We start from the raw sequence: 68,822 nt of genomic DNA on the forward strand, positions 1-68,822 counted from the left end.
TGTCATATATAAACTATTTATTTCATACGATCCCTTATGCTGTACATGTATTATTTTATGTAAAGTATGTGCCATATGATAACACAACACGAGTTGGTTTTTTTTAACACAGTATCACTGCGGTTTGTCTTACTGCTCAGTAATTCAGCAGCTTTCACTTGCACAACAAAGCAGATCGGTTCAGACGTTATACAAATACTTCGGAAAACAAGAAGAATTAGACTAGAAAATCACTAAAGTATGGAACAAAGGTTTGTTTTTTTTTCTTTATTTTTTGGGATCAGATCGTGAGCTCCCCAGTTTTGTGCCTGTACAATTTAGGGCGGGCAGCATTTTCAAATCCAGGGCAGCCTGTTCATGTGCAACAGTGAACTGCATGTTCCAGCAGAGGGGATTTCTGAGAACTGAGAGCTGTGTCCTCAGATGAACTTCCCTGCTGCTTGCTGCAGTACAATTTCTTAAAGCGGCGAGCCTTGTCTCCTCTTGTAAACAAGGCCATATCTGATTGAAGAATAAGGGATATTTTGTTCTAATTATTTCAAATATATTAATTGAAATGTATTTACATGGGGGAAAGGAAAAAGCAAAAAATATGTATTTTTAGGGTAATTATTAAGTGTTCTACAGAAAATATGTTCATGAATTTTACCGGTTTGTCTAAAGACTGCAAAGCTGAAACCTTGCAAGGGGTTAAACAGCTAACATGAAATGCCTGTCTACTCCAGTCTCCGAAGCCGATTTCATCCCGTTTTTAATCATATGCAGAGGAAATAAGCTAAATTTAGTCATTCCTTCAGGCAATTTCTCCTGGGTTTTTTTTTCTTGGTTGGTCAGCATAAGCACCCAAATAAAAGTGTTAAAGGATTACAATGTAAAACGTAAGTGGCCCCTGCAATCAAACCCACAGAAGAGAAATCAGAGAGACAAGGAAGGAATACACAACACCCCAAAATGTTTTTCATGAAACACAAATGAGTTATTTATTAAGGAAAATCTAGCTTTAAACAGATATAGAGGAACCATTGTGTATAGTGTTTCTGGGGCAAGGTTAGCAAATGGTCTTATTACCATAGCAATCGGCAACATATCGGCTGAAAGCTTACATGAGTTATGGTAATAAGACCACATTGTAAAGTCATAGGTTTTATCATTTATATCCATATGGGCAAATTAAAAACGCCCATGTTTTTATGACAATGTAAAAAAATCTCAATTATGTGCAGGCCCAATCTGGAAAAGTTTTTGAGCACAAAAGTTAATCAACTTGGAGATAATGCAAAATATTTTTATGCAGATGCATAGTGATTTCAAAGATGTTGCTTGGAAGAATGTAATAAAACTGTTATTAAACTTGCCCATCTTTACCTAATCACTGCACAATAATTGGCATGCTATGGCACAGTATGAAGATACATGTGATACCCCAAGAAACAATAACCCATATCATGGCAAATCAAAGAAACCAGTGGGTCATATCAGGTTGTCACTGACCTGACCAAAAGTACTTTATGCTAAGCCTTGTGTTGTCCAAAGGAAATATGGCATTAAACTTAGGCAGACCAGTGCGTTAAGTTTATACATCTTTTAGGTGGACCACTAATGAAGTTGTCTTGTTTGTTGAATTCTGTAAACATGTGTCAACCCTTCCTGTAATGAAGGAACAATGAATGCAAATCTGCTGGTTACAGCTGCAAAACAACACATTTTCAAATTTGGAAATAGAAATCTTTCCTGTTATTGTACTGAGCAACCTGTTCAATGGCATTAAATAAAGAACACACATTTGGAGTGTATATGTATTTTGTCATCATGTAACACTAACCTTGAATACTGTTTATGTGAGCTCTAAGCAGTCAACTAGAACCTCTTGGGTGTCTAGGCCTATGTCAACCCTTTGCTGATTGGCTGCAATTTAGCCTTTTTTATTCCCATATATGGTATGTACAGACCCCAGAATTATTTTCCATTAAATACCAGAAATGATTATATGCTCTGCTTTATGCAGACAGTTCATTTATGTGTTTACTAAACAGGGACATACTTCCCAAGGGAGGGACATTACCTATTTGTGACCCTAATCTCTCTCTGTCCCCCCTTTCACTGATGTGGCATAGATTACTCTTACTCTATATTAATGTAATGTATCTATTTGTTCCTTAGTGCATTATTACTCTTTCCTACCCAAGTAGACATGGGCTCCAATAAGTGACATGGTCATAGGCAGACTAGGCCTAGGCCAGCAGGTCAGGGGTGGCAGCATACCTATTACCGCACACAGCAGAGTAGATCAGGTGGTTTGCAGCTCTGCAGTGTTTATATATATATATATATATATGTATATATATTGACTACTGCGGATCAGCCTTTCTTCAGGCAATAAAACATTTCATAAGTATAGCCTTTATTTGTTAATGAAGCGTGGTATGGTATAGTATCCTTTGTATGTATATGTTTTATCTATATAGCTCTTTACAATGTTTCTTGTACTTTGTGCGATAAACAGTGCAGGTGACTTAAGGTCATTCAACAGAAAACAACATTTTCCTGCGAAGACGTGATAGATTTTAATGAAGAATGCATTGACCTGAGATAGTCTGAGCTCGATACAAAGGAACGCCCTGTAGTTGGAACAGATGGTAAAGAATCGCCCTTTTAAGAGCCAGCTGTGTGCCCGTCTGTATGTGTGTGTATGTGTGTCTGGCGGAGGAGCACGCTGGAAACGGAGAACGCGCCTGATTGGTCGGAACTCAGTGAGTATCCCCGCCCCGAGAGAGAAGAGTCCCCCTGATTGGAAGAGGAATGGAGGTAAACAGAATAGAATGTCCCCTTCTCTTGGAACCTATGGGAGCCGCATCCCATTGTGACGCGTGGGGTTCTGTTAAATTGTTACTGAGCAGGAGAATGCCCGAACCCTGAGAGTGGAAGGAGACAGGGGGTGGGGGAGCGAGTCAGCCAAAAAAAAAAAAAAGTGTCTCATATACAGCTTTTGTCTGAGATTTCATCACAGACTCTATGACTGAGGATGAATGCACTGGGAATACTGAGGGAGACAAAGCACCTGGTGCCCACTTGATCCGCCTTCCTGTGGTGGAGAGCTAGAATGCAGGCGAGTTAGGAGCAGACCTGACTGCGTGTCTTCTTTATCTTGTAGAAGTTTGCCAAAGCAGGCAAGTGTGCTGCTGCAGACACAGGAGGGGCTTTGTATAGTACAAGCGGTGTGGGGAGGTCCCAGACTATAGCTGTCTGCGATGAAGATGAGGGGCTGGGTGCTCTCAGGCACACACTGATAAGCTGCAGGAGGCACACTCGTTGCTACCTAGTTTTCTTTTGTTTTTGGATCACTTGTCTCTTTCCATCGCTAGCCTGCGTTGGCAATGACAGCTGTCGCCTACATGGACTTCGTTGCTGCTCAGTGTCTGGTGTCTATTTCTAACCGTACTACGGCACAGCACCCCGAGGGGCAGGAGGCGAGGGCATCGCAGCCCCTATCCCCGTCTCTAGACAGTACGTCAATATCTCCAGACTCTGCGCTGCACTTGAGGAAGATACCCGAGCAAGATCACCTGAGGGCCATGCCTGACCAAGGGGTGACCAAGGAGCTTCACGAGGGACCCGGGGAAGCGTGGAAGGATTACTGCACCTTGCTGACTATAGCGAAAAGCTTGTTGGAGTTAAACAAGTACCGTCCCCTGCCTTCCCCCGTCTACAGTCACAGCGACGAGGAGCTAAGCTCGGACAGTGACGTGACCACCGAGTCCGGGCTCAGCTTCAGCCCGTCTTATAGCCCGGGGAGCTCTACTCCCAGCCATACGGACTACAGCCCTGAACCCGGCTCCATGCAGCCACACCCACTCAGCCAGGACACGCCCAGCTCCCCACCAACCCCTGTCCCTGCCAGGTCCGCTAATGAGAAGAGGCACAGGTGCCCTTATGCTGGATGTGGCAAAGTATATGGCAAGTCCTCCCACCTCAAAGCCCATTACAGAGTACATACAGGTCAGTAAACCCCACACGACCAGTAACTGCTCTGGCAGGTTAATGTAAGCTATACATTTTGTGTCTGGAGTGAAGATAAAGCCAGATTTTCAAATGTTGGGATCGCTATTTCTTACTAAGTTGCTGATTGCTTTAGAATTGGGGCAATTCCCCATGTAGAAAGGATTATGTGTTTATAATATGTGTATATAATATTTCTTTCAAGATCGCAGCACAGGTGAAGGTATGCCTTTCCCAATGTAGCCTTAAGACAGAAGTCTTTACTCAATTGTAGTTCCATAATGCAGGCATTTCAAAATCACATATGTCAAGTAAATCGGTGGGATCTCTTCCCCAAAGCCGCTTCTTGCAGTCCGGTTCATCAAATTCATGTTATGAAATAATTTATTTGTTTTATCTCCATCATAAGGGCATTCATACATCTGTATTATATTTGTTTGCCCATTTGTCCGTTCTAATACAGAATGTCGTGTTGCCTTTAAATGTAGCCCAAGAACTGTCAAATGTTGAAATAAAACAGTCTCGATGTTTGTCATCCCACCATTGTGTAGTAAAGTAGAATTTTGGGGTGCATCTCCATTCTTGGTATGTTCCTGTGATCTAGGGCACCATTCAGAACTTTCCGACAAATGTGTAGACTTTTGAATGGTTCAGATAGGGTTCTTTCCATCATTTGTGCCCCGTGTGGTTCCATGATCCAAAAGAGTTGAATGACGGAGGAGTTGGGGCTTGCCTAGTGATACATGCTGCTTTTAGCAACGTGGTGGTTGATCCAGTGTGTTGTTGACATTGGGAGGGGGTGGTTCCCGTGGTTTCGGGATCCACCCCCCAGGTTACGCCTATATTTGTAACGTGGCCAACCGGTGGTTGGTTACCACTTGCACATGTTTTGGAGCATGACGTCACACTACAGCAACGTGCACCTAGGTCATGTGCTTTGGAGTAAGCTCGGAGACTTCGGTTGGTCTTGGAGCTGCACGCGTCCGATGGTCAGTTACGAACTGTTCCAAGTAATGTAACAGTGTTCACAAAACAGAGTATCCCTTCATTAGCAAGATTTTGCTACGTACAATGTAAATCGATGTTTTGATGTCAACTGCAGTCATCGTCACTTTGTTGTGAAGGTCCGGTGATTAAGTCTCATACATCATTACATAATCTAAAGCTCCGAAACTTCTTTAAAAATGTAGATCTTTGTGTTTGGGAGTAGGGGACAATTTCTGGGCCAGTAAGTGTTTTAGACATCTGATTCTAAGATGCCTTAGTTGCATCTGCATTGTTCCGTCTAAGAGTATTTTTCCATGTTTGAGAAAGAGCCAGCAATTTCCATGTCACCTGTTTTTATAGCCTTTCTTCCCAACCTCCTTCCCAGCTCCCCTACCAGCCAGTTGTCCTCAGATTACCTCTTCGAGTAAGATCTACTGTGCATATTGAGTTTCTGCTGTTCCACTGTTCGCCACAGACAGCATATATCTCTGAGGCAGCAGGTCTGAAGGCGCAGACACAGAACGCAGTGGCAATAGCTGATAGGATTTCACACGGAATATTTTTTGTACATTTTTGATTTTTAGTCCAAAATGTGAGCCAAACCTTTTTTTAACACCAGACAGCTTTTCCCAAAGGCTTGTTGGTACTCAGATAGTTAAAACATTGTTCCGTTTGAGAACAGTAATCAAGCAGACCTTTGCTGCGTCACATTGTTCTCTGTTATTGTTTGTTAAGGTAATTACTGATAAAACTGCCAGTTTCGGGACAGACTATGATTCATAGCCCACGCGTAGGCTTGCCTCTTATGTTGTCTTTGGGCTTAAGGGTGTGGTGATTCATCAGATGACGCAAAAACATTCATTTTCAAAGTGTAAAGATTACCGTTTCTTACCTGCATTTTAATAGACAGTGACACTTAAATCTGGGCTAAACGTGTCAGCTCTGCAGAATTACCTAATTCTTCATCCAGTGATGGAAACATAAACTGCATATTTCTTCGTTTATAATTTGCATCCAGTATGACGAAAGGATTTATTTCCAGTTAAAAATATCTACGTAAGCAGCAGTTTTTTTAATGGTTCCAGACAGTAAAGAGTAAATGCTGGGTGTGCCCATGGAAAATTACAGCCATTCTCATTTGCACTAGCCTTCCCCGAAGAGGTTATGAAACATCTGTGGGTGCAGACAAAGAGAATATTTTCTATGTAATCTCCATGCATACTGCAGTGAAAAAAGTATGCATTTCTATCATTTTAAAAATGTCAACTTTTGTGAAAAAGCATACATGGTACAATTAATAAGCACAAATCTCAACATATCAACCTTTGTGATTGTCTTAAACAAGGAGAGTCCTGAAATCTGGTTTAAGACAAAGCATCTATAGATTATGTTCATTGTTTTCATCAGCCATGCCTACTCAATGCTTATGACTTGGGATTGCCTATGCACTTATTGTTGTGTTTTCTGTAAAGCTTCGTTCTCAGGAGACCTCCAAGGAGGCTTCTACTGGGAGCGGGAGGGGTAAGCCAATAAACTGGGCCTTAGTCTACCTGTCTGTCCCTTTCAATTGAATGTTCACATGCACGCAAGATACTAGACGTAGCTGGTCTTGGTGTTGCCTTTGTTAGATGATATGTTTACCATTGAATGGTCACAATTTGAAGAAACTTCTGTATGATAACGTCCATATTGTCAGGATGTTCACTATGTTAAAGGTGAAAATCCAAAAACTCAAGCTTGGTAATTGGCATCAAGCTTTTTTTTTTTTTTTTTTTTAAAGAACACGTTTAGACAGAACTCAAAATTGCTTACGTTGTTATTTTTTGTCCTACAAGCTGTGGGAATGTTCCTTAGCTCACTTCCTGTTGTGTCTTACAGCATTCTCGTTTTCAGGAAGTTGCTTTCAACATCAGGTTCAAAGGAAAATCACCCCCCTCGCTCTAATAAGCAAAAATAGGTGCAAGACAACCAATAATACATAGCAACTCAAAAAGAGATTTGTTACTATTAATATGTAGCTATTCAATGCCCCCAAAGAGAAACAATCTATAGTTGGAGGCTTACATATTAAAATGTTTTGATCTTTATCCATATAAACATTTTAGGTCTTCTGGTTAAAACCCAAAAGTACCCCTACTGATGTACTGTATGCCGTTGGAAGGTTGTTGGAACAACAGTTTGCGTTCTATAAGACTGTGGAGGCAGTGTGATTCACAGTTCTTCTACTTTGATGGTCCTGTTTTCATCTGTGGCCAGTAATAGTGTTCCTCTGGACCAGAGGAAGCCTTAAATTGCCTGTTTTGTAGCAAACTTTGACTCATATAATGTGTAATTATTATACACCATTGTTGTGTATCCTGTGCTGAGCAGTCTTGCTCTTTCATCCTATAAATTTTTTTAAAATATGGCCTCACAGACAAAAAAAAAACAAAATTGGAGCCTTACCCCAAGTATTTTGTAGGCTGTTCTTTACATTTTAAATGCATTTAAGGCAAAAAAAAATATTCAGCATCCCTGGAAGTACAGAATAGAGACTGGCAGGACCGGAGGAAGCCTATTTTTGACATCTCATGCAACACGCACTTTACCTCAGATATTCCCAAGCTAATTCTGTGTGACATGATGCACCTGCCCAGGGCTTCACTGAAACTGGTGGGCAGCTGAATCCAAAAACGTGCCAAGCAATCCCACTCACTCCTAAATCAGGGCTAGTGTAGGCCAGTAAACTGTCTTAATGTAGTACAGTGTGGGTTGTCAATACAGTGAGCATTTTCTTGTAAATTACTCACTTTCAAGTAAATTACTTACTTTAAACATGTTTTATCTTTGTACTCTCAGAATCCAGATTTTATCTACAACTCAATCAGTGCTTAATGTGTAGAGTATAAATATAGTAAGTTCAGTATTAAATGAATGCTTAAATTCCCCGATACCTAACAGTGCTACCTGACAAGAGAAAGGTGCCGAAAACATGAAAACTAGGGATCAGTGATGCGATTTCTTAACATTTTTATTTCAGCAACCATATTTTCTTACTTTTAGACAACTATAATTGATCTAGTAATCCAATCATATAAACAGATGCTTCTTATTGGAACAAATATACCTGAGGAGTTTCCCAAAGTAACAGTTTAAGCTACGTAAGAAATCCAAGGGACACTTGAAACCCTGTGCTCTCCCACCTTCACAGGATGCATGTTAAAGTACTTTATAAGCATACATTGACCATACGCAATGTATACTCCCATAGTGGCTGACTATGTCTGTTTAGACCTGGAACTCTTGCGAGCCAGAGCTGGTGGGGGCTGGTGGTGAGTATAGCGAGCATTCACACTGGCTACCAGTAGGTGTCTGGGCAAATACACCTCAAGCAAGACCATACGATGGTTGGAATGTAATTTAATAAATCCTTTGTGTCAAAAACAAGGTGATCTGGATCTTTAGGCTACATTGGGAAGGTTTCAATGGACAGGACATAGATAGTGATGTTTCGAAGCTTTCATATCCTTCTAGTTGGTTCTGTTTTCTTTTCTCTTTTTTAGGTAATTCTTTTTTACCCCCATAGGTGAACGTCCTTTCCCGTGTACGTGGCCTGACTGCCTTAAAAAGTTCTCTAGATCCGATGAGCTGACACGCCACTATCGGACACACACTGGTGAGAAGCAGTTCCGGTGCCCACTCTGCGAGAAGAGGTTCATGAGGAGTGACCACTTAACCAAGCATGCGCGTCGCCACACAGATTTCCATCCCAGCATGATCAAAAGGTCCAAGAGATCCAATTCCACTTTCATCTGAATACATAGTCTGAGTAACAAAGCTAATAACAGAAAATCTCAACTGCTGTACATATCACATTCTTGCATCTATCCAGAGGAAATTTAGCAGTCTAACATTCATGCTTCTGCAGCAGTGTATTTATGAGAATCTGCTGTCCAATTTATTTTGGTGGCACACAACTCTAGATTTTTTTTCTTTGTAGTGGTGTGATATGTACCATCACAGTTTTGACTGTAAGATCTTCTGTGCTTGCTCTGGCATGAATATGTGTTATTGAAATAGATACCACAATGGATTTGCTTTACATTCGTGAAAGAAGTGCATACGAGAATTCTTGGAACATCAATATATATATATAAGGGAATACTTTTGCAATACACATTATAAAACAAGCATACTTGAACTGAGGACATCTTTTTATTGTGGGCTCTGTGTTTTGTGCTTAATGGAACCTTAATTCCCCACCTATATGGACTTTGCCTGTCTCCATCCAATGGTGACTGATATCGGAAGCTGCGGATGTCAGCTTCTGCACCATACATCATTTTGAGCTAGGAAAAATGAGGAGAAAAGGGTGTGATGAAATTAAAAGCTGAAGGTCACAAGAGACAAACATGGGGCTGCTGTGTCCACTTCGTAGCCAAAGTCAGTAAAAGTGGACTGGTGGATCAAGAGTTTTTTTTCAAAGGGGAGATGCAATGCTCAATAGTCAAATATAGTCTTGAATATTAAAAATACACAACTTTTTTCCCCCCCAAAAAAATCTTTACATACTTTTTCAACTTTTTGGACAATTCGTCAAACTACCAGATTTGAAAAAGTACATGCAGTTGTGGGAGAGACTTTGATTGCAACAATATGACTCTACCTTGCAATCTTAGAATGATGTTTCAGGATGGCCTGATCGTCCTCCTACACCGCTAAGCACGTTTTATTGTATGACAATAGCAATGACAAAACCTTTTCTGCAAAACCAGAATGTTTGACTCCACTTATTAAAGAGGTATTGCAATATATTTAGGTGCTGGGTAAACTCAGCATTAGTACTCTGAGCAGTGAAAATCAACAAGGAAATGATTAAACAAGAATAACAATCCATTGTAACCTGCCAGGTTGGTCTGTCACTGCCTTCACTATAGGTGCGACGGTGCTGACACTGTCAGCACACATTTATAGAGAGTGATTGACTGCCTCACCAATGCATCACTGAGATTATTGATACGATAATAGAATTCAACGTTTACATAACTTTATTTGGTTGCCAAAAGCACCAAATTACTTTTTTTATTATTACTTTTGCACCTTATGTTTCCTATGAAGATTTCACACAACGCCTACATGTATATTTGTTCCATACTGGAGAGGATACCATTGGTGTGGAAAATGCTTCTCTGGTTGTGAAACTTAACTATGCAGCATACAGCCATGGAGGCAGTTTACACAATTAATATGTTTGTACATAAAAAAAAAAACAAAAAAAAAACATTAGATCCATTCCAGATCCAATCGGAGAAAAAGCACTCCAGTCATAATAGACTTTATTTATTCCCAAGTAGATCATTAATGTCACTGCATTCTCTTAAGGCTTCCCCTCAAAAAGCTGAGATTTTATGTGATTTCAAGAGAAATGCCAACTATCTAGATAGATGTTCTTCATAACTATTCTCTCTTTTAATACCTTTTAGATACCTGGGAGCTTCCCATTGTTGGCTGCGTGAAAGTCCCACTCTCCTGCTCCTTGTAGGTGTCGGGAAGGGATGGTTTTGTGATAAGTTTCATGGCTAGCCACACATAGGGATGGGGCTAGCTCAGGTTAGACTGTGAGGAGTAGGGAGTGGACAGCACCTAGGGGGCAATAGGCATAACTAATTTCCACTTCCCTGCCCAGAGATTGAAGACTCTGCTCTCCTGAGAAAACAGCTCTTCACCTGGAGACTACAGGGTAAACGGTAAAATTCAACGGTATGACCATATAACATCCAACTACCCAACTGTTGCCTAGACAAGGTCAAAATTATATAATTTTTCTTTAACAACATATAGGTACGTGTAATCTTATGGTTGCTTGCAGTAGAGATAGAGAGGAGCAATTTTTAAAGAACCATCATGATTGATAGCATGTCCATATTTAAGATGGGGTAGCATGGGATGGGCTACTAGCAGCATTAAGCATTTGAGATATACAACTAAAAGGCTCCACAATTTGTCGGCCTAAAAACCCTTTGGCACACTGTCATTGTAAAAAAAAGGGCAGTGGGCCTGGACAGTCTTTTTTAGCCCTTCTTTACACATGGCAAATGGGCAATCCCATGGAGGAAGGTCAGAAACTCACTAAAAAAGTGAATCTAAAAAACATTTCATTGCCAATCTCTGTTTATATCATTGGGGTCTTTTCACTAAAAGGAAAGTTGACGGGAGGGTTTACAGCAGAGTTGTAGTTTTAACTCTCTCACTTAACTTTTTATAATGAAGGGCCACACCAGCTGGTTTCTTCAGCATGAAGAGTTGGCTCATCATAATTCATAATTTAATGGTTTAGGAGACTGGAGAAATCCCACTGACTTAACTATACATTATACAAGGCCAGCTAAGTACTTCCTGTAGTAGATGCTTATTGTGGATATAGGAACTCAAACACAACTCTACTGCAACCTCTGTTGCCCACTCTCCTTTTAGGGAATAGACCACAATGGAGAATTTATATTAAAAAATATATATTCCTGTCCCCATTTCATAACGTCCATATTTTGACCCTACTTCATAAGTAGGCCTTACAAGTCCCAAAAGTTTTATATTTACATGTTTCAGTAGAATGCACTTCAGTCACAGGAGGCATTCTAGAAATGGTGCATTTTCTGAACTGCAAGTAAATGTTGTTTCAGATAATTGTAAGAACAGCAAACATCAGAATACATTCTGTGAGCTAAAGTAGAGTCATATTTTAACTGTAGTGGGAGATTAGGTAACATACCATATCTACGTAGAATATGAAATCAGCTATGTCTATAGCCTTTTTGTTGCCAGTGCCAGAAGATGGGAAATTAGTGTAGAGTTTAGAGGTACAGCACTGTGTGCACCTTTCATTTATATGCATCCTGGACTGCAAACTGCATTTCACACATAATAATACTGTGCAATGACCTTAATCCATAAATATAATGACTGTTGCAAACACAAATTACATTACAAATATACTATGAAATAAGGAATGTCAGGAAAAAAAAACAAAAAAAACCATTACACACTTTCTACCTCTGTTTCAGTTTTTTGAAACACCTATTTCTTTATTCTGAATTGCAAAGTAATTCTTCCATTCAAAAAAAATTGAAAAAAAAGAAAAAACAAAACAAAAAAAAAGCCCTTCAGTGGTGTTTTTTTAAAATTATTATTATTATTATTATTATTTGTATTTGTTTACTGCCAGGTGCAGTGTGTGGGGTTAACTCTCTAAGTGCCAGAGGGATAAAAAAAAATGGATCAAGAGAGCACTATTATAAGATAGTAGGCATGGGCAACTAAGCATTTCTGGTTTTGCACATTGAGAGATAGAAATACATTTCGAGTGGAACACAAGCACAAATTCTTTGCATTGACTTAGAATTGAAACTCAAAAAGTGTTTGTTCTTTCAGTTGCACCTCCACACAAGAGGGCTTCTAATTCTATGAGTAATCGTGGCAGATAGGATTGTTTGAAATGTCTGACTGTAAATTTGACATCTGACCTTCAGCATTGTATTAATAGGATCCTTGACATGATTTAAGCTGTATAGGTACAGGTTTGAAATGGATTTGTTGTGGTTATTAAATATACAAACTTGATACTATGATAGTATATATAACATGTTTCAGCTTTTAAATCAACATCATTAAGTCATTACGATTTTAAGGTAAGTGAACGTTATTCAAGTTGATGTAAAGGAGAAAAAAAAAATATTCATTTTTGTGATTAAATTACAAAGCATGCATCTTTACCACTTCTGAAAACAACGTTTTTATAACATTTTGTAACGTTTTGCTGTGGCTTTAAATTCTGTACACTATTAGGGGCAAGTTAATATGCTCTATAATGTCAAATTCAGGAATTCAATTTTTCCATGCATGTTCCTATTCTGTTGAAATTACACCATCTTGCTTATTTTTAAACATCAACATAATGCTTAGTACAAAACTACTTTAGAAAAACATTCCATGGACACTAAAACAAATATTAGCCAAACATTGGCTAAATTAGTAAAATCATATTTGCCGCAATATTCAATTACATTGTTCCTGTGGTATCTGCAAAGTCCAGTCTTGATCACTGTTAGAAAAAAAGAAAGAAAAAAAAGAAATAAGAAAAACATATTTTAGCACTTAATGTCCACAGAGCTGGGAATCCAGTGGGTGTCATGCATTTTTCTTATTATTGAGGTTATGTATAAAACGTGATTCTGGGGAAAAATCTTAAAAGTGGTTTTGTCGCTATAATGGAATGCTATTGCTATGGTGATAAGACCTTTTATTTCAAACTTTGCATCAGAATCATTTTCTAAGCATAACACCCAATTTTTTCACTGTAATTTCATTTTGTTGGACTCATAAGTAAGCCATGCATAACAAGGACTTTGTGGTCTCAGACTGGATGCCGGGCATGACCTTATTGATAGTTTTTGTCTCATCTACCTGGTAATCAGGCAGCTGCCATCAAAAGGAGAGTTCATGTCAACAGACTTTGGTAGTAAGTTTAGCCAGACTGCCAAGAATGAAGAAGAGAGGCAATCTCCAAAGGCCAGAACGCCAGGCATTGTCTTTAAGCTTCCTTTTTTAAATTGATCAGACGGAATATAACAAAAAAAAATTATCCAATAAGATGAGCTCTCGCGAATATTCCTGTTACAGGTGTCATTTAGACCTTCTTAAAAAGATGATGTCGCGGGCTGCACAGCAATTAGAAATAAGCAGCCAAGTCAATTTAGTCTTTCATTGAAACAATGTATTCATTGAGAACATTGAAGACCTCATGTGTCGCTGACTGATGTGTAATGAGCTGTCAGCTCCAAGCAGTGACAAACTTTATTGTGTTTGGATTATTAGCATGAGACTAACAAAATGTAATATTACAGTGAAAGGAAGATTGAGGCCCAAAACGCTGGGTTCATTAGATTCTGCTATATTACAGTGCTAATAATAAATTAAATGGACATCTTGGAAGATTACTGATCAACTCATCTTACGCGTCTTCTTACGAAAGAGGGGTAAGATATTACCAGGTTAAATGCAGATCAATAACTTGCAATTTTGTAGCATAGTCATTTCTGCAATTGTTTAATTTTTACAATTTTTTTTTGTATAGTTTCATAAGTTATTTGTGCCGGTTTTTTTTTGGTTTTGGAGAGCAAATGGAATTGATGAAACAAAGGGTAGGTCTACCCATTTTGTACACGTGTATATAAATTGTTCCAATAAAAATAAAAACAATTTAAGAATTTTGTTATTGGTTTTGAATTGATGTCTTGCTTGAAGTAAATTTAGACACTGTAATGGGGCAGTACAGCTTTTATGCATTATTATGTTTTTTTAATATGTTTATATATTTTTATTAATATATAAAACAACTCAAGAAGCTCACAATTTTCAGAAAATGATTACAAACAGTTTATATAGATGCAAGCACAAAACAAAATATTGGAATTAATCCAAAATGAGGGTGAAAAAAAATACTTATCTCCCTTTCTCATATCTGTAAATACTTCATATGGGATTCGCTTTTACACCACAGAGACTTTAACATATGAAACCATTTTTTGGAGAGGCTATATTAAAAAATATATACACCAAAGTCAAAAGAGAATTAAGATAACTATAGATAGTGATGAGTTTAGGAATGGAGTGAGAAATGTAAAAACAATATATAACATGAAATGTGAATAACATCATGTTCAAATATAATTTACATACCAACATTAAACCTTTCATACAAAAGGAAATATAAATAAACAGGTCGTCATATGTACTGAGAGAGAATCGGTGACTTAACCTTCTTACCACTACTAGATAAAAAAATGTTTTGGATTTGTGATATTCTTCACATGATATATCCAATTTTGTGATGGTATTTGTATGTTCAACTATATTAAAAATTCAAAGAGAGCATGAGGGTTTATTCTCAAGGATCCAATGTCTGTCCTTTACAGTCTCAAGGGGGAAATAGGGTTGACAGAGGACAGACATGTTTAGATGTTTACATGCCTATAATATATAAGAAGGCAGTCACTCCCAGTTGATTGAAGAAAATGTTTTCAGCCTACTAAGATCTGTTGTTTAAAGCTGATAAACATAAGCCTTTTTTTCAACTTAAATAGGCCGGGACTCTAGAATATTCTTTATCTTCAGAACAACGGATAGAAGCTTCAGTGAGATTGAAAAAGGTATCCAGATATACAACCCACATTGGAAAAAAAACCAAAATATTTTTGACATAGTATTTTTTTCCCTCCTCCCCCAAAAAAACATCTTCCAATGAGGATGATACTATGAGTAGGCACACATATGGTGTTAAGTTAAGACCTGTATTGGGTTTAATTCCGGTGATTACAGGCTTGAGTTTTGTAGTAGAACACTGGTCCCTCCTCAATACCTTGCAATAGATGTAAAATGGGGAAAATGCAGCCTGCTTCCTTTAGAAAAGTCATGGAAGTAGTAAAGGATATTAGATCAATTGGATTCATTACACACTGCCTTCAAGAAAATTTAGAGTGTGACTAGTAGATAACTGTATTATCAATACTCACCTTGGGGCTTTGGACCTTGGTCTCATCTCCTGGTGCAGTTCTGTCGAGCCTTCCCATGTGAGACATCCACATATCTATGGTTATATTTTATTTATATTTATTTATTTTACACATGCCCACAAAGTAATATACACACACAAACATACCCAGATATTCAAACTAACACAACCAGACACACACATACTAACATACCTAAACAAAGACACATGTTTACACATTAACATACTCATACTCAGACACACACATATACTAACAGACCCAATGTGCACACACTAAAATACCCCCCAGACATTCACAAACACACCCAGACACTCACACTAACATATCTAGACAAAGATACATTTACACACTATCATACACACACTTCCACAAACATACCCAGGCAGACACACTAACATACCCAGGCAGACACCAGCATACAAACCCAGACACACAAACATACCCAGACAGACACACACACACGCAACCCACTTACCCCAGAAAGCCTCAGCAAGTCTTTGATGCAGCTCCCTTGAACAGACCACACACACTTTTAATTTAGGGATGGTCTCATGATCTCCCCAACCAGCCGTGCTTCTCCAGCAGATCTACGTGGGGGTGCCTTATCTTCACTGAGATGGACTGGAAAGCAGTCCAGTCCTAAGGAGGCGCCCCATCTCCGTTCTAGGCCGGTGCCTACCTTGCCTATAGGTAGAGCCAGCCTTGTCTTTTGAAGACAAACAGCAAATAATACTGTTGAGAAACTAAAAGTTTAATTAGTTAAAAGGAAAAACTCACTTTATTTAGATCCTTAGTACTTCATTTATAACATCAACAAATAACCAGCAATGATAGGAGGAAGGTCCACAAATGCATATACACCAGGCGAATGTTTAACGCATTTCGCACACAATGTGCTTGGGTTCCAGGGCAAATCCTATGTGTATGAGTAAGTGTATGTGTAAGCATGTGGATGGGTGCTAGCATGTGTAAACGTGTGTTTTGTTTACATATTTGTGCCAGAGTGCATGCTAGAGGGGGCAATGGACAAAGAAAGCACAGACAAGCTCTTTGGAGCCAATGGTGGCACATACCGGCTGTTTGGGGCCAAAGATGAAACAGAATGTTTGGGGGCACCGGCAGGCTGTTTGTGGGGTTAGGATGGCACTGAATCTTCTTAGGGGCAAAAGTGGCACAGTGTGATATGTTACTTGGGTAATTTGGGGGAGCATGGGGCAATTTTCACACCAGGCCACAGTGGTTTCAAGTTATGCCCCTGGTCGTGTGCCTCTGATCCCTGCACTAACAAGAGCGCACAGATCAACTGCCCTTACCGCCCAAATCTGCCACCAGGAAAGATACCGGTATTAAAATGGTGTGTATAATATAATAGAAACAGATGGAGAAGGAAAATATATATCAAGGAAAAGAGATGGCAGGGGTGGAGGAATATGACACCTTAAAGGGGAAAGAGATGGGAGGCATGGAGAAATGTAACACATTAAGGGGCAAAGGAATGGCAGGCATCGGGGAATATGAGACTGTACTATATTGCTCTATGCTTGCCATCTCTTTCCTCCTTAATGCCTTACATTCCTCCATGCCTGCCATCTCTTTCCCCCATTATGTCTAATATTCCTCCATTACAGCCATCTCTTTCCCCCATTATTTCTTATATTCATTCATGTAAGTTGTTTGTGCACGTTAACACTAAACACAGGTTCTGCATGATTATTTTTATAATACAGATGTTGTGCCTTGATCATGTGTGCATGAATAATATGGAACATTCAATAGTGCTAACATAAAAAAAACAATAGAAATTACAACATTTAAATCAGGCAATGCTAGTTTGATCCTTCTATTAGGCTTTTTCATCAGGTTTCTAAACCCTTTGCTTGCCTGCTCTTTTTGAGAGAGTGACTATGGCCATCCCCTTTATGACACAGCCAAAAAGGGCAGAGCATGATGAAATTCTCATCGCTGAGAATGTTTAATTTAATGTAGAATTTGGAACTGTACAGTATTTGCATCCACTTCGGCAACATATTAGATATATAAATCCATGAAAATATGTACCAACAATCAAAGGTCTTTACTGACAGGCCCCCGTCAACCAGTTAATTAATATAACAGTGATATTGGTTGGGTATCAAACTAGCAACATAAACTAAATATAATTACTTGTAATGAAACCATTCTTAATTCTATAATTTGTGGCCCTTAAAGATTAGGCTGACTAAGGAAGGCAAACTAGATAAAGTAAAAGGGATATTACCGGGGGGGGGGGGGGCAATCATCAGCTCTTGAGAGTCTTGGAGTGAGTCATGTTCTTCTAAAATGGGTTCCTTTCTATACAACAAAACCACTGAAAGCATTTTTTTAACATGCTGGCCCACGTTATTAAGCAAGTACTAATTTATTTTAACTCTTACACTTTTTAGTATCTATATTGCTATGATTTTGTATTTTAATTGTGGGATACCTTGTTAATCCAGCTTTCACCAGTGTTCCGAAAAATAAAAATCAGTGTCTTAACAGTTGCTTATTGTGTGGTCTATCTGATAGGCAGCTGCCCATTATAAGCATTTGGTGGCCAGCCAAAAATGGATTGGCAATGGCCCAATTCGTGGACAATTGATGTAAAGATAGTACTGGCAATGGAAAATAACATATGTCAACAAAACCAAATATTTCTATAAATCTGTGTATCATTTAGTTACAAAAAAAATAGCTACATTTATTGCTGGTGATACATTACAAGAAACCGAATAAGAAACACAACATGTACTTGATGGTTTGGGAATAATATGAGATAAAAACAAATCTAACTTTTCCACTAAAATCTGGGGTTTCTATTCAATTACTTGTGATTATATCCTCAACAATGAACAAAGCCCAGTAACAGTACATAGAGGGTTTTTTAATGTGTTGGTGAAATACCAACATCCATTTTTTTTTTTTTTTAAACAAAGACACCCTAAAAACACAGTTACAGTAATATTCCCAAAAACATTAATTATCGTGCCCACATCGTTACTTCTTTAGGAATTAGACATTAACTATACAAATTTGCATTTTTTTCCCATAAGCACTTGCTATTTTGGGCTACTTTTATAGTATGTGTGTGTATGTATTACACACTATATATATATATATATATATATATATATATATATATATATATATATATACATACATACATCCATGAAGAAAATAGGAGCATTCACAGGACTTCATATTAAAGTACAAAAATATTAATTTGGTCCATGCGAGTGCTCCTATTTTTTCATGGATTTCTAATTCATAGTCAAGGATCAGCACCGGGGCAAGTAAATTTATGGATTACAGTGCGCATTTTGGGGATTTATGTACACTCACTGGCCACCTATTTATTTATTAGGTACACCTTGCTAGTACCGGGTTGGACCTAGAGGACTGTATTGGAATGCGGGCGGTCAGACAATGTATCTAAGGGTCCCAGTGATCCCGCAAGGCTGCCTTCGCATTGCTCCCTCACAGTGTCTCTTCTTCCGCCCAGGAACCCAGCGGAGTCACATAAATTCACGTGACTCTGCAGGGTTCCTTGGGGGAACAAGAGAAGAGACGCTGCATGGGAGCAACATGAAGGCAGCCTTCTGGGGGTGCATGGGAAATCTGCAGTTCACGTAAGGGAGCGGGCGGGATTGACCACATATGTGGTGGGAGCAGGCGGAAGTGGAACATATATGTGGCGGGAGTGGAACACACATTGCGGGAGCGGGCAGTAATGGTCACAAAATCAGGAGCAGGATTTAAAAAAAAAACCAAAAAAAAACAGCCCCGCACAGGGCACTAGTTGGACTCCCTTTTTGCCTTCATTCTTCGTGGCATACTTTTTACAAGGTGCTGGAAATATTCTTCAGAGATTTTTGTCCATATGGACATGATGGCATCACACAGTTGGTGCAGATTTGTCAGCTGCACATCTCCCGTCCCACCACATCCCAAAGGTGCTCTATTGGATTGAGATCTGGTGACTGTGGAGGCCATTGGAGTACGTCATGTCAAGAATTACATGGTGCATTATCCTGCCGGAAGTAGCCATTAGAAGATGGGTACACTGTGGTCATAAAGGGATGGACATGGTCAGCAACAAAACTGCTAGGATGTCGACTTTAAACGATGCTCCAAAGTGTGACAAGAAAAAGTCCCCCACACCATTATTCCACCACCACTAGCCTGAGCCATTGATACAAGGCAGGATGGATCCACGCTTTCATGTTGTTTTGGCCAAAGTCTGACCCTGCCATCTGAATGTCGCAGCTGGAGTCGAGACTCATCAGACCAGGCAACGTTCTTCCAGTCTTCCATTGTCCAATTTTGCAATCAGAGATGGTATTCTGCATACCTTGGTATTAACGAGTGGTTATTTCAGTTACTTTTGCCTTTCTGTCAAGTCGTACCAGTCTGCCCATTCTCCTCTGACTTCTGACATCAACAAGGCATTTTCGTCCACACAACTGCCACTCACTGGATATTTTCTCTTTTGCAAACCATTCTCTGTAAACCCTAGAGCTGATTGTGATTGAAAATCCTAGTAGATCAGCAGTTTTGGAAATGCTCAGACCAGCCTGTCTGGCACCAAAACCATGCCACGTTCAAAGTCACTTAAATCCCCTTTCTTCCCCATTCCGATGCTCGTTTTGAACTTCAGCAAGTTGTCTTGACCACTTCTACATGCCTGAATAAATTTAATTGCTGCCATGTGATTGGCTGTTTGTGTTAACAAGTAATTGAACAGGTGTACCTAAGTGACCAATGTGTATGTATGATATATATATATTATATATTTATTCTCTATTTGGCAGTTGAAATGTGTAGTTTCTGAAAAATAACAGAAGGCTGTGAGAGGTTATTTCGCTTTAGTTAAAATGTTTTTGTCCTGTGAAAAATGCAAACAGAATTCAAACTTCAGTATTAAGGAAATCAGAAAATGCTAACAAATGAATACAAATCACTTTACCCATCAGCAATTAAAAAGCAGAAAAACACCTTACACCAAATTGTAAGCAATGCACTATACAATCACACACACAAACACATTTTACATAACCCATAAGACTGAACTATAAACCCATTTATTCTTTACAAGTCTTAAGATAGAGGTTTCGGTTTTGTGTTGATTGTAAATGTGCAATTTTATTTCTCAAAAAAGTCGACTGCTTTAGCCATCGTATTACGGATGTTTAATTTTTATTGCCTTTGAATGCTTTTCAAATTGAATAAAGGTTTGAAAATGACAAAGAAATAGACTCTCATCATATTTTGTTGGTTATATTTCTTACAAAGGATTTAATAGAAATATATTAGATGTCTAACTTAGAAAAACAACCATGGAACAAAGAAACGTACATAAAAATACAAATATTTTCAATTATCCATAGCAGAAACTCTTTTCCGTCTTTTGTGGAAGGCTTTTAAGTTCCATTTTCTGGGTTCTAGCATAAATGGCCCATTGTAGACAAACAATATTGTCATTTTCTCTGCATATGTAAGATTCTGGAGAAGCTTGAAATAAAAAAAAGAAAAGAAATCATCATTAAGCTAAACTAAACAATAGTGGTGTATTTCTCTTTAAGCAAGTGTAATCTGATTACTTGACACCCAGGCAAGTAATATAATAAGCAATAACATTTTACTAAGGGTGGAATCCCTTTAGGAATCCACTTCAGAGGGGGATTCTCATGCATTTTAACATGGAAGCCATGACGGGGTCAGTTTAAGCACATACTTTTCCCAGCCCTTTAGTTTTTACTGCAGACCAGAATGGATTCAATCCTGCATCTTTATTGTAAAAAAAAGGGCCCACCGTATGGCATAAGCAAAAAAAAAATCCATTTAACAATAATTTAAGAACAAAAATTTCCAAATATTTTTAGAACTAATGATTACCTTTGGAGTGATGAAGAAATATTGAGAAGTGTTTTCTTTGCAAGCTGTCTTTACAACCATTTCAAACACTCTTCTTTCATTAACTGGGTCCATTCCCTTTATTAAAAAATAAAAAAAAAGGTTTATAAATACACTTGTTTAATACTATGTGTCACTTATTCTTTTGAAATGGCTACTACCTGATTTATTTCATCCACTACTCTGAAAGGACACCTGTTGATCTCCTGAAGAGCCATCAAATAAAGCATTGTGGAAACGCTACGTTCTCCTCCACTCTGATGGTGCTGTGTAAGCTCATGAAGTTGGGTGCTGCTTCGAAACTTTACACGGATCCTTATTCCATACTTATCATATTCTTCCTAGAGAACAGAGGAAAAGGCAGCTTATAATGCTGGTCTCAGTTTACGTAATGCATCAGAGATATAAAAAAAAATAGTCGCTCTTGGAAAATCTGTTACTCTGCGTGACTTAAATCTTCATTACATTTTAGTTTTAGAGGGCTTGCACATTCTGTGGTGATTTTAGAAAAATAGATAATACAAAATTACCACTAACATTAAGGCAATTATTATTATTTTTTATTGTCATCATATTCCGCAGCGCTGCACAATGGGTAAACAGGACATAACAAGTAGTATATAACAACAATTTGACTTACAGAAACAACAGATGAGGAGGGTCCTGCTAAAACTTAAATGTAGAAGAAGTAAGGGTGTAGGTAACACAAGTAGTGTCCAAAGGCAGGAGAGGGATTAGGAAAGGGCAATATAAAGGATAGGCGTTAACACGGAAATTCACAGGTGTACTTAAAGAAGGGGGTCTTGAAGTTTTTTTTGTTGTTTTTTTTAAGACCAAAGGAAGGGGGTGAGACTGATAAGCTCGGAAGCGGCATGGAAATGAGTGAGGAGATGTAAGCAGGGGAACCGCCGTGAAGAGCTTTGGAAGTAAGAGTGAGGATTTTGAAGTGAATCCTGAAGCGCACAGGCAGCCAGTGAAGAGACTGACAGAGGGGAGAAGTGTCAGTAAAGCGATAGGTGAGGAAGATAAGTCTGGCAGCAGCGTTCAAAGTGGAATGTAAAGAGGCTAGACGAGTATGAGGGAGACCAGCTAAGACAGAGTTACAGTAGTAAAGACTGGAGATAATGAGGACAAGGACAAGAGCTTTAGTTTTTATGATGGAGAGAGAGAGAAAATTTTTTGCACAATAGAACGGATGTGGTGGGTGAATGAAAGGTCAGAGTCAATGGCAAGCAAGCAAGAGCGGCAAGCAAGCAAGAGCAGCAAGCAAGAGGGGAGTGGGGGTGATTATTGCACCATTGACATGGAGGGAAACTGTTCAAGGAACATAATCAGTAGAGGAAGGGAAGATATATATATGAGTTAGATATAATAGTAGAAAGGGAGAGGATGGCCTTATCCTTAGAATCTACTTTGCTGAATATTCATGTATACATTTTGCCCCTCAGATGTGATGTAATAAATGCAAACAGGTGCACCTCATTTTCTGTGTGAAGATCCACTTCACCAACACACTGCATGGAACGGAAGAAACCACTGAACTGTTCATTGATTTTTTCAACCAACTGCTTCAGAGGGTTTAACCACTTTTCTTTCACCTAAAAAAAAAAAAAAAAAAAATACAAAATCAAGAACAATGCAATGGAAAGATATAAAGTGATAGCTAACAGAGTTGGGCAGACATCAACCCTTTTACCTGTGTAAGGTATCTGGAAGGACATATGCCAAGTAAATTTACATTGGACTATGCATTGACATCCGTATAAAGGTACATTTGGAGATGATTATAAAAAAAATATTATATACTTAAAAAAACTCACACAGAGATAAATTATGCCATCTTCATAGCCTGTTTGAACAAGAGTCAGAGGCTTAGGTATAATGTAAGGAAGTTTTACTTTATTGAGATTTAGAGTTGCAGATAAGTGGAACAGCCTCCCAGCAGAGGTAGTAGTGTGAATTTAAACATGCATGGGATAGAAATCCATCTATTCGGACTGCAAGATGTGACCAAAGATAATTGATGGTTGGAGTCGTTACAGCAGGAAACATAGGCAGACTATATGGGCCGATTGGCTCTTAGCTGCCATCAAATTCTATGTTTGTGTGTAGCCATCAGCAATGCAAAAAGTATAACCCCCTTTTATATTTCCCCTCGATAATATCATCCATTCAATCAGCTTTGGTAAATAGTATTTCTATGCCAAAAGGATATGCTAAAATAATGTAAATGGTCACAGATGGATCAGCCCATTGATGAAAAAATAACGCAAACAAATTACATTTATCAAGTTAGGCACATTTTTTTTTTTCTTACCAAAAAAAAGAGAAAAGAAAAAAGAAAATAGTATGCAGTATATGAAATAAGTACATCTGCCTCCTTCCACTGAATATGGTACAATTGCCACTATTAAATAAATCCTTTATAATAATTTTCTGTACAGATAACAAATAAAAGTTACATGGCCAAAAAAAATGATTAATATCATCTGCTGTAAGAACATCAAAAACCATACCTAATCCTTGGTTTTGTCTTATAGTCAAATAAGCCTTATGTCTACTCATTGTGTTAGTCTCTACCACTTCTGATTGAAGGCTGTTCCACCTATCCATCACACATGCGCTGAATGAAAACAAAATATATCTCCCAAGTGTTGAATACCTGCAAACTATTTTTCTCATACATAAAAATAAAAAAACATTTAAATAAAAGCATTTTGAGGGGTACCTGTGAAATGTTTTGTCTGTAATTGTCCAATTCACTTTGTTTCTGTTCAAGTTCCTTTGTCAAATCTTGTAATTCCTTATTCCTTTTATTGTATTCATCAACAACCTAAAATAATAATAAATCAATATACATTCAAATTCATCTAAAAAAGCAACAATATTGTTTTTGCATACTCAAATACATTTCTGTATGCTTTTTAAAAGGAAGGGTACAATGGAAATTCAGATTAACGCAAACAAAATTACATTTATCAAGTTAGACACAGTATTTTTTTTTTTTCTTTTACCAAAAAAATAAAATAAAAAAAGAGAACAGTATGTTCTGTTCTTGCTTAAAGACTCTACTTAAAATTCTAATAGAGTCAAATTCTGGCATTTCAAGCATATTGTTCCTGCTGTCTAGCTTATTATTACCAAGAGCTCTAATACAGCGTGGGAGGGTAGCTACAATCAGAAAAAAACAGACAACATACTGAAGCGTTTAAGCCTGTGAAGCAAGATTCTCTGGATCGTTCTTCATTCAGCAAAGCATCTATTTCGTCCAATGCATTGGGAAGTGCCTGAAAAGCCTAGGAGAAAAACACAGATTTTATTGGTGGGATAAAATAGAAACATATTTTAAAGCAGGCTCGGTAATGATAACATCACGACTGTGGAGAACAATGTAACGCTGCATTCCATCAGAGGAGATGAACAAATTAGCACATTAGAAGAACACACAGCTATTTTTAAACTGAGGGGGAAAACGCTCTAAAGAAAGCCTTAAGAAAAAAGTGAAGACTTAAATCCCAGTAGACAGTGATCTTAAATCATTAATAGGATTTGGTATTAATACGTAAAAAGGAAGGAAAAAAACAAAACAAAAACAGGCACCTAAACTCTACATCGATGACCCTATATCTAACACCTAGTAAGAAAATGCTTTATGCTCACATAAACAACCTTGGGATATAGCCGTAATGCGCAACTGCTGCTTTCTGCTCTATAGCAAGACTGACAGAAGGTGCTTGGCTTAGTCCTTGAGGGCCACAACACTGCCTGAACTTCAGGATTTCTTTAACTTGGGAAAGGGCTGTAATGAAATTAATGTGTTTTCTTGGAATTGAAACCTTAATCAAATCAGACCTAGGTATATTACTATACGGGTATCTAGAACATGAATCAACAGAAAAGAAAAAAACAAAAAAAAACCCTTCTGTCGATCAAGCAGTCCAGAATTAATTCCTCTATAAAGTGAGGCTAGACATATAGTTAGAGTACCATTTAGAGGCATAGCTTGTGTCATGCCCCACTTAAGTTATGTGTTGCCCATTTTGAAGATATGTACAAATATAAAACTAATTCTATATATTACATACATAAAACATCACTGTAAACAGCATCCATGCTTAAATTACTTTCCCAAGGAAAGGTCTTAAATCAAGAGCATCAAAAAAGACATCCTAGTTGCAAAGCACACCTTCATTATAGAGATGTAACAATGTTTCAAATATTAAATGCTATAAAATAAATAAAAACTCTAATGTAAATTATATATAATATATATATCTTATGCATTTTATATGTTATTTACATTGGCTTTTTTTTTATTTTATAGCATTAAATGTTCAAAATATGTTACTATATCTATATGCTGTAGATATTGTCCACAGGACTCCAGCGGCTCATGGCACTGACAGCATCCCGTTTCTGATCAATGGCATCAACGGCGGCAGGGGGAGAGTCTCTGTCCCATACGATACATACAACAGACAACCCGGATATTGGGCGGTGTAGTTTCATCTACTCTGGTTCCCTCCAGGAGATAGACGCAGCGGGACTGCTGCTTATTGGATAATTAGCTGCCTAGGAAACCATAGAGAATTCAACTTTAAAAGGAAGCGGAAGTCGTTCCAGAGACACAGACTTTGACCTACACAAGTGCTCGGAACCATCGCCAAGTGCAATAAAAATTATACTACCTCCGGGGAAGCTGGGCAGGTCCCGGCAAAACACGCAGAGGAACTTTGTGGAGAAATTCTGGAAGGTTGGTTATTGCAACTAGTTTATGCTCGTCCAAGTTGGGAACGGAGCATTTTTTGCACATTTGTTTATTGTGCCATAGTTTCTTGTAAGTATGCCATTGGTTTTTTACTTTCCTTTTAGAATCATGGTAAGAGGTTTGCTTTATTAAAGACTTTTGTGAGCGCATGGATATCCTCTCACGTATTACTCATTTTATTGTGTTATACTGAATGTTAGCAACGTCAATCAACATTGACATTGATTAACAAGTATCATCACTGAAACAAACATCTGTGATTTCCCACACTGGCATTCATCAGTGTGTCCCCATGCTGTACACAGTAATGCTTTGTAAATACTTACAATCTGAAAATCTTGTGGGACTTCTTTATTCTGTCCCAGGTTACATTTTTCTCTTGCTCTTTTTAGTAGCTCCTTGCAACTTTCCAGTAAGTTACGTTTCCTCTCTTCTGTAGTACTGAATTGATTCTTGTGGAGCAAGCAAAGAGGTGGGGAAACTATTAGTTCTCTCAAAAAAGACCATTTCATGTAAACGCCAATAAAAGTTAATATAAACTAGTCCTCCTCCTTCTGTCACGCCTTCTCTCTACCCTCTCGCCCCTTTCCCCCCCCCCCCCCATCTCTTCCGCTGCACAGTTTGTGTGCCGATATAAAAGCCATTGGAAGTTTGGAACTCTTCAGCTATGGAATCAGCAGAGCGTTGGCGACTTTTACGCACCATGTGCCTCAGCACTCGGTGACCCTGCTCTGTGACTTTACGACCCATTGCTAGGTGCTCAATTTTATATACCGGTGGCAATGGATCTGATCGAAAAACCTAAATTCAATACTTTAGGGTGTGTCCCAATACTTTTGTCATAGTGTGTGTATAAAGAACTATTTAGTAACAGTTTAACTAGATTACTTCTGATGTATTATATGACCACCCAAACACCTACCTCAAGAACTCTATGCTGTGATGTTGCTTCTTTGTACTTTGATTCCAGCCTGTTCTTTTCAGAAAACACAGAGGTGCTTTGAAGGGCCAAATCAACTTTTTCCATACTTAGAATTGTACATCTCTGAGGTGGAAAACACAAATGCCGTAAGTAACCCCCACAGTGAAATATGAACAGTATTTTCATTTAAATCATTCATATAGGTATGAGAATTGAAACCAATACATAAAAATTACAAACTATCTGCTTCAGACGGTAACTCAGACAGCTCCTTGTGTGTTGTGGAACTATTTTTGCCTTTGATGCTTAATTAGCCATTATTACAATTATTCTTTCAGGATGCTGACATAATAAGGGAGGTTGCTTTTTCTATGACAGCACATTTCCCTATTGAGAAGAAACTTCTCTCATATGTTACATTTAAATAAAGTGTGCCCAATCCATCTCATAAATTAATTGCATGTGAACCGTGTAACTGCAATGTGTGGCGTTTGCTTTAGGAGAGTATGTGTATCCATTTGACTGAGGGTAGCATTTGTGTATATGTGTACATCAATGTGTCTGAGAGAAGACAGTGTGTAGGTGTGATCTGCGTGGCTGAGAGTGATGTATGTGGCCGGCAATGATCAGGGTGGGTAAGATGTCCATGTCTGAGTATTCGTCATTGTGGTTGAGAATGCTACATAATGTGTATGTTTGAGAATACTGTATGCACTCATTTGGCCGAGTGGTGTGTCTACTCAATATGGTTAAAAGTGGTCCTTAATCAAACAGTAATATGAAGTACGACATATGTAAGTCAGCTTACTTTTTATGGCACTGGAAATATTACCCACGCTCAGCTAAAACATTTGATGTCAGGTTTAAATGGGGACACAAGTGTTTAGAATAATTGCCCAGTGTCTCTCCTTGTTATTCACTTAATGGATTATGGATGGTAACATTTACCTTTATTAACTCTGTCAGCTCTGTAACGAGTTTTGCTTTCTGGACACTGATTTCTTTTATCGTGGCAGTGGCTTGCTGCTCTGCGAGATCTAAATTATTATTATCATGTTCCAACTGCTTTAAGCTATGAAAGACAGTAAAATAATTATGCATCGAAATGGAAAACAAAGGAAACATGTTAGGTACAGAATAGAATTTAAACACAAACAGTAAAAAGGTCATTCCTGGTTGCATACAATTCCATTAACAGTAAGATTCCACACAGCATGTTTCCACAGCTTTATACCCCAAAAGCATTATTTTATTTTTACTCCTGTTGACAAATTTCTCCCATGAATACTATAAACTATTAAAATTTACACATTTAAGACACCTGGCACCTCTCGGATATATGATCGGTTGATAAATTCTTCTCTGTAATACACATCTGGAAAAGCATTTTGTGCAAATTATTTATATGGAAACACCTGTGAACCCCAGTAAAAAGAGTCCTTAAGATACCATAACACATCTGGCTTACTTAGTGCTCTTTACCACAAAATTATAGCCACTGAATACTTTACCTATCATATCTTGTGCTAATTTTTTGTTCTAGTTGTCGCTTTTTTGTCTTCATATCCAATATTTCTTTTTTCCTCAGTCTCAGTTCATTATCTCTTTTTTCTAGAAGTTTCCGTCTCTCGACCAGCTCTCCAAAGCGAGAGTCTACCCTAGAACACAGTTTCTGAATATCCTGAAAGAAAACGAGAGTTCTATATTACATCACTTAGAAAGCACAAATAATTCACAAAACAAAAAGTCTGAATGAGTAAGGTTTTCATATTGGCTCACAATGTGATCAAGGACCAATAAGGAAAAATAGGTAAACATTGGCATGTCACTAGTTACAACTTTGAGTGTCACTTTGGCTATATTGTTTGCCTATACCTATTGTTTTAGTGTCCTATTTGAGCTTCAGAGTGTTTTTATTCAGTAATATTGATGTTACATGTATTCAAATAAAACATTTGAAATGACTGGCAACGATCAAAATCCACAGATGTGTACTAGCGTGACATCTAGTATGACCTAGTCATGACCACTAGAGTCCTATTCAATAAAAAAAAACAAAAAAACCTTTCTAGTTCTGAAAGGTATGTGCAATGTATTGTAAACCTACCGGGCAATTAATTGGCTAAAGTTGACTTTTTGCTTAAAGCGTAACTGTCACCATCTCTGGTTACAGTATTAGAGAAGGAAGTCTAATAGACTTCCAAGGCCTAGAGTTTGCAAGATGTGTATGTGTAAGAAGAAGGGCAGATAGATAGGAGTAGCATTTGTGAGGCTGGCACTAAACAGTGCTTCTATGACACTAGCCAGAGAGAACAGAAAAGCAATTTTTAACAGTGGTTATATTTTCCTCTTTTGTGACAAAACCCAAAAAGTTAAAAATATCGTATGTGTTTGAATATAATACTAGGTTTGCTTTGAAAAATACCTCTCGGCTTATATTTGAGGTTGTCTTATAATCCTCAGAGGTCTGACTGTAAGACTAAGATCCAGATCCCCCGCAGTGCTACAGGGGGATCCTCCTGGATCCTCCTCTCTGGCAGCCGGTGGACGTCTGCACGATGTGCCTAGACAACCTTCCTTCATGCCCGGCACTTCCGCCAGAGCGCCATCATGACATGACCTTCCAGTGCTCAGTTGTAGAAGCGTAGCAGCGGAGGTTGTCTAAGTGCATCGCACAGACGTTCACCGGCTGCCCCAACTAGACACCAGGGAGTCTGAAGCACAGGGGACAAGTATGGGGATAGATTGGTAAGTCTAGGGGGGGGAGGGGGTAGAGTATCATATAAGGGGGTATTAAGGCATATCAGGGAGGCAGGTTGGCAAATAAAAACAAGAAATGCATTTTTTCTTGCCATTCCAGGCGGCACATGAGAAGAAGGCTCCACCTACCAGGTAGGGCAGGAAATACTATAAAAAAAAGGAGACCTCCCCCTTTCTCCCCAGTGTTGTTTCCTGCCCTACTCAGGTAGCGGTTAGGCTGAAGCTTACCTCTACTTCCTTTTTTTATTTTCTCTGAGCCCCAGGGGGTGTCCTTGTTGATACCCGGCAGAGGTCCCGTGTGGATCCAGGGTTCATGCGACAGCCTCGGAAGCTGCAACTCCGCGTTTATCGCGGCAACGCACACGAGGCTCAGCCCTCGTTCGGCTCTGCCTGCCTGTGCCTGAGGATTATTTACTGCCATTTCAAGTAGGTGTTGCCCTCTTGGCTTGGAAGAAGTTTTACGTTGCCTATTCCATTGTTTTCTGCGGTTACAGCTTGTGTTTTTTCTCCTCAGTCATGTCAGATAAAAATCAGGATATCCCTCCTGAAGCCTTCCCACATAGGAAATCTGTGGGAAAGACGAAACTCAAAGCCTGCTCATCCTGCAAAAAGACCCTGCATGACCCTTCGGCCAAAACGTGCAACTCCTGCTCTCGGTCTAAAGAAGTTTCCACAACGGAATTTACCTCCTGGTTGAAGGGGGAACTTCAGTCTACCTTTGACTGTTTTCGAGCCATGGCAAGCTCCTCTCAGGCACCTGTACCCCAGCAACAAACTTACCAGCAGCGTCCACCAAATTATCTCCCAGATAACCCGGAAGATTATTCGGCTCCTTTTTCTGAATATGACTACCAGTCGAATGACCCACAGTCTTCTGATGAGGACGGGGAGATTAAAGAAGAAACCTTTTTCTTTCCAGTCGAAGAAACAGGGAAACTCATCTCTGCGGTCAGATCTACTCTTAATCTACAGGATGACATACCAGTGCAAAACCAGATCCTTTTCAGGGTCACTCTAGGAAACCGCAGACCTTTCCAGTCCACGATTCACTTTCTGCCATTATCACGGAGCAGTGGAAATATCCTGACAGGAGATTCTTCACATCCTCCAGAACCAAGAAGCTTTTTCCTTTCGATAAGAATTCTGAGGCCTGGGAAGTCCCGAAAGTCAACACCGCAGTAGCCAAGGCCACGAAAAAAACAGCCATTCCGTTGGAGGACGCGTCCCATTTCAAAGACCCCATGGACCGGAGGGCTGAGAATGCCGCCAAAAGGTCTTTTGAAGCAGCAGCGGCGAATTTTCGTCCAGCTATTGCTATGGCGTCAACTTCTAGAGCCATTAAAATCTGGCTCCAACAGGCGGTGGAAGACCTTGCAGCTATTCCAGGGACTGAGCAGGTCGCAAGCAGTTGATTTCATCTCCAATGCCTCCATCGAATCAGTCCGTACGTCTGCTAAAGCCACTGCGCTTTCAGCGGTTTCTAGGCGAGCTCTCTGGCTTAAGTCGTGGTCTGCAGATAATGCCTCTAAACACAAGCTGTGCAGCATTCCGTTCCAGGGGAGCCACCTCTTCGGCAGCAATCTCGACACGATCCTAGAATCCACCACGGGGGACAAGCACTGGTTACCTCAGAGGAAAGGACCACCTCGTTTCAGGTCAAATTTTTACAGAGCTCCAAGAGACAGAGAGTCCTACAGGCCCTCAACCTCCAATCAAGACTACCAGTCCTTTCGGGGTAAACCCTACGCAGGAGGAAGATTCCAGAGAGGAAGAGAAGGAGGCAGGGACGGTAAAGCAGGAAGGTTCTGACGCCAGCAGGCTTCAGGTAGGGGGCAGGTTGACCGGTTTCATTCATGCCTGGGAAGAGATCACCTCAGACCCCTGGGTCCTTCGCATCATCGAACAAGGCTATGCTCCGGAGCTTACTCACCTACCTGCCCGGAAATTCCTGCTGTCCATGCCCCCTGCAGATCCTTGGAAAAGATCGGGTTTCTTCTCCACGCTCAACAACTTAATTCACGAAAGAGCTCTGGTCCCGGTTCCTCATCAGGAGATAGGAAAGGGAACCTACTCTCACGTCTTTGTCGTGCCAAAGCCATCCGGGAAATTCAGGCTAATAATCAACCTACAGGTGGTGAACACCTGTATAAGATACAACAGGTTCCGGATGGAATCCCTGAAGTCCGCAACAGAGATCATTTCTTCGGGGGACTTCATGGTCACCATAGACCTGCGGGATGCCTATTTACATGTTCCCATCAGAAGAGACCACCAAAGATTCCTCCGTCTGGCTGTTCCATTACCTCAAGGTATTCGACATTTTCAGTTTCGAGCTCTTCCTTTTGGAATTGCTTCAGCAGCTCGGATCTTCACGAAGCTTATGTCGGTGGTCGTGGCCTGAGGCAAAAAGGCATAAAGGTGGTCCCATATGTGGACGATTGGCTCCTCGTAGCAGCCTCAGCAACTCTGCTCCAGTCCCATCTGGAGTTTTCTCTCAGGACCCTCCACGACCTAGGATGGCTAGTAAACAGACTCAAGTCAGAGTTGCTTACAAACAGACGTCGTACCTTTCTGGGATTGATCCTCGATTGAGGGAATTCACACACGCGGTCCTAACGAACAAGTCAGTGTCCATCAGAGCCATCATGTCTTTGCTCGGTCTAATGACCTCCTCCATCTCAGCGGTTCCCTGGGCACTGGCTCACGCAGGACCTCTTCAACAGTTCCTACTGGATCACTGGGATCGCTCCAGGACGTCCCTATACAAGAAGGTCCGACTTTCTCCCTTCGTTCGGGAGTCACTCCGATGGTGGCTGACAGCCAAGAATCTTTCACAGGGGCTCTCTTGGCAGACGAGAGACTGGGTGGTAATTTTCACCGACGCCAGTTTGGGAGGCTGGGGTGCTGTTATGGGAAGCAATATTACCCAGGGAACTTGGTCTCCTCGGGAATCAGACCTGCACATTAATTTTCTAGAACTGTTAGCGGTCTGGAGAGCTCTAAGGTTCTGGTCTACAATCCTGCGACACAAGTCCATCAGGATCCTTTCAGACAACGTCACGGTTGTGGCCTATCTTTCCAAACAAGGTGGCACCAGAAGCAGGCGCCTGCAGACCCTGACCGCTCAGATCTGCCGATGGGCAGAGTTCAGTCACTGCACCCTCTCCGCGGTTCATCTCAAGGGTTCACTGAATCAGGAGGCGGATTACCTCAGCAGGAACTCAGTACTTCCGGGACAATGGTCCTTAAACAAAAGGGTCTTCGCCTTCATCACAAAGAAATGGGGTACTCCTCAGATAGACCTGATGGCCACGCACCTAAACAAACAGGTAAAGGAGTTTTTTTCTCTCTCACCAGTCGGCCGTCCCCGAGCCCTGGAAGCACTCTCGCAGACCTGGGACTTCGAGCTCGCATATGTTTTTCCTCCGATTCCCCTTATCTCCAGAGTGCTCCGGAAGATTCGGGAAAACCCTCAAAGTGTCATCCTGGTTGTTCCTTTCTGGCCTCGAAGAATCTGGTTTTCGGACCTTACCAACCTGGCAGTAGACGAGCCCATGCTTCTTCCTCAGGTGAAGGATATTCTCGTTCAAGGCCCTGTTCTCCACCCAGATCCCTCCCGGCTCAACCTCTCAGCATGGCTTCTGAAAGGGAGATCCTGACCTCAAGGGGATTAACTTCATCAGTAGTGGAAACGATTCTCTCCAGCCGCTACGGCTGCTAAATGCCAAAAGGTTTGGGAAACGTTCATCACCTGGTGCAATGGGCACGAAGTATCCTCTCCATCCATCTGTGAGGTGCTGTGCTTTTTACAAGACGGCTTTGATAAGGGGTTACAACCTGCTACTATCAAGGTCCAGATCTCAGCTCTCAGCAACTTCTTGGACTCCAATCTGGCTTCCCATCCCTGGGTCTCCAGATTTTCTAAGGGGATGTGCAGACTTCGCCTTATGCTCCGTCTGTCGGTTCCACCTTGGGACCTTAACCTCGTGTTGCACCAACTCACCACGTCTCCTTTTGAGCCTCTAGAGGATACCTCTCTAAAGCTGCTCACCTACAAGGTTGTCCTTCTAGTAGCCCTCACTTGCGCTAGGAGGGTGAGTGAGCTCCAGGCTCTCTCCAGAGTGGAACCTTTTCTCAGGATTCTGCCGGACTGCATTATCCTCAGTTTACCACCAGAGTTTCTCCCTAAAGTAGTCTCACCTTTCCATTCGGATCAGGAGATCGTCTTACCTACTTTATGTCCGGATCCCAAGAATCCCATGGAGCTGGAACTCCACTCGCTAGACCTGCGGAGGTGTATCCTGTCTTATCTCTCGCGTACGTCTGCCTGGAAGAAATCCAACGCTCCCTTCCTGTCCTTTGCGGGGACCCCCAAGGGCAGAGCAGTGTCCAGGGCTTCCATAAGCCGCTGGCTTAAGGACGCAATCACCTCATGTTACATCTCCGCGGGAAGAGTACCTCCCTCTGGCCTGAAGGCACACTCGACCAGATCCATCTCGACTTCCTGGGCTGAACTCTCCGGGGTGAATCCGTCTCTCATTTGCAAGGCAGTGACCTGGAGGTCGATTCATACGTTCGTAAGGCACTACAGGATGAATCTTCATCTCTCTGAAGAGTCTCAATTTGGTCGTTGTGTCCTGCAGACTGGAATCCTTCCCTCCCTATCTCGCTAATTCTTCTCATGTGCCACCTGGAATGGCAAGGAAAGTGAGAATTCTTACCTGGGAATTCCTTTTCCTTGTCCATTTCCAAGGTGCCACACTTTTACTCCCACCCATTAAATTTACTTTTGCTTGTCTATTATATGTCTGAGTCCTTCTTTTTAACCACACTGGGGAGGAAGGCGGAGGTCTCCTTTTTTATAGTATTTCCTGCCCTACCCGATAGGTGGAGCCTTCTTCTCATGTGCCACCTTGGAAATGGACAAGGAAAAGGAATTCCCAGGTAAGAATTCTCACTTTCTCAATCATAGCTTTTATTAAATACGAAAACAGTTTACATGTGAATATTTACTAGTAAAAGGTAGTCTTATATTCAGGCTCTTTTTTCTAAATTAATATTCAAATTTTGGTGGGTCGTCTTATAATCGAGCAAATACGGTATTAAAAAAAAAATTGTTAAAGATACATTTACGTTTTGGTAAAAGAAGAGGGAGAGTTAATACTCTATGGTATGAAATTATGTTATGCAAGAGAAAGACTTGGAAAAAAAACTATCATCAAGCTGCATGTTAGGACATTGCAATTGCCAAATATTACCGAAGAAACGTGGAGTAAATACCATATCAGAAAGATAAGAGCAACAAGAAAAGACAAACACTGCTACTAAGATTGTAACAAAACTCACTTTGAAATATATAATGTTCACTACTTCAAGGCATAAAATGTTGTACCTTAATCTGTTCTTCCACCTGTCGCCTTTCCTCTGCATCCACAGTGACTGTGAGGAACTGTGCTCCCCTTAGCGACGTATTGCTAGAAATAACTTTGTTGGTATAAGCAGACACTTTCATTGAGTACTTTTCCTCTGCTGTGAACATTTGCCTAAGTTTAGTCTCCTGGATGACCTAAAAATAATTATACAAGGTTCCGAGGCATTAGGTCATTTACCGGGTATCGTAAACTATTACATAAGCAAATATTAAAATGCTTTATGTACGATGTTCGAACACATTAGGATTAATTGATGTATTTAATGGTTTCAACCAACAACTGATTAAGGTTTGAGTCTTTAAAGCTGGAAAAATGGGCAGATTAGATGGGCTCAATGTTTATCTGCAGCCAAATTCTGTTTCTATGAAAATCATTCTTCTCCAAGAAAATAAATGCCACAAAACTGAAGGCAGTTACAGTAATTAGTTTGCTACAGTAAACCACCCATTAAACAATTTATAGTCCCATGCACCCTTATATACAATAGTTATCAAAAGTTTGTTAACCTTAATGCAGTCAATGATTTGTTAACACTACTGTAATGTCCCCCCCTCCCAATAAAGTGATCATGAGGCCACTAATAAAACTTTTAATGTATCATCCTCACACAAAAATTAACAGATATTCCATTACTACCCATCAACATATCTTCCCCCACTACATGATCATTCCACTGTCAACATAAAGTCACCTTTTTTGTAACATCCAATGGCTTTATGCTAAAAGTACAGGAAAGGGAATATCACTGATACCCATTACACAGCGGGGGAATCTGATTTGGCATAACAACCTTACTTTTTCAATCATGGATCTGGTTTGCTGTGTCCCCACAGGTACTTCATGCACATGATACTGGAAGCACAGGTAATTCATTACAGGATGGGGGGCATCAAACAGTTCTCTTAAGTATGAGAAGAATCCGTACTGTCTGTATTGAATTAGAGCAAAAAATATAAAACATGGTTGAACAAGTTTAACATAAAAAAAGACATTTATTTTGATCTGTCACTGACTGTGTGTCCCTGCAATGTAGTTTAAAGCATGTTAAATTGGGGGAAGGGGACATTCTGCAATCAAACGTTCACTGTAAAAATCTAATCTTCAATAAACATAAAAGCTGATTTAACATGTGTTAACAAAACATTAACGTAAATTATCTTTGAGGACAATTAGAAATAATGTCACTATACAAAACTTCAATACTAAAAAGAATTTAACCGGCAATTTATTTAACCCCTTCAATCCCAGGGGTTTTTAGTACCTCAAAGCCCAGAGCAATTTTGCCATTTTTGGGGTATGTCGGTTTAGCGATGATTCTCTTTTCCTGTGAATAGTGTACCCATATAAACTATATATTGTTTTTTCAAGGAGAGATAGAGCTTTCGTTTGATACCAGAGTTGGATGATTAGCTGAAAATTTAGAATTAGAAATTTAGTAAAAACTAGCGAAGATTAGAAAAATAAACTAATTTTTTTTTACATTTTCCCTCTGAATCCTCACAAAATTAGGTAAAGTGATGGAAAATCCCCTCCAAGTTTATTAATATAGGTGTCCTGATTTCATAAATACCTAATTTATATAGATTTTTCAGACTTTCCCAGCACCAGGGAGCATACTAGGTGTAATTTTTATGCCTATGGCTTAACGGGTTTGGGGGTTGTGAACGGGGGCAGAAGGGTTATACTGGCTAGATGTTATGCTAGGGAAATGGGAAGTAAGGTTTTTTAATAATTTTTTATTATCTTTTTTTATATATATTTTTTTAATTATTTTTTTACATTTTTTTTTATTTTTTATATATTATTTTTAAACAGAAATGGTTAGAGGTCCTCCTAGGGACCTCCTGAAGATGCCAGTGATGTCACAATGACATCACAGCTCACATTATAATTTTTTTTTGTATTATTTATATTATTATTTAAATGATTTATTTAATATTTTTTAAATGAATTAACTATTTTTTTTTTCTGCTTTTCTCTTTCAGGACGGAAGGGGGAGTGAGATCCCCGCGATCCCCCTGCACCGATCACACTGTGATCTCTATGCAGGTTAATGAGCGATGCAAACTTTTTGTTGTTGTTGTTCATTGTAAAACTTGTCCTATAAGGAAAATGCCCCAAATAAATCAAAAAAACATTTCAATCTTAATAAAAAATTCATTTTTACTGTTATGTGTGGACAAGAAAAAAAAAAAAAAAGTTTCAACTACTTACAGTCAAGTACAATGAGGAAAATAGAATCAAAAGACACACATATCAAGTTAATTGCATTACCAACATTGGAATAACTTTCCTATCTGCCTCTAAAAAGGGACAGATTACTAAAGAAGGATGCATATTAATGTATGCCGTGAATACTTTAATTTGCATTTTTCAAAAATGAAAAGAAAAAACCAAACCCATTTAAACGGGGAATAGGGACTAACATTTTTCGAGACGGCAAATTCAAATTTAAAAATGTAATTTTCAAAAACATGCATTATTCAAAGCCAATAAAGCAAGAGTCCACAGCTTACTTTAGATCAGATATTGGTCTGATGGGCCTTTTGTCAGCAAATGATTCTTGAGGAGAACAAACAGCATTTACTCTTAGCCTTTGCTTGTCGCGTACCTAATATAGAGATGCAAAACAAAGTATAAATTGCAATTATAGATGGTTGAGTTCATGTCTTAGAAGAGGGTGCTTGTAGTAATTAAGAAAAAATAAGCAAATTAGTTTTCTTCCCAATATCACTTTAGTCTGAAAAGCCATGTTACTGGTAGTATGCTATGAGCTTGCACCTTCTCAAGAATTATAATTAATTCTTCCAAAGTTCTTTCACGTTTCTTTTTTTACAGAACACTCTAGGAGTAAGACGGTCTTACACCAAGAATAGATTTGGCTCCGCTCCTAATTATTATTATCTGGTTTAGAGTTTAGGGGAAAATGAGAAAGAAATGTGACGCGTCTTACCTCTCTTAGAAACATGTCCATGTCTTCTTTGCTTTCAAAAACAAATGCTCTCATGTCATTCATTGAAATGTGATTTTCAACATATTTTGCATGTTGTTGGTCTTTCATGTTAATCTGCATGTTAGAAATGAATAAATTAGCCAATTCTACATAATCTATTAAATTTACTGCAGCATCGACTGTAACTGTAAGAACCCAGTATTACATTGTTCCCAACTAATTGCATATATTATATATATATATATATATACCGTATTGGCTCGGATATAGGCCGCCCCCGTATATAGGCCGCACCCTAAAAGTTTGGTGCTTTTTTAAAGAAAAAGTTTTTTTCTTTAAAAAAGCACCAAAAAAACATGCTGCCACTCTGCCCCCCCCCCCCGAGATATGCTGTCACTGTCCTCCCTCCCCGAGATATGCTACCACTGTCCGTCCGTCCCCCCCCCCGAGATATGCTGCCACTGTCCTCCTCCCTCCCCGAGATATGCTGCCACTGTCCTCCTCTGCACCCCGACTTACCGGAGCTGACTCCCGGGTGTCTTGCGAGGCCGGCGGGGGACATCTACGCAATACGCGTATACAAGTTGTATACGCGTATTGCGTAGATGTCCCCCGCAAGACACCCGGGAGTCTGCTCCGGTAAGTCAGGCGGGGGGCCAGAGGTAAAACGCATCGTGCGCTTAGACAACCTCCCGTGCCGGCACCCCCCCCCCGTGGGAAGTGCTGGCAGGGGGGGCTGTCTGAGCGTATCGGGGAGTAGGATGCAGGTCCCCTGCACCGCTGCGGGGGATCTGTATCCTAACCCCGCTGCCTGCCCGGCGGCCGGGACTGCACTAGACCCCGAATATAGGCCGCACCCCCACTTTAAGTCTTTAAAGTGGGGGTGCGGCCTATATTCGGGGCCTATATCCGAGCCAATACGGTATATATATATATATATATATATATATATATATATTATAATAATAATACTAATTTGTGAGATAACAGATTAATTCATCAACAGTATCTGCTCTATTCAGTTTTGTTAGTAGCTCGAACCACTATAATTCCCAATAGGTTGGATGCTATTATTACATTTGAAGCAAATTTGTACACCCACATAAAATCCATTATTGTTATTTATTGATTGATTTATATAGCGTCATCGTGCTCTGCAGTGCTGTACAATGGGTAAACAGGACATAACAAGAATATGTCAAGTGTCTGAGTGATGCTTACTTCTAGCATAATGGGTTGGCAAACACTGTGCTGAAAGCGATCCTTGTTTTCTTTTAACCAGACGACAGCATTGTAGGTGTCCGCAAACCTTTTTCTCAGTTTTTCCTCCTTTAGATTCATCAAATTCTCAAACTGTTTAATAAGATTGAGCTTATCTAATTATAAAAAAAAAGAAAAGAAAAAGTTGAAATAGCCCAAACAGGAGAGGTGCAACCTGTTGATCATAAAAGTTCATTATTTATGCTGTGGTCTTGTCATTTTTCAGCAAATGGCAAAACAAAAATATACATGAATGGATTCCCATTTTGCCTATTTTACTTTAAATATGACAAATACGAGTTCCTGTGCATTTCACTGTATGCAGACAATCTTTTGTTGTTGGAGTTCTACAACCTCTTAAAACTCCAGCTGCCTCTACTCAGAGCAGGGTGCGTACTGAGATACACTGGTTGCGCATGCTCTGTAAAACTTTCTCCCTAACCAAAGGAAGCTGAGCTACCATCAGAAGCAACAGCAAATGAAAAGTATGCTACATAAACACGGATGTGTTGCTAGCAAGCATACAACTGGCTGCTAAACCTGTGATAGCAATAGGGGTGCTACTGAGCATGTGCAGAAAGATAACATGCCAGTACTTACTGGTTTCAGTACATGCAGCCAGGGCGAATTCAAATCACACAGAAATCTAACTCCAGTAACTAAAGAACGCATGACTGCAAGCATTAGAAAGGACTGGAGTTCATGCAAAATAAATACTTACAAAAAAAAATAAATGCAATTGTGTAGACTTATTTTAGGAACTGTGTTGAGCCTTAATGTTTAAAAACACATACTTTGTCAATCGTCACTCAGGATTACTAAAAAGGTTTAGTACGGTCTTCAGGCAAAAAAATGGAATGTAAAAACTAACATTTTAAACTGGTAATGGAAAGCTGAAGCATATAAAATACGGGAAACCTGAAATATGGGGTGTGAAATGCTTTCACGTCAAACATTGTAACCTATAGTGTAAATAGGGATGCACCGAAATGAAAATTCAGGACCAAAACCGAAATTTCCGGATTCACTTGGCCGAAACCGAAAATGACCCCCTTTAAAAAAAAAAAAATAAATAAATAACTTACTTTTAATAAAAGTGTGGCAACGCACCAAAATTAGACAACAAAAAATCAATAACATTAATATATATGTGATTAACCGCAATCACACTCCTATCATGCCTTGGCATACCCAGATTCCAGCATGTACTGGCTGACTTGGCATAATAGGAGTGTGATTGCTGTTAATCATATATATTAATATTGTTATTTCTGACCAAAAAATCATATATATAATTGCTAACAGCAATCACACGCCTATCATGCCCAGGCCGCCAGTACATGCTAGAACCTGGGCATGATAGTGTGATTACAGTGTGATCCCTATGCCATGCTATCCCCCCACACTTACACATCCATGCTATCACACACACATTTAAAAACATTCATATACTCATTTATTCCATTAATCACACATACTTGCTCATACATCCTGCCCCACCCCCTACCCTGAACTGCAGATCTCTCACTCGCAGACTTCTGCAGGGTCCCGGCTGTACCAGCAACTTCTCTGGCCCCGCCCCCAGGGGAAGAAATAAGGGAGCAGAGTAACGCGATGTGCATTCACATGAATCCACTGGGTTCCTGCTTTTCCTGGCCGGTACAAGAAACGGTGATCGCACACTGTGCGACCAACGCACAAGTAAGCAGCCCAGCCCCTGCAGACAATTATTTTCGTCCGTTTTGTAGTAAATATAATAACAAAAACAAGTGGAAGAACCACACATTCTTCCATTCAAGGTGTATAAATGGAGAAAAATAAAAACACACTTTTCCTGTCTCTCTCTAAGTTGTCTTTTTCCATGCGCAGGTCACTCATTTCATTTTCAACATTTGCCTTCTCTTCTTGAATGTGGCGTAGCTCGCTATCGATGGAATCCAGCTCCGGCTGAAGGTTTTCTTGACTCCCCAAAGACCTCAGTTCATTTTTCCAGTCCTCGATCATCTTACGGATATTACCAATTTTCTTCTGTCTATCCAGCTCCTCATCTCTCCGCATTCTTAGAGATTGTTGAATTTCTTCTATCTTTTTGGAAACACAAGTCCAGGAAAAAGTTACTATGCCGTCTTTCTGTAGTACATTATACGGCTGCATATGACACTTCTCATAATAAGCAGGTAACTATCTATTAAGATCAGTTTTGCATTCTTGGACAGACTAAACTGTTACTTGGGGTATATTTAAATAGCAGCTCTCTAGGAAAGAACTCAAATAGTAAATATGGATTACAAAATGGTTGAAGTGGTACTATATTTTCAAGTAAATAAATTTACTGACTGGGGGGATCTGACAGAATGTATGGACACTACTAAGGTAGCAACAATGATGTTGGCAACCAGTTCTGCACACCATCATAGAGCCATTGCCCATTACAGGGAATGGGTGGCAAAGCTGTGTCAACTACATTTCTTAGAAATTGCTGCAACAATTTGTACTGAAAACCATAACGATCAATGACCTGTTGTAGGAAGTAAACTTGAAAATCATTGTGAACATCCCTCCTTCACCAACGCCCCTCCATAATCCAAAATAATCCTTGCTTAATTTGTTTCACTCTTATATACATACCTCTTTTATTAAACATCAACATATTACACAACACACAATTTAAAGATGGCGGTGGTTTACAAATACATCCAAACACAACAGTAGCTGATGACCATGCCTGCGAGCTTGCCATTTGTACTTTCCTACATAGTTCCTGGCAAGAATGGTGGGTTTATGAGGACCCCAGCCATGAATTTATGCAGGAATTATATGGGTAGTTGAGACATAAGGACAGGTTATTCACTGCATCATTCACATTCTGAGGGATCTCTAACATCTTTTCACTAAGAAAATATCAGTGAACCGTTGGACAGTATTATGTTGCAGAAAAGTGAAAATGTAATAAGAGGAGAATAAACCTGTTTGTCTTTCCTTTCCAAAACATCCTGTTTCTGCTTGCACTTCTGTGAAGTTTCTTTAATCTCTGTCCCCTATGGAATAAAAACAAAAAAAAAAAAGTGAAATATGTATTTTATAAATGCTTTACAGACCTCTGTGCTGGATTTTATTAAGAATAAAGTGAACAGATTTCAGGAAAGTCTCAAGCAGACCGGAGCCATATGAAATATATTGTGGGCCAAATGAAGTCTGTTTAAATCTGGGTGAAACAACGAAAAGAAATAGTAAGCCCTGTAGACACTAAGGAACTCCAAAAGAAAAGACTTCCAAAGAGTACTTTGGCCATGCAGCTCACTTTGGAGGATTTCTATTATATAATATAATTTAAATATCATTTCAAATTTGTCTCCACTTTGGACAAGTGCTTTATTGTAAGTATCTTTTTATAATTAACTTATAAATCATAAAAGTTCAGAATTTTTTTTAAATAATTAAAAAAATAATAATAAAAAAAAAAAAAGAACTATGCATTTTTTACAGCAAGTATTTGACGTGCCGAGGCTAACCGATGCTTACCTTTTGTATAATTTTGCCATCTATGCCCTTCTGCTGCTTCTCTAGCTGTTGGATCTTGTGAGTCAATGGATTTAGTTGTTCTTTTAATTTTAAAAGCTCCACTTTTAAAACATCACGCTTTTGTTTTACTTCCTCATATTGCTGACGTTCATTTTCATACTCCTAGCAACGAAAGCAGAGCAGACGTGAAAGTGAATACATTAAAAAGACGGACTGTAGCAGACTGGGAGAGTAAGTACAAATCCCAGTTTTCTTTTACGAAAATACATGTGCATCCATCCACGGGAAACAAGTAATTACCACTAAGCAAGAGAAATTGTTAGGAGTGAGGGACATCTAAGTAATTGCACCACTTTCTGGACTCATTGTTTGATAGAAGTATGCTGCTGGTATGGTTTTACCACAATACACAGTCTATTATTGTAAACTGGATTGAGGAATTTACAGGGTATTTGGTTGCAGCTATCGTAGCAAAATAGAATTTTTTTGATAACAAATAATGCTTTTTATACATGCATTGAAAACTATAGCTTGCTCAGATGGGTGGCAGAAAACCAATTCCATTAGATAAACCAAAACGCAACTTACCACCCAAGGCCTCTTTCTTTCCAGCATTTCAATTTTATCGAGGTGGCGCTTTCTTTCATAGTACCTCGCCACATCCTGCTTGTGGCGCTCATTCGTTTGTTTCATTTTTTCCAGATATTCAACTTTATTCTTACATGAAATCTGTCGACCAGAATCATCAGTTATTGTTTGGGGAACTCCACAAGAAAAAAGGCCTCATGATATGATCTACGTATTATGGCTTTCACACAAGTAGAAACTACTAGTAAGCTGATGGCTGCAATATATACATTTTTTGTCTGCCATCAAAAGTTACCTCAGAACCATAGATAGATCCCATCTATGGGAAAAATTTAAAGCAAAAGGGGCTTTTAATCACTAGTTGCAGAACATCTCCCTGAAGTTTTCTTGGGAAACTACACTGTATATCTTTAAATTAATTGAAAGGGCCAGAACACAACTATATCAATACATACAGCAGTACATCTAAGTGGCAAACATTTAAAGTGTAATTTTTGAGGGGGAGAAAGTTACCTCAAGTTCTTTTTCTTTTTCCCTGCAATTTTTTAAGTCACAGTGAAACCTGTACATTTCTGGCGGTCCGACAGATTTCTCTGTGGCTTCCAGAAGTTCTGTTTTTGACAGTTTGGCAAATTCTCCAACTTTATCCTGCAAAACAGCATATATTACACATCAAACAAAATGGAACAAAATTTACAATGTTACATATTCATTACAAATGTTACTGATAGAGTAGGGACAGAAGGCTTCAAAAGAGGGCAGGAATCCCTACGTTAGGAAATAAATGCACCTTAAGCATCGGAATGGAATATGGATGACCAAAGTGTGTTTCAGTAACGCATAGTCATCCAACCTAATGACAGAACTTGCAAGGCTGCCAGTACAGAAGAACACGGATAGCACAGCTTTACTAAATGACAAGGGTATGAATAGATGAGAGCAGAACAAATTACAAAAAATGTATACAAAAATAAAGCTAAAGGGAAACGGTTTCACCTCAAAGCCCACTGGCTTTAAAACTGCGGAGATCTATCATACAGAAAGATTTTGGACATCACTTTTGTTTTAAGCTGGTAATTCATCATGTTAACAGAAACAAACTTCTTGGGGCACAGAATGCTCAAAATGGTTTGTTTTAGCACCCAATTACAGTCTTATAATACCGCATATAGTGAAATCTTAAGGGAATTATAATTCAACAATTTATATGCTCTGTTTAATAGATATTAATGCTATATCTGTAAATGCATGTTTTTTACTTTTATATATTTCGAACTAAAGGTATATATAGTTTCATCTGCCTCTGACTGCCAACTCTTTCCCTTATAAGATTATACATATGTTATACGTATTAACATGTGTGAGCTGCTCTCATACCAAGCAGAAAGAGTATTTTATACTTGTATGCATTAAATAAAAAAATATTTTAATCAACTTGAATAATCTATAGATTAACTACATCCCATGACCCCCCCAGATATATATATATGTTTAAATCTAACATTTGACACGGTTCCACACAATAGGTTAGTATTCAAACTGAAGGAAATTGGTCTTAATGCAAATTCTTGTTCTTGGGTAGAACATCGGCTTAGAGATAGAGAACAGAGAGTTGCTATAAATGGTACATTTTCAAGCTGGTCAAAAGCGGTAAGTGGTGTCCCTCAGGGTTCTGTTCCGGGACCAATTTTATTCAACATATTTATTAATGACCTGGCAGTAGGCGTTGAAAGTCATGTTTCTGTGTTTGCAGATGACACTAAACTAGGTAAAGTTATACAGGGCGAGCAGGATATTACTGTGCTGCAGAGGGATCTAGATAGACTGGGGGACTGGGCACACAAATGGCAGATGAAGTTCAATGTAGATAAATGTAAAGTTATGCACTTCGGGGTAGCAAATGCACAAGCAACCTATACCCTAAACGGTAGTGAATTAGGGGTAACGACAAATGAGAAGGATTTGGGAATTGTTATAGACAACAAACTAGGCAACAATGTGCAATGTCAGTCTGCGGTTGCTAAGGCCAGTAAGGTATTGTCGTGTATAAAAAGGGGCATCAAATCGCGGGATAAAGATATAATTTTGCCTCTGTATAAATCAATGGTAAGGCCGCACCTTGAATATGCTGTGCAATTTTGGGCACCTATTCTAAAGAAGGATATCATATCACTAGAAAGGGTGCAGAGGCGGGCTACAAAATTAATAAAAGGAATGGAGCACTATAGTTATGAAGAAAGGTTAACTAATTTAAATCTTTTTAGTTTAGAGAAACGTCGCCTCAGAGGGGATATTATAACATTATATAAATATATTCGGGGCCAATACAAACCATTGTGTGGAAACCTGTTCATAAACAGGACTATGCATAGGACACGTGGTCATGCGTTCAGACTGGAAGAAAGGAGATTTAAACTAAAGCAGAGGAAAGGGTTTTTTACAGTAAGGACAATGTAACCTATGTAAGCCTATGTAACTATGTAACATCGAGTAACAATAACAGCAGTTTTCAATCTCAGATGCGACAGTTCCTTTTTAAACAAAAACATAAAATTGTTGTCTTTCCAAATAATCTTTGGTATAATAATGTTTAGTATCCTTAATAAAGTCTCAGGCAGATACACATATATATTATCCTCTTGAGATTGGTTATTCAAACAGGAGACAACATACCTGGGGTAGAAACTGACAAAGGTTCCCCACTTGAATATTCAGAGCAGCTACCTGCTCCTCTACGAACTTGAGAGATACACCTTTACCATTTATATACCACGTGGACTGATTGTTTGCAAATTGAATGTCTCGTCGTATAACCAAATTACCAGAAGATTTGTACCTAGAAAGAAAAAAAAAATCAGTAACGGTAAGTTACTTAAGCGATAAATCTTCAAATATGTATCTTTAATTTGCTACTAGATACATGAAATACAAATACAAAATAAAAAAGTAAAGAGGCAAAGCAGGGTCGTGACAACCAACTATACAAGAATGGGAAATAATAGGTCACAAGAATGAAAAGATCGAAGTGAGAATGTTAAACACTCAGCAGCTAATATCTTTCATTCTCAATGCTGTGCAGCTTATAAGCATACACACATACCCATCTCCACTCTTACACATTTATCTTAAGACAGGGCTCGACACCTGATGTGTCACTATTAATTGAAAATGACTATAATCACACATGAATTTAACAGGGAGTTAAGAATATTAATATATGACATATTGCTGTTAATGTGGGTGTCCTGAAGGATATTATATTTTCACAGCAAAGGCATTATATTATTTTGTTTCACAAACAAATCACTGTTTTAAAGTTTCCCCCTTATATCAGTTAAACTTTAAATAAATGAAAATAAAAAACACGACAGGAGGAAAAACCGGCTCCTCCATTTTTTTGGCTGGCTCACAGATCCAAACCAAATTTGTTGACACCTGTTTTAACAAGCACCTCTTACGCCAATCCATGTATGTGCAATGTCACATATGTCACCATGCTCAAAAGTACAGTAGTGGAATGGCTCTTATATGACAGTTAATAAAATAAAAATATTAAAGCCTTGAAGATTGTTTCTCATAGAAACGCTCTACTCTCGCAGTATCCTCAAGCCCTTTCAATAAGAGGCTGCCTGTTAAGGTAGAACACAAGCACAGCTCTGAGAAGAAGAACACAGATTCTCATTAAAAGACTGCTTGAACATAACTGCAACAGCAACCAGTGAAGAAAGCTTAATTTGCATGACTGCAGTGGCGTCGCTGCAGGGAGGCAAGGGGGGGCAATTGCCCCCCTAGGTTAATCCTTGCCCCCCCCCGTTGACCCCCTGCCGAATTTGAAATAAATGCGACTTTAAATCCCGTCTTTTTCTTATTTATTTGTAATGCGGAGGAGAGAAAGGGTGCGGCCCGTGTAAGATCGGCAGCCAGGGCAACTGATCTTACGCGGGCCGCACCTCGAGCCCTGCTACTTACCTGTGGGAGGGTCTTCTGTACTGCATAGAGGAAGCGGAACCTAGCAGAGTTCACATGACATCACATGACTCTGCTCCAGTCCTGCTTCCTCTGTGCAGTGCCAGAGAACGCAGAGGGAGGCCGCGCCCCCCTGCTGAAGTCTGTGAGCGGCATCGAGGAGCTGCAGTGCAGGTAAGGGGGTGGGGAGGGTGTTTGAATGAGTATGCGTGATTGAGGGAATTAATCTGTGAATGAATGAGTATATGAATGAGTGTGTGTGATAGCATGGATGTGTAAGTGCTGGAACCTAGGCATGATGGGACTGTAATTGCTGTTAGCAATCACACTCCTATCATGCCAAGTCAGCCAGTAAATGTTGAAACCTAGCTAGCTGCCCCCCTTGTGTATTGATGCTGCCAGCAGTATGGGGTCTGCACATCACTTACAGCCACCCTGTACCAACATGTACTGGCTGACTTGGCTGACAGCAATCACAGTCCCATCATGCCTAGGTTCCAGCACTTCCATGCTATCACACACACACACACACTCATTCATATACTCATTCATTCACAGATTAATTCCCTCAAGCATACTCATTCAAACACCCTCCCCACCCCCTTAACTTGGCATGATAGGAGTGTGATTGCCAACAGCAATCACAGTCCCATCATGCCTAGGTTCCAGCATTTACTGGTTGGATGTGTAAGTGCTGGAACCTAGGCATGATGGGACTTTGATTGCTGTTAGCAATCACACTCCTATCATCCCAAGTCAGCCAGTACATGCTGAAACCTAGCTAGCTGCCCCCCTTGTGTATTGATGCTGCCAGCAGTATGGGGTCTACACATCACTTACAGCCACCCTGTACCAGCATGTACTGGCTGACCTGGCATGATAGGAGTGTGACAGCAAGCACAGTCCCATCATGCCTACGTACCAGCATTTACTGGTTGCCTGGGTATGATAGGAGTGTGATTGCTGTATGGGCAGTGTGGACGCCAGGGCTGGCTTTGGGATGTGCAACCTGTGATCTATGCCTGTTATTTAGGGGGTTTTAAATATACTTTTAATGACGTGTTTTTATGTGAATTCCAATTGATCTATACCTGCAAAGCTGGGTTTTTGCGTTATTCTGTAGATCCATATCTATATATTTCCATACATTATTTATGTATACCTGCAAATACAGTGTTTGTATGTCTTATTCAGTTGATTAATACCTGCAATGCTGTTTCCATGTATTTATTTGATCAATACCTGCAATGCTACGTTTCATATACTATTGTATACCTGCAAATACAGAATTTGTATGTCTGATTCTGTTTATTTTATATATATACCTTCCGTGCTGAGATCACAAGTGAATTTCAGATGATCTATACATACAAAGCTTGGTTTGTGTGTTAATGTGTTGATTTATACCTGCTATCGGCAACTGGGGCTAATATTAATATATATGGGCAGCAGGGGCATCAATACACAAGGGGCAAAAACACTAAGGGGGGTATAAACGACAATGCAGTGTGAAAAATCCATCCTGATGTAGACGTCTGTGACGTAGATTGTGTCCTGCTGTTTGTGTGTTTTTGGTTATCAGTGTAACAAAGCCTGTCCTCGGGTGTGTGTGTGTATAGGTGTTGGTGTGGCAGAGCCTGTCCTGGTGTGTGTGTTCGGTTGTCAGTGTGTTAGAGCTTGTCCTAGGGTGTGTGTTTGGGTGTCAGTGTGTCAGAGCCTGTCCTGGTGTGTGTGTGTGTGTGTGTGTGTGTTTGGATGTGGGCGTGACAGAGCCTGTCCTGGTGTGTGTGTGTGTGTGTGTGTGTGTGTGTGTGTGTGTGTGTTTGGGTGTCGGTGTGGCAGAGCCTGTCCTAGGGTGTGTGTTTGGATGTGGGTGTGGCAGAGCCTGTCCTGATGTGTGTGGGTGTCTGTGTGGCAGAGCCTGTCCTGGTGTGTGTGTGTGTGTGTGTGTTTGGTTGTCGGTGTGGCAGAGGCTGCCCTGGTGTCGGTGTGGCAGAGCCTGTGTTGGTGTGTGTGTTTGGTCATCTGTTTCCTGGCACTTAATTTACAGTAGGAATTATTTAATTTATATTTATATTAATTTATATAGTGACTACAGGGGACAAAACGTTCAAGGCCCTGAAATCATTTAGTGGAAAAGTTATTTATTGTGTTATAATATTTATTTCAAGGATTAGTCACACTCAATTGTGGCTTCAGGCTTCCCATGTTGAATGATCAAGTATTATTTTAACCCAATAACAAAAAGTATAATTCCATAGCACATTACTTTTGGAAATTATGAATGCCCCCCCAGTTTGACTGTGGTATCTTGTGTGCCCCCCCTATATATTGTTTCTAGAGTCGCCACTGCATGACTGTGATTTTGGATTTATGTAGATTAGGATTACCCAGGGGTCCAAAGCACTATGGAAACCATGCAGCCACTAAAATCCATAATCATGACATTAATTATTATTAATATCTGAAGGTGTATACTTTACAGTACTTAAATTCAAAGGACAAAAACTGTATATTTGTCTATTCACATGAGTTTTTAATTCATGTTTGTTATGGAGGTCGATTCACAAGGATGGTGGTGCAGCGCCTTCTAGCTGCAGCTTGGTTACAATACAACTGAGTATTTCACACCTGTGTAACAAACAGACAAAGAGCAGGCTGCATATCCTATTCATATACATCACATTTATTTATATAGCGCCAGCAGATTCCATAGCGCTTTTACTAGTGGAATCATTTAATGTAAAAAACAATCACAAACTGTTACAAAAGGAAAAGAGGGCCCTGCTTTTGCAAGCTTACAATCTAGTCATATACCATACATGGGTGTAATATTCAAGCTACACAAAGATCTTTCCTTTTAAATATTAAAATTACCTAATCACATACTGGGTATGCCTGTCAGTTACAAGACGCACACCAACTGACTCAAGGTAGTCTATATCAGTAGGTTGAGATTACTGGTACATACAGAAGGCAACATATCTTGCAGATGTGCCACCTTTTAACATCAACGATATCAGTACATTCGTAGTTTTCAAATCTAACTATATTACATTATTAATGTGTATGACCTTCACTGTATTTACATAACAGTGAAGCATTCAACCAGCTATAACTGGAGGAAAAGGAAACACACAAAAAATTGGAAAACGGATTTAAACCATCTCTTGGTGCCACAATGCTAAACAGCATGTTCTTTTTCTCCCTTGTTCTAGAGAAGTGCAGCCAGCATTGACCATGGATGGGAAAAATATACAGAGCTGCATTACTACCAGTCTCAGATGACTATTAATACACTAAAGTTAAATGACTGGGACAATCAGACAATAACTTTATTGTGTGCTGTAAAAGATCAACATATAGCTGGAATCTGAAGACAGTTTGCAAATATGTTTTTAGTGCAACTCAATTATGTTCAAAAAGACACCAGTTTCTGAAAAGCAGCGCTGCTTACTACACCGAGGCTGTCAGTTAATTTGTAAGTCAGTATAAGAAGCTAAATGTAATACTAAACTTCAAATCCGGTTGTTCCTATTTTGCACCATTTAATTTTAGAAAATGTAAGAAAATCATAGCATTCCATAGTTTCTTCTCTCTCTGAATAGTGAGATCCAGGCTTTCAACATTACTGTGTTTACAGAGTTTTATCCCAGTGCACTATATAAACATGCCAAGTTCTTATTGTTCAGAGCATTTTTCCGGTGACATTAGAATGGTAGAATGGGTATGGAGAACTTTTTAAAAGTCCTTTTCAATTTACAGATGTACTACTTGGTTATTAAATATAAGAAACATATTGCTTGTCATATATAAGGAATCACCCAAGCACACAAATCACATATACAATTAACAGGACACCAATGCAAGCAACAAGAAGAAAAACAATACCTTGTTGTAACATAACATATACTTACAGTTCTAATTCCACCATCCCTTTCTGGCATCCATGCTTCACATAGAATCCAACCTAAGAAAAGTAAAAACAAAAGAAAAACACTAAATTGTAAACAGTCAACAGTGCAACCCAAGTTGCCAATGTAATACGTTTACTTTGTGTAAGTCCCTCACACACACCCTACCTGTGCTCTGCTTAATTCTATAGACAGCTGCTTAACCCCTCTTTGCGAGTCCTGCCTTAGCAGCCTGTTTTACAGAGTTTAGTACCAAAGCAATAGACAGGCCTCTGCAGGGTTCAGCACTAAAAACCCAGCAACAAAGGGTGCATTATTCCCAGTGAATTAGTGTCACTGATCATGTGAGACTGAGAAAAGACCTCGCCAGATGCCCTACTTGCAGTAGACCACTCAACAGTGATGACTGGGAAGTCAATAAAGTGCCAGTCTCAATACAAGTAATCAGTTCAATGAGGAACTGTGATCCATCACTTGCTCTTTCGATTGCCATAAAATGTCAAACTCGTCGACAGTAGTGGAAATGTTGGAAAACCAAACTATTGTTTAACCCCTTCGCGACCTTTGCCGGTTTTGAACCGTCAAAAAATTAAATAAGCTTAGAAAGTGATCAACGATCACTTTCTTCGCTTAAACGACGTTACTGTAATGCCTCGATGTCGAGGCATTCAGTAACGCCGAGATCGGCATCGGGGGTCATGTCTGGCCCCTCCCCGGGGCGTCAACAGCCGCCATACATTGTATGGGCGGCGGACGCCCGTTTTAAAAGCGTTGATCGCCTCCTAAACTTAAATGGTGTCGCTGGAATGCCTCGATCAGGAGGCATCCACCGACACCAAACACTTACCTTTGGATGGGCTGTGACCGCTCCGGAGAGGGGTCTCAGCCGCAGCTGCCGGTGATCTTCGCCATCAGCAAGATGGCGGCGGCCCGGGAAAAAAAACAATAAAGAAGAAAGAGTTTGCTAGACGGTCTCCAGACCCTCTAGAGAACTCTGGCTCCACTTGCAGGTTGAATACAGGTACTGCATTCAACCAAGCAAGTCAATGGAACCCAGCTTTCTAATCACTATGTGATTAGTAAAATATTTAAAAAAAAAAAAAAAAATACATAAAAAAAAAATGTGCTAACATTTAAAAATAATTATGCAGTGATGTCACTTGATGAACCATCCAGTACCAGCAAAATGTGTAAAAAAAAAAATATAAAAACAGTATTAAAAAAAAATAAAAAAATAAAGTTTATTATTTTGAGCAAGTGCTAAAAGTTCTCAAAAAGCTCAACAAAGAGTTAAAAAAAAAAAGCACTTCAAATACCCAAGGGGTGTCTAATATATAAAAAAAATGGCTGATGGGGTAAATTGGAGTGGCCGAGCTCAAAGATAGGGCATAGGTACAGACTGACCAAAATGGAGAAAAAAAAAGCGCACTTCCCAAATGTGGCATTTTAAATCTCAAACAACCCGACAAACCCATGCATGTCGGGTATCACTGCACTCAGGAGATGTTCCTGAACACACATTGGGGTGTTGTTTGACAGTGACATATACCAGAACCTGTATATCTATAACTAAAGTACAATTTGTGTGAAAAAAAAATAAAAATAATTACTATTACAAAGTTTGACAAAGTGCAGTTCTATAATTGGTGCATGGAAAGGGTTAAAATAACAGCATTTGGAATACCCTGGGGTGTCTAGTTTTCAAAAATATATGGTTTGAATGGTTTAAATTGAGTTAACCCGCTTCAAAGATATTCCAAAGAGGAGATGGAGGCAGAATGACCAAATGACCACCTGGATTACGCATGCCCCAAAAGTAGCCTTTTACCAGCCAAACAATCTGACAAACCCATGCATGTGGGTTATCGCTGTACTCAGGAGATGTTCCTGAACACATATTGGGGGGTTGTTTGACAGTGACATATACCAGAACCTGTATATCTATAACTAAAGTACAATTTGTGTGAAAAAAAAATAAAAAAAATTTACTATTACAAAGTTTGACAAAGTGTAGTTTGTATAATTGGTGCATGGAAAGGGTTAAAAATAACAGCATTTGGAATACCCTGGGGTGTCTAGTTTTCAAAAATATATGGTTTGACAGGGTTAAATTGAGTTAACCGGCTTCAAAGATATTCCAAAGAGGAGATGGAGGCAGACTGACCAGATTTGTTAAAAAAGATTTGGAAATCATAAAACGCTGCTTGTACTTATTGCCCTATAACTTACAAAAAACAGCAAAAAAACATAAAAACATTGGGTATTTCTAAACTCAGGACAAGTAGTAGAATCTATTTAGCTAGTTTTTTTACTTGCTTTTTTCAAATAAAAGTCATAAAATGTGTTTTTTTCAATTTTTCACCATGTTTTTTTTATCGTAAATAAGATGATACGATCAAAATAATGGTATCTGAAGAAAGCCCATCTTGTCCTGAAAAAAACAATATATAACTTATGTGGGTACACTAAATGGGTGAGGAGAAAATTACAGCTGAACACAAGCACCACAAAAGTATTAAAACAGCCTCGGTCCCACAGGGTACAAAAAGAAAAAAAGAGCCCGGCCCTTAAGGGGTTAAAGAGTTTGCGACTGATGTTTGAATATGAGAGAACTGAAATGTAACCAGTTACATCTTCTTTACCCTTTTTTTTTTTCTTTCCATCTTCCACCTCCTTCACGTGTTCTTATTCAATAATAATATTTTGACTATGTGTGATTTTTCTCTACAAAAAATACCTTTTATTGTAGTTTTACTAATACAAAATCAAACAGAACAACCATATAAAAAGGTAAAGTTGAAATACAGCCCATTTACTTACTTTGTCTGCTCGACCAATAAATGACGTTTTCCCAGCTAATGCCAAACAAATGGCACAAACAATGCTAGACTTTCCTGTCCCATTAGCTCCAACAATCATGTTTAAGTGAGGACCAGGAAAGAGTTCACATTCATCGTAGGTTCTTTAAAAAAGATAAGATTAAAAAAAAAAACAGTTATAAAATGTAAATGTAATTGAAAAAGGGTACTTACGACACATGGTGGTAAAATGACAGCAACCAATGGAATCAACCTGAGGAGTTAGGGTATGAATTTGAAACAGGTAAAAGAAATGGCTCAAACCAGGGGGAAGTATTATAACGATAGTGGTATGCAAGCTCATAAAAAGGTATTTATATCAAGGATCTGGGCAACTTGACTTGAAAAGTAACAAATAGTAATTTTGTATTTGAAGGAGAAGAAATACCTTACAGTGGGAATGGAGCTGGTTGACCTACACTACTATCAGGTGGACTATACAGGACCAGACACCATTGGAATACGCTTGGAGCATTTTACAATTAAGCTGATGGTTTTAGAGTTAGCTTATGGAACCCACATTGCAAACTGCGGCTCTAGCTTTGGGAATCGAAGGGACGGTCTAGTGTCCATGGAGCCTCCTGGATAAATGGAACCATTGGCAAGCCAGCACTAGAGTTAACTAGCAGTGAGTATACCAGGCATTAGGAGATTTGTTCAGCCAAACATCTCCTACAAGCCAAGTAGCTAAAGAGTGGGGAAAGAAGCAAATATATATTGATGGCATTCTGCATAATCCCTCCATGCATTAGGAATGGGGGCACACAGTAATCTAAAAGGACCACTAAGATATCGTATGCATGTCCCAGAATCCCTGAAGCAGCCTCACAAGAAATGCATAGAGGTATAGGATGTAAAGAAATGTAAACTCAACCCTAGGAACCTGAACCGGACTTCAAATTGTGGTCTTTTCAGCAATACGTATGCGACGTCACATGCGACTTCCTGCCAATGAAATCAGCCAAATGGCCAAGACATAATCTGAGCTAATCGTGCATCGGTAGACCATCAGCTGTCAACTGTAGAGTTAGTGCATCTCTGTAGATAAGCTGTGTGTTCTGAATATCCCAAAGGGAAGCAAAAAAATGGATTTTCTATCAGAGAACACAAAGTAATTTTAAAGCTTTGCTGGCGCTTTACTTCCACCTTTTAGAACATCTTGGGTTTAATCAGACTAATTAAATCGCAGGCAGGCTCCCCAACAGATAATATACATATAGTATATCAAAGGTACAAAAGCATATGGGGACATCATACAAAATGCCTCCTTGAATTTGGAGCAGGGGGGTGCAGCATAAAAAGGGGCTGCTCAACAAGTATTTGCATATATATGGCTGGAGTGTCTCAGGTCTATGGGGGAATGGTCTTCATTAGCGTTACCATAAACCGAAACGAAACCAAAATATTACATGATTGCCAACTTTGAGCTCCAAGTATGCTGATAAACAACACTTACTGTAACAATATGAAACAAAAGCAAATTCTCCCCAGGCCTACACTACTTTTAAGCTTGGTTATCCCTGAATTCATTACAATTAAGTAAGAATTTTTAGTAGAACAAGTAATAAAAGGGAGGACCAATATACTTAATATGCCCCACTGGCGCTTACAAAAAGTTCTCCATTTTGATCCTCACGATAGCTCCCTCCACGAGCTGCTGGTTCTTCTCCGGTCTGCCAGTAAACATCTTGGTCCCACTCGAACTCTTCTCGCCTGGTGTTGTAGCCATCTCGCCTCCCTACTTGCCAAAACCCTGAAAGGTATCACATTTCCATTTTCTGCCTCTGAACAATTCGTTCTGCTACGTCACCACATGTACCAGCACCAAAGCGGCCATATTGATTGTGGGCAAAACAATCCTCTGTGACTTATTCGTTATATCTAGAGGGTTACCCTCTAATGTTAAATGCTTTTTATAATAAATTTTAAAAAAAAACGTAACTCGACCACTAACGTTTCTACTTAAACAACCAACGATCCTGGAGGGCTTAATAAGTGAGCAAGGCTTTGGCAGACAGGCGCGCGAAAGTATAATCAAACCCTCGCGAGAGTATGCCCCCCCTAGGTGATTGGTCGGGTCCACGGCCTGCCGTAGTAGCGGGGAAGGGATGAAATGCAGCCCATTACACTTTCGGTTTCGCTTATTGCTTATATTGCTCGGTAATGCTGTATGAATTGGGCGTGGACATCCAAAATATTAGTTTTAATAGGAAAATGTAGTTCTTCAAATACTTAGGTTGGTAATTTTGTATTATAAAAAAACAGTACAGAAAGTTCGTGAATTAATAGATGAGGTAAAAGGTTACCCCCCTATAGAATTAACAATTCTCGACCCTCATGTCCAAAGAAAAGTATTGCTGAGATTTCTTATGTGTACTTAGGGATTAACCCCTTCAGGACGCTTGTGTACTGCATCTTCAGTTGAAGACTGCAATTTTTTTTTAAATATTTTAATTCCGTGCTCGTGATTCGCTTAAAAGCAATGCACGGAATTGAGGGGGAGTGGCTGCTACGGATCGCTGGGGACACCCAGCGATCAGTAACAGCTTCCCCTCACGTTCATAGCGACGCTGGATCGCACATCATCGATGATGTACCTGGTACGTCCCGGTCTTGAATGTGTTAAAGGTGTGTAAGAAGACTCACTAACGTATATTTAAATTGCAGTCTCTTCACACCAGCTTGACCGCAATAACAGCCAGTTTATCTGATATGAAAGGTCAGCTCTGCTGAAACCTTTTTCTTTAAAAAAGCACCAAACTTTTAGGGTGCAGCCTATATCCGAGCCAATACGGTATATATATATACAAATACATATATATATATATATATATGTTTATTTTTATGAGCAAGTCCTAAAGTTACCGCAAACAATTCTTGCATGGAAAGAGTTAAATTACTGTCACGTTAAATGCCCATGGGGTGTCTAGTTTTAAAAAATATATATGATTTGATGGGGATTTGATGTAAATTTAATTGGCCCAGTTCAAAGATGTCCCAAAAATAGGACATGGGCACTCACTGACCAGATGTCCAAATTCCAAAAAAAAAGAACACCTCTCAAAGGTGGCCTCTTAGATCCCAAATAACCCTACCAACCCAACACATGGGGATTATCACTGTACTCAGGAGATGTTGCTGAACACATATTGGGGTGTTGTGTTATAACATATACCAGGAGTGATAAATTCACACCTAGTATAGAATGTGTGTGAAAAAAAACACACAAAAAATACTACTGCAAACTTTGATGAAGGCTGGTGGTAAAATGTGAGTATGGAAAGAGTTAAAATACCAGGATTGGAAATACCCTAGGGCGTCTAGTTTTCAAAAATGTATGATTTGATAGGGTAAATTGAACTGGACAGGTTCAACAATGTCCCAAATAACACAGGGGGCAGGATGACCACATGTCAAATTTCTAATAAAAAAATGCACACGTCCCAAATGTGGCCTTTTAGTCCCCGAACAACCCGACAAACCATGGGTATCACTGTACACATATTGGGGTGTTGTTTGGCAGTAGCATACACCAGGAGCTGTAAATTCATACCTAAAGTATGTCACAAACCGGGTCCATACAGATGACTTTAATGACCCAGAGCGCCCAAAGATTGTGTGCAGGAGTTACGGTGCAGTAGCGGAGTTGGACAGGGCCTGGTGCCTGGCGACTGCACTCACCTGGGTGGGCATCTAGGGTTGTGCAGCCACATACCAGCGCCCTGACATAGCAGCAGATGATGACAGAACCTGGAGATATCCTGCAGGCACCCTGGAGCAGGCATGAGACATAGCACTGGGATCATGTGCAGGATGCTGCAGGCTGATAGTGTGGAAGCTAAGCAGAGTAATAGCTGAAACATAGCAAGCAAGGGGGACAAAGCAAGGAGCAGGGGACCAAACAAGAAACATAACCAGATGAAATACATAATACAGGGCACAACATGGAACAAGACAAGGAATACTCAAGATCCGACATGAACAGGACACCCCTCTATCGGGGATTCAAGACAGGACACCCCTCTACCAGGGATTCAAGACAGGACACCCCTCTACCGGGGATTCAAGACAGGACACCCCTCTACCGGGGATTCAAGACAGGACACCCCTCTACCGGGGATTCAAGACAGGACACCCCTCTGCCAGGGATTCAAGACAGGACACCCCCTCTACAGGTTACATCACGGAAATACAGGAACTAGCCTAGGACTATATGATAACTATTGGAGATTCCGTCACATCTTATGGCCATAGTATGCTTAGCCCACCACTACGCCAAAGTACTCCAATGACGGTGGGTCCTAACGCTAAATCCTGCCTACAGAGGTACTAAACAAACCAAACATGAAATCCAAACACACATCAAAGAGACATACCTGTGGACTGCTGACTGAGACAAATAGAACACACGGCTGGGGCACACCTTTTAAAGGAAACAGAGCTGAAGCAAAGAGCAAGACTAGAATCAAGGAATCAGAGGTTCACTACAGAACATACAGAAATCCAGAAATGGACCACAGCAAGACAGGGAAACAAAAGACATGCAGCTCCGCAGCCTGGGTAGAGCGTGACAAAGTACATGTGTGGGAAGCAGGAACCTGGGCGGGAAAAATAAACATTTTTATGCACAGTGTGCGAGCTCCACCGTGGCCCACCGGGAAATCAGCAGCACCAAGAATATTGCACAATTCATCACCCAGAGTATGACAACCCAAGGGAGACCTTAAAAACATTATAAAATAGACTTTTAACCTGTTTCGTTTTTGGTCCCTGGGGTCAAGCGATAGCAGAGAAGGGTGGGCCTCTTACTCCACTCCATATATTCTTGGCAGCCGTACAAATAGTAATCTAGTTCAGGATTACTACTGGCCACTGGCTTTACTCACCTGCTCTGCTAATTAATAACTTATAATATAACGTAATAACAGTTGCCACTAACCCTAGGCTCACCCTTGCTCTCATAAGGTGCTTATCGAGGCATCATAAGGCAGGGATGGGCATAGGGCGAGTTGATGGGAGGGGCATAATGGCCAAGACTTTAAGCCTGTACTGGGCCCCAAGATTTCTGATGGCAACCCTGAGGGAGGTCCCGCTGACATCGGTAGGCGGTCCCGCTGACATCAGGGGAGTTCTCGCCAACGTCGGGGGGTGGTCCCGCTGATGTTTGGGGCGGTTCCACTGACATCGGGGGCGGTCCCGCGGATGTCGGGGGGAACACCCCCATGTAAGGGAAAAAATGGGCGGGGAGCTTTGGGTCTTGACCCGGGGAACCGAAGGAGCAGCGGTCACCTGGCAAACCCGGAGTGTTCCCAGGTATGAGTATGAGTGCACCTCCCGAGACTTTATCAATGCAGCCTAATCTTTCAAGTAGAAAATTTTATTTTTATTGGGGGATGGTCTTCATAAATAAACATAGGAATAAATCTTATTTTTTTTTTTATTATTCCTTACATATTCTAAGAAAAAAATAAGAGAAAATAAAATATCAAGTACAGCCTGTAGGTGGTGCAAAGAGACCAAGTAAATATGTAGCATTAGTTTGACAATTTTGTTCTACACAATATTTTCATGCCGTACCTATGTGTCACATATTTAGAGAATGTATTTCTTTATTTTTACCTAGACGTTTTATAAGATTTTTACACTTTACAGCTCTAGTGCATAAGTATTTATCTTTCAATAAATATATTTACACTATATGAAAACTGGGCAACATTTTGCCAATGTACCCTACAACTCTCCCTGCAATAATATACTGTATATAGACAACACTTTCAAAAATATTTTAATAATTTATCTTTATCAATTAACAAAATACAGTGAATAAGTGAATGAAAAGAAGAAAAATCAAAATCAAATCAATATTTGGTGTGACCACCCTTCAAAACAGTATCAATTTTCGAGGCTTATAGTTAGGTTTATGATTAAACAATTATAAAATAAATAATAATTAATCTATATATATATATAATAAATAATTTAATATGTAGGTTCAAGCACAAAAAATAACCCATTTGTGACCGGACTAGTTTTCAATTAATGTTTTAACATTTCTGTGTGTTTGTGTTTATCTGTGATTTTCTTCTTTCTCATTTACTGTACTCGCACAAATTATATATTGGGGGTTTTTTTCAGGACAAGAAGATTTTTCATCAAATTTACCATAAAAAAATGTACAAAAAACTCCACTTTTTCTGACTTTTTTTTTTTTTTTTTTTTTTCTTTTTTGTTTCTTTTTTTATTATCACAGAAATAAATGACAGTACTCCAGTTTCACATTACAATACAAACATTACAAAACATACAAAAAAGGATTCCATTAGCCTTAATCTTACTATACATTCTAAGTCAGTTGTCTGAGTATCTCTGGACGGGATTCCACTCAAAAAATAAGTTTGCTCTATTCATCCAATTCTCCATCTGAGAGAAATTTTAACCACTTTTCCCAGGTTACGTTCTTTATCGTACTCCAGATTGTTTGGGACAAGATCCCCTTTTCCATTTGACATTGATATATCAATTGGGCTTTTATCTTTGCCCATAGGATTAAATCAGGTGATCTCCAGTTCCTGGCTATTTCTATTTTTATTGCAGTCAATAAATGTAGTAAGAATTGCATATCTTTAGTAGGAAGATTAGGTAAATTTAAATGAAGTAGTGCTCTTTCTGGTGTTAATTTCCAAAGAGGGCCCAACTTATTTACCAATCTGTTAGAGACCTTTAGCCATAATCTTTTTATTGGCAAGCAGTACCACCATATATGTAACATATCACCTTTTCTCGCTCCACACCTCCAACAGTTTGGCAAATTATTAGGGAACATCTTTGTTAATAATGTGGGGACCAAATACCATCTGTTCATCAATTTATATTGAAGCTCGTTTAAATTTAAACAGTGTATATTCTTGAATGTTAAATTTAGGGCTCTATTCCAATCTTCATGGTTTATTTTAATATTTAAGTCTTTCTCCCATTTAGCCAATGCTGGAGGTATATGTTCGTTTTTACAAGCTCTAATCAATTTTAATGCTTTCGCTAGCAGTTTTTTATGATCAGAGTTTTCCACCACGTGTTTAAAGGAGATTTGGACTGTCTGAACCGAGTTCCAGTTTAGGGCTTTTCTCAAAAAGCTCTTCACTCTTAAATATCTGAAACATTCCCCAACGGGGAGATTGAATTCGGATTGGAGTTCATTAAAGGATTTAAGAGTGTCCCCATCTAGCAAATCCTCAATTAAATTTATGCCGCTCTGAGTCCAGCTAGATAACTTTAGATTTTCATTCATATTTTCTATAATAGTGACTGGAAGACTAGATATCAATTTGTCTTCAAGTCCAAGTTTGTTTTTCAGCCAGTGCCAATTGCATAATAAGTGTCTAAGAACTGAACTAGAGCCAGTTTTAGCCGATTCTATAGCTTGCCTAGAAGAAGTCCAGAAGAGAGTCCGCAATTGTTTATGTTGAGATTTTTTTGGCAATTCCCCTCTGTACCATATTTCTTGTATGGCTTTGGTACTTTGTGTCACTATAGCTTGAGAAAATAAGGCGGCCTGTGCATATTCCTGAATAAGAGGGACTCCTAAGCCCCCATGATTCCTCTCCTTAGCTATAACCTGTAATTTTAGCCTGGGTTTTTTTGCTCCCCATATAAATCTATTTATTGCTCGTTGGATTAATTCTGTCCAACTCGTTGGGACTATATAAGGGATCATCCTGAAGATATATATATACTTAGGGAGAATATATGCTTTTACAACATTTATTCTCCCCCACCAAGAAATAAACAATCCTTGCCATTTTTTAAAGGAGAGATTCATATCTTTTATCAAAGGAAGAATATTAATCTCCATCCACGACTCTGGGGCTATATTAATTCTTATTCCCAGGTACATGAGAGAGTCCTTAGCCCATGTAAAGCCCAATTTCTCAATCTCCTGTTTTTGTGTTATATCAAGGTTATATGGAAGTGCAATAGATTTATTAATATCTAATTTGTAATTCGCAACCGTGCTGTATTGGTTAATCCAAAACATAATATGTTTCATTGAATTTATTGGATCCCTAATAGTCAACAAGACATCGTCTGCGTATAATTTTATCTTTTGCGTCCCATCTTCTCCACAGCCCACCACTCCTTGGTCTGCCCTGATATCTCTCGCTAAGGGTTCCAAGGCTAAGACATAAAGCAGTGGCGAGAGGGGACAACCCTGGCGAGTGCCGTTGGAGAAAGAGAACCAATCCGATTTTATTCTTGGGCCTACAACTCTACCCGTCGGCTTAGTATATAAAGCCATTATTGCCCGATGTATTCTCCCCTCAAGGCCAAATGCTCTCAATGCTTCGGCCATAAATCTCCAGCTGACCCTGTCAAAAGCCTTCTCGGCGTCCAGTGAGAGGGTCAGCTGGGGAAGCTTCTTTATTGAGTTCTCCTCAAAAATGCCAATTAGGGCCCTTATAAGACTAGCGGGTGACCGTCCTTTAATAAATCCCACCTGGTCCGTTTGGATCAATTGTGGGAGAACTACATTCAGCCTTTCGGCAAGAACTCCTGCATAGATCTTAGCGTCCAAATTGAGCAGGGATATCGGCCTATAACTTGTTAATTCCTCTGGGTTTTTATTTGTTTTTAATATTGGTGTTATATTGCCTCTAAGTAATTCTTCCGGTAAGGCACCCTTATCTATGCTTTCATTAAATAGTCGCACCAAATAAGGTGCGAGCTCCTCCAAAAAAATCTTGTAAAAACATGCACTAAAACCATCCGGGCCAGGGGATTTATTTTCTTTTAACTCACGGACTCTCCTCTGAACCTCCTCCAAGGCTATTTTTCTATTCAAACTATATAAGGATTCTTCAGTAAGCTTGGGCAGCGACCTCTTTCTAAAGTATACCAGTAAGTCTGAGTCTTCCACATTATTTGATAGGTTATATAAATCCTTGTAAAATTCATTAAAGGCCTGCCCTATCTCCGCCGGGGCTAAGAGGGTTCTGCCCTTATGTATTATTTTGGTGATCAGTTTCCTCTCTCTCTTTTTTTTTAACTGAGTGGTAAGCATCTTATCTGCCCTATTGCCCTTATAGTATCTTTTAGTATTTAAGGCCATCAGGGCTTTATTAGTCTTTTCTAAGAGCTTTAAATTTATTTTATCTCTTAAGACCTCAATTTTCTCTGTATTTAGTTTTGAGGGAGTCTGTTTATTAATTTTATTTAATTGAAAGAGGATAATATATAAATCAGATAATTTAGGATCAGCCATTTTTTTTGCTTGGGCCCCCAGTTTGATAAAATGTCCTCTTATTACTGCTTTATAAGAGCACCATAGATTTGCAGCTGACATGTCTTCAACCTCATTTTCTTCGAAAAAGAATTGTGTAATTTTTTTTATATATTCAATATCAACTGTTTTCCTCATTAAGTTATGATTTAGTCTCCATTCGGGACTATATTTCTCTCTCTCATCTTCAACATCCATTGTAACCATATTGTGGTCTGACCATGTAATATCATGTATTTTGGTTTTATTAATTTTTGCTATTAAGCCACAATCACCCAATATTAGATCTATTCGGGAGTATGCACAATGGGTTTTTGAGAAACAAGTAAAGTCTCTTTCTGTCGTGTGTAGAATTCTCCATATGTCATAAAGGGCATTTTTCTTTAGTAAGGATTGAAATCTATGTGCCTGTGATATTATATTTCGATCTAAGTTCAGCTTTTTAGAGGACATTTTATCTAGACTGGGGTCCAAAACGCAATTGAAGTCACCCATCCATATTAGGGGGCCTTGTTTTATTTTCATTGTTTTTTCCAAAAGTTTTTCCAGGAATAATACTGGTGAACTATTAGGTGCGTATACATTAAGTAGTGTTAGTATTTTATTATTTATCTCAACCACTGCAATAATGAATCGGCCTTCCGGATCGGCTTCAACGTGTTTAAATTTTACATCCAAATCTTTGGAAAATAAGATGGCCACCCCTCTTTTTTTTTTTGTTTTCAACGAAGCCTCTATGCAAATTGGGAACCTCTGATTTTTTATGTTAATTTTGTCCATTATTCGCCAATGGGTTTCTTGCAAAAAACACACATCTATCTTCTCTTTCCATAACCTCTGCAAAACTAAAGATCTCTTTTGAATGGAGTTAAGGCCCTGCGTGTTTATTGTCCCGTATCTAATCTGGCTCATTTTTACAACTTTGCCTGTCCCCCAGTGACTCAAACACCATAATTATCCTGTATAGCAAAGACTTGGAATCCACATTCATAAAAACAACAATACAAACATTAAAAACATAAAGTTGTAGGTAGTACATCCCTTGATTAAACTGCCTACTTCCGCAATCAACCCACAATTTATCATTACTCTAATGGCTATTGGAGCCCGGGTCTGTCTAATGTTCTTAGCTCTCTTTCTGATCCGGTCTTTAAGAATAGAGGAGAAGAAAAAAAAAAACAAAAAAAACAAACAAACAACACAACCAAAATTACTATCGACTCCACCAATGTTTTATCTTAATCAGTTCTAGATATAGATAGTTGAATACGGCCAAACCAAGTTTATAATCTGCTCCAAACATATTTGTCATATATCAATATCTGGATATTAACAAGTAAATAATTTATATATATTCACCAACATGTGTATTACTATACACTACAAACAATAAACGGGATACAGCCAGACAATCAATTGATACGCGTGACCGTCATGTGTAAAAAAAAAATAAATAAAAAAAAAATAAAAATAAATGATAGTAAACCCCAAACGTATTTTGGCTTGTATCAGTTTCTAGATATAAACAATTAAGTATTTATATATATTCACCAACGTATGTGTTGCTATATACTACAAGCATAAAGCGAAATACGGCCAGACAATAAGTTGATGTGAATAACCATCATGTGAAAAAAGAAAAAAAAAAAAAAAAATTTGTGTCAGTTCTCCATGTGTAGAACTTGTTTTATATCTAACACATTACTCAGCCATATTACGAAACCTATTAAATCAAGTTATTTAGTGCACGTGTTTCCTAAGAATTATCATTTCATTGATATCTCTTTATATATTTTAAAGTCCAACTATGTATCCCTTTCTATTAATACATACTAAATATTTCTCCCGTTGTGTTATAACGTGTTGTGTGTCAATATGTGTATAATTGCTTTAAATTTAATTACATAAGTATAATAAAAAAAAAAAAAAAAAATGATAGTAAACCCCAAACGTATTTTGGCTTGTATCAGTTTCTAGATATAAACAATTAAGTATTTATATATATTCACCAACGTATGTGTTGCTATATACTGCAAGCATAAAGCGAAATACGGCCAGACAATAAGTTGATGTGAATAACCATCATGTAAAAAAAAAATTTACTAATGAAAAAACCTACTTAATAGATTTTAATATTTGTCCTGAGTTTAGAATTACCCAATGTTTTTATGTTTTTTAAGTGAGAAGGCAATAAATACAGGTAGTTATTGCTCTTTTTTTAAAACCATCTGGTAATCCTGCGCCTATGTCCTGTTTGGGAAATTTTTGAAGCTGTCTAGTTTGATTTACCTCCACCAAACCATATATTTTTGAAAACTAGACACCCCAGAGTATTTCAAATGGTGGTATTTTAGCACTTTTTGTGCACTAATTCTACCACCAGCCTTTGTCAAACTTTGTGGTATAAATTTTTCTTGCGCACCGCTACACTGTTATTTGCATAGCGCCAACAATACATATATTCAAGGGTTATGACAAGAGGAGTATTGACAGACTAAGACAAACCTATACATTAGGTGGAGAGAGCCCTGCTCGCAAGCTTACAATCTTGAGGGTAAATTATTCCCAATCACATGTTCAGGCATTCCCTTCCAGTAGGTGTAACTGCTGTCACCCACCAGAAGGTTGCTAAAGGACGATAGAGACCATTATTAAAAATGTATTAAAATTACAATTAAAAAATAAGGATGGCTGTGGTCCTGTTGAACATAAAAAACAATCATTTCATTGATGATACCTACACTGTATTAGAAATTCTCAGCACATTTGCAAAAACTAGATTTTTTTCTATTTTAGTATAGCTTTTTTCTTTTACCTTTTATCACTAATAATTATTATGTTTTATGTATTTCTATGAATTTTTTGTAGGCCCTAGTTGTCCTAAACAAGACAGTGTATAATTTGTATGGGTACATCAAGTATTGAAAAAACTCCATTGTTAGGGTATGAAAAACCCTCACTTCAAAAAAGCTTAAAAATTAATTAACTCTGCTAAAATTGCTTATCTCTAGTTTCCCCTGTCTTACTACAGTTCCTCTGTCTCTCTAAATTTCCCTTGTCTCGCTACAGTTCCCCCTTTGCTGTAATCCATTCCTGGATTTCCTTGTGCTCTGCCGTTTACTTCTGATACTTTGATTCCAGTCCTGCTCTTAGCTTCAGCTTCTGTTTCCTTTATAAGGTTTGCCCAACCCGTTTGTTATGGTTGTCTCAGTCTGCAGTCTCTACATGTGTTTTATCTCTGTTCTGTGTTTAGATTCAATGTTTAGTTTCAGCCTAGTTGAAATTCAATAGGCAGGGTTTAGCGTTAGGACCCACCGAATATTGGAGTACTTTGGCGTACTATGGCCATAAGATGTGACTATATCTCCAATTGTTATTACATAGTCCTAGGCTAGTGCTGTATTTATGTGTCAGTCTTTTATGTTCCTTTGCCCTCTTTCCCTGAATCATCTTAACTGGGACTCCCCATGTCCCAGTTAAGAAATCCTGTCCTTGCTTAAAGGAGACGCGTCTGAGGATCTTGACTCCTCACTCCATCCCTTGTGTTCCTTGCCTTGTTCCCTGTCTTTTGTTGTGTCTTGTCTGGTAAAGTTTCTTGCTTTGTCTCCCACTTCCTTGCTAGTCCTGTCCCCCTTGCTCAGAGTCCCATTGCTTGCTATGTTTCTGCTATTACTCTGTATAGCTTCCCTACTCCCAGCCTGCAGCATCTTGCACATTTGTCTGTTATGTCTCATGCCTGCTCCAGGGTGCCTGCAGGATATCACCAGGTTCTGTTTTGTACTGGACAACATCCATTGCTATGTCAGGGCCCTGGTTGTGGTCAAGAAACCCTAGGTGCTCAACAACCGGAAGAGAGCAGTGCCCTGCACCAGGCCCTGTCCGACTCCGCTACTGCGCAATAACTCCTGAATATCATCTTTGGGCTCTCTGGGTCATTACAGTCGTCTGTATGGACCCAGTCCCTGACAACATTCACAGCTACTTCCATGTGAATGTTTTAGCCATTCATATTTTTCATTTTCGTCCGAATATTTGACACACAAAATGTTGATTAGACATAGAGCCCAAGATTCCTCAATGGAAGATATAGATCTGAGACCTGGCAATAGCAATATAGGTTATCCCTAAAGTTGTTGGGGGTTGGGTTGGCATGACAGAACTGTTACAGCAGCCATCCAATGCCCAGGACCCTGTCCAGTAGTAAACCTATATGTTTTTAATTTGCCCTATTTTCTTGTAAACTAATGGTGAAAGCACAATTGGTGCATTGTTATCTGTGATCCCACAATGTATTTTTCAAAGATAGACATAAATGCATTGTGCTCCCTCAAACCTGTACTTTTTTGGTGTTCCAAATTATGAAAATGGCAGGGCTGCACCATCCCCCCAAAATGCTTACTCTTGAGTTATGCCCACATAGTGTGTATTTCACCACCTAAATCTATTGTTTTATTTTGGAAACATCAGGACATCTACATCTTTCAGAAACAATAGGACAATAGGGAATCTGATATATACTATATGACCAAAAGTATATGGACATGGACACACCTCCTAATTATTGAGTTTAGGTGTTTTAGCCACATCAATTGCTGAGAGGTGTATCAAATCAAACACACAGCCATGCCATCTCCATAGACAAACATTAGCAGTAGAGTGGGTTGTACTGAAGAAGGCATTAAAGTTTCAGTTCGTGAAACATCTGCCCTCCTAGATCCACCCTGGTACACTGTAAGTGATTTTATTGTGAAGTGGAAGCATCTAGGAGAAAGAACATCTCAGCCACAAAGTGGTAGACCCCTAACACTGACAGAGAGCATCTTCTAGGTGCTGAATCACATATAAATTGTCTGTCCTCTGTAGCATCACTCACTACTGAGTTCCAAACTGCTTCTGGGAGCAACATACGTTAGTATTTTATATTTCTAAAAGCAGGTCCTGTGTTTCTTTTGTTCTACAGAAGTAGTAAAATGTAGCATCCTCGATCTGCATTTTCTCAAACCCATTACTGTAAAATGAGGGGGATTAATTCAGGCTCTGCAGTACACACAGACTAATTGTGCTCTGATATTTACCTGCACTATAAAACCAAAAAGGTTTAATATGCAGTACAAGAACTGAAAAAGTTGGGTCTCAATTAACTG

General features: G+C 39.2%; 2 protein-coding genes across 2 annotated transcripts; one reads left to right on the forward strand and one right to left on the reverse strand.

Moving 5' to 3' along the window:
• Positions 1 to 3,374: 3,374 nt before the first annotated feature.
• LOC149300606 (Krueppel-like factor 9) lies at positions 3,375 to 8,778 on the forward strand. Its single transcript, XM_089485217.1, has 3 exons — positions 3,375 to 3,467; positions 3,546 to 3,996; positions 8,549 to 8,778. Exons 1-3 carry the CDS (start codon positions 3,375 to 3,377, stop codon positions 8,776 to 8,778), a joined length of 774 nt encoding a protein of 257 aa, XP_089341343.1.
• Positions 8,779 to 20,921: 12,143 nt separating this feature from the next.
• Positions 20,922 to 56,133, reverse strand: LOC149300607 (structural maintenance of chromosomes protein 5-like). Its single transcript, XM_089485106.1, has 24 exons — positions 56,015 to 56,133; positions 54,367 to 54,508; positions 51,550 to 51,602; positions 46,340 to 46,502; positions 44,180 to 44,314; positions 43,667 to 43,807; positions 43,079 to 43,240; positions 42,523 to 42,594; positions 41,386 to 41,641; positions 39,518 to 39,672; positions 38,297 to 38,410; positions 37,860 to 37,954; positions 36,139 to 36,271; positions 35,304 to 35,477; positions 28,663 to 28,832; positions 28,100 to 28,223; positions 27,152 to 27,274; positions 26,556 to 26,681; positions 24,662 to 24,757; positions 24,190 to 24,294; positions 22,940 to 23,059; positions 21,623 to 21,802; positions 21,444 to 21,539; positions 20,922 to 21,059 (listed from the first exon to the last, which is right to left on the reverse strand). Exons 1-24 carry the CDS (start codon positions 56,131 to 56,133, stop codon positions 20,922 to 20,924), a joined length of 3,192 nt encoding a protein of 1,063 aa, XP_089341232.1.
• Between the last annotated feature and the right edge of the window lie 12,689 nt (positions 56,134 to 68,822).

Source organism: Sceloporus occidentalis, unplaced genomic scaffold (assembly GCF_023333645.1).
Source record: "Sceloporus occidentalis isolate IW3139 unplaced genomic scaffold, rSceOcc1.0.p SCAF_24, whole genome shotgun sequence".
Taxonomy (NCBI): Eukaryota; Metazoa; Chordata; class Lepidosauria; order Squamata; family Phrynosomatidae; genus Sceloporus; species Sceloporus occidentalis.

Excerpts from the sequence above, each read along its gene's own strand:
- LOC149300606 (XM_089485217.1), top strand. The coding sequence starts at position 3,375 with ATGACAGCTGTCGCCTACATGGACTTCGTTGCTGCTCAGTGTCTGGTG. Across the intron at positions 3,468-3,545 it reads AGCACCCCGAGGGGCAGGAG|ATACCCGAGCAAGATCACCT; the intron begins GCGAGGGCATCG and ends CACTTGAGGAAG. Across the intron at positions 3,997-8,548 it reads CCATTACAGAGTACATACAG|GTGAACGTCCTTTCCCGTGT; the intron begins GTCAGTAAACCC and ends TTACCCCCATAG.
- LOC149300607 (XM_089485106.1), bottom strand. The coding sequence starts at position 56,133 with ATGGCTACAACACCAGGCGAGAAGAGTTCGAGTGGGACCAAGATGTTT. Across the intron at positions 27,275-28,099 it reads AGCTGACAGAGTTAATAAAG|AGATGTACAATTCTAAGTAT; the intron begins GTAAATGTTACC and ends TTTCCACCTCAG. Across the intron at positions 21,803-22,939 it reads ATCTTCACACAGAAAATGAG|GAAGAATATGATAAGTATGG; the intron begins GTGCACCTGTTT and ends TCTGTTCTCTAG.